This window comes from Pleurodeles waltl, chromosome 4_1, assembly GCF_031143425.1.
Source record: "Pleurodeles waltl isolate 20211129_DDA chromosome 4_1, aPleWal1.hap1.20221129, whole genome shotgun sequence".
NCBI classification, from domain to species: domain Eukaryota; kingdom Metazoa; phylum Chordata; class Amphibia; order Caudata; family Salamandridae; genus Pleurodeles; species Pleurodeles waltl.
The window spans coordinates 45,614,487-45,686,575 of record NC_090442.1 but is presented as its reverse complement, the minus strand read 5'-3'; the positions used below and the strand labels follow the sequence as shown (position 1 = coordinate 45,686,575).

Below are 72,089 nucleotides of genomic sequence, written 5' to 3'. Positions count from 1 at the left end.
TTATATGGAGGCACCTAAACCTGGCCTTCAGGAGGCCGAAGGTCCGCTCTATAATCCGCCGAGTTCGCCCATGGGCCTCATTGTAGCGTTCCTCTGCCCTTGTCCTGGGATTCCTCACTGGGGTCAGTAGCCATGACAGGTTGGGGTAACCAGTGTCACCTGCAAATGGCGAGGGCAACTGTTAGAAACACACTAACCTTTAGGGATATCCCCAGACCCAGTCAACCATTCCCACTTGCTTCCAGGTGCTCACCTAATAGCCACACGGTGCCTCTGGAGTTGCTCCATCACATAAGGGATGCTGCTATTCCGCAGGATGTAAGCGTCATGCACTGAGCCAGGGAATTTGGCATTCACATGGGAGATGTACTGGTCGGCCAAACACACCGTCTGCACATTCATGGAAAGATAACTCTTCCGGTTTCTGTACACCTGTTCACTCCTGCGGGGGGGGTGCCAAAGCCACATGTGTCCCATCAATGGCACCTATGATGTTGGGGATATGTCCCAGGGCATAGAAGTCACCTTTCACTGTAGGTAAATCCTCCACCTGAGGGAAAACGATGTAGCTCTGCATGTGTTTCAGCAGGGAAGACAACACTCTGGACAACACGTTGGAAAACATAGGCTGGGACATCCCTGATGCTATGGCCACTGTTGTTTGAAATGACCCACTTGCAAGGAAATGGAGTACTGACAGCACCTGCACTAGAGGGGGGATTCGTGTGGGATGGCAGATAGCTGGTATCAGGTCTGGCTCCAGCTGGGCACACAGTTCCAGGATTGTGGCACGATCAAGCCTGTAGGTGATGATCACATGTCTTTCCTCCATTGTCGACAGGTCCACTAGCGGTCGGTACACCAGAGGATGCCGCCATCTCCTCACATGTCCCAGCGGACGGTGCCTATGAAGGACAACAGCGAGCACAGAGTCAACCAACTCAGAGGTACGTACCCAAAGCTTACACAGAACACGAATCATAATCTGAAATTTGGCCTGTATGAGTGTTGAGGCAAGGCCTAGGTATGTGTGACGCAGTGAAAAATTAAGCCATGTGGGCCCCTGAAATGGCGGCTGCCTGACCTGTAAAGTGGGACAATGGGATGTGAGGTAACTACACTGGCGTTGTAGACCGTCGCGGTAGGCGGTCGAAGACCGCAGCGCAATTCTGCATTGGTTAACATTGGACCCTATGGGTCCCAGGAGCCAATGACGATGTACGCCGGCGGTGATGGTACGCACTGCCGCGGACGTGACCGCCATTTTCTATCTGTTCAATCACTCGATACCTGATCTTTGACAGGAGAGGACCTACACTGCAAGTGCTGCTGTGACCTCGGTCTGGAAGAGACAATGGCTCGTGCGTCTGGGGAAAGGGCCCCTGCCTTCACATCGGAGGAGTTGGAGAAACTCGTGGATGGGGTCCTCCCCCAGTACACGCTACTCTACGGTCCTCCAGACAAACAGGTAAGTACACTGGGAGCATGCTGTATGGGCTATGCCTGTGTGGAGTGGGGTGGATGAAAGATTGGGGGAGGGGGAGATTGAGGCGTGCATGAAACGACGGTGAGTTCATGTGCCACATGGCAAGGGTAGGGAAGGGGGCCAATGACTGTGACGGTGCGGACGGTTATATCTTCTCCTTTTCCCCTGTACTATTCCTGTAGGTCAGCGCCCACCAGAAGAAGGATATTTGTCGTGCCATCTCCACGGAAGTCCGGACCCTGGGGGTCTACCACAGACGGAGCACCCACTGCTGTAAAAGATGGGAGGACAATCGCCGCTGGAGCAAGAAGACAGCGGTGGCCCAGCTAGGGATGGCCTCCCAACGTGGGAGGGGTGCCCGTCGCACCATGACCCCCCTGATGTTCAGGATCCTGGCGGTGGCGTACCCGGAGTTGGATGGGCGCTTGAGGGAATCACAGCAGCCACAAGGGGGTGAGTACACTCTCATTCTGGTGATTTTGCGTGCAGTGGAGGTGTCCGGGTGGGGGAGATGGGCTGTGGATTTCCCTAGGCTAGTGTGCTAGTTAGGTCCCCTTGTTCTGGCAGACCCTGTGGCACCCCACCTGTGTACAGTGCCAAGTACACCTAGTCAGGCTCCTGTGACATCCATGTGTGCAGATGTCGGCCATAGCCTTGTAGGCCATGTCCCAGGGATTGAACAGTGGAGCCCAAGGGCGCAGCGTAGTGCAGGGGGTTTCTGTGTCTGTTGTGTCCCCCAACGGTAGCGGTAATGCATGCACTCAACATGTCTTTCTTCTGTCGCCCCCCTCTTTTTGTGGTCTCCCTGTTCTTGTATGCATTAGCATCATCAGGCGGAGGAGCAGTGGCGCCGGAGCAGGAGGGAGCTGCATTCCACATGGCCCTGGAGGGCGACACTACAGACTCTGAATTCACCAGTGGGACGGAGGGCAAGGGGAGCTCCACGGCGGAGACAGGAGCGGACACCAGTGATACAGACTCGTCCTCTGGTGGGAGCTCCCTTGTGGTGGTGGCCACATCTGTGCCCCCCGCATCTACAGGTACAGCTGCCACCCCCCCTACCAGCACCGCCCTCCCAGCAGCCCCTCAGCCTTTGCCCCGTGCCCGCTCACCCAGGAGGTTGGGCATCACCTTCGCCCCAGGCACCTCAGGCCCAGCAGCCCCAGTCACCCCTGCTGCCCTCAGTGAGGAGGCCACTGACCTCCTCAGGTCTCTCACTGTTGGGCAGTCTACCATTTTGAATGCCATCCAGGGTGTAGAAAGGCAGTTGCAACAAACAAATGCATTCCTGGAGGGCATTCATTCTGGTCAGGCGGCCCTTCAGCGAGCTTTTCAGACTCTGGCCTCAGCACTGATGGCAGCTATTGTCCTTGTCTCTAGCCTCCCCCCTCCAACTTCCTCCATCCAGACCCAATCCCCTCTACCTCAGCCTATCCCAAGCACACCTTCAGACCAGCATGCACACACGCCAACACACAAGGGAAGCTCTGGCAAACAGAAGCACCACACATCCCACAGGTACTCACGCAAGCATCACACACATGCAGACACTCCAACATCCACTGCCTCCACTGTGTCCCCATCCTCCTCGTCTCCCTCCTCCCTCCCAGTCTCGTCTCCACTCACACCTGCATGCACTACATCTACAGCCACTACTTCCATCACCAGCACACACACCACCGCACCCTGCTCACGTGCACTCACCACCCCCACTACCATTCACACGTCCCCTGTGTCCTCTCCCAGTGTGTCTGTGACGCCACCTCCCAAGATACACAAACGCAGCCCCACACCCACCCAACAGCCATCCACCTCACGACAGCCTACAGCGCATGCACCTTCACCCAAAGTCACCAAACGTACACCTCCTACAACCACAACCTCTTCTTCCACTCCCAAACCCCCTCCAGCTACCCGTCCCAGTGTACCCAAAAGACTTTTCCTGTCCACCCTTGTCCTCTTTCCCTCACCTCCCCCACCCCGTCAGTCTCCTAGGGCCCGACTCTCCAGGTACCAACCTAGCACCTCAGCCACAACATCTCCGGGACCAGTGGTGCCTGTAGTCACATTAAATCTGGAGTGCACCGGCCACCAGGGCAGCCAGTGTGGCACGAAGCTATAGCACGGACAGTCTCCCGCCTGTCAAGCATCAAAAGTTGGCCAGTGCCCGGTGGGAGAGGGGGAAGACTCCAGCCACCAAAGCCGCTCCCAGGGGTACAGGTGGGAGTGTGGATTCAGCTGCGACACCTTCCAAGGTGGGGAAGGGGCACAAGAAACTCAGCAAGTCTGGGAAGAGCAGCACGGTGGAGAAGACCGCCATCATCCCGGCTGCCCAGGAGGCCACCGCCATCATCCCCGCTGCCCAGGAGGCCACCGCCAGCACCAGCCCTGCTGCCCAGGAGGCCACCGCCATCATCCCCGCTGCCCAGGAAGCCACCGCCAGCACCAGCCCAGCTGCTCAGGACAGGACCGCCAGCACCAGCCCTGCTGCCCAGAACAGGACTGCCAGCACCAGCCCAGCTGCCCAGGACAGAACTGCCAGCACCAGCCCTGCTGCCCAGGGCAGGACCGCCAGCACCAGCCCAGCTGCCCAGGACAGGACTGCCAGCACCAGCCCTGCTGCCCAGGACAGGACCGCCAGCACCAGCGCTGCTGCACAGGACAGTACCGCCAGCACCAGCACCGCTGGGCCACACAGGACCGCCAGGACCAACCCCGCTGGGCCATAAGGGACCGCCAGCACCAGCCTCGCTGGGACATAAAAGACCGCCAGCACCAGCCCCGCTGGGCCCGACAGGACTGCCAGCAGCTGATTCACTGCCAAAGGCACCGCCGCCACAAGCACCGCTGAATAGGACACCTGCCGCCACAAGCACCGCTGAACAGGACCCCACAAGCACCGCTGAACAGGACACCTGCCGCCACAAGCACCGCTGCCAAGGACACCGCCCCCACAAGCACCGCTGAACAGGACACCGCCGCCACAAGCACCGCCAAACAGGACACTGACGCCACAAGCACCACTGCCAAGGACACCGCCGCAACGAGCACCGCTGAACAGGACACTGCTGCCACAAGCACTGCTGCCACGGACACCGCTGCAACAAGCACCGCTGGCCCATGAGTGTAGGAGGCTGGACTGGCTTGTAGTGAGTACCAAGGGGTACTTGCACCTTGCACCAGGCCCAGTTATCCCTTATTAGTGTATAGGGTGTCTAGCAGCTTAGGCTGATAGATAATGGTAGCTTAGCAGAGCAGCTTAGGCTGAACTAGGAGACGTGTGAAGCTACTACAGTACCACTTAGTGTCATATGCACAATATCATAAGAAAACACAATACACAGTTATACTAAAAATAAAGGTACTTTATTTTTATGACAATATGCCAAAGTATCTCAGAGTGTACCCTCAGTGGGAGGATAGGAAATATACACAAGATATATATACACAATACCAAAAATATGCAGTATAGTCTTAGAAAACAGTGCAAACAATGTATAGTTACAATAGGATGCAATGGGGACACATAGGGATAGGGGCAACACAAACCATATACTCCAAAAGTGGAATGCGAACCACGAATGGACCCCAAACCTATGTGACCTTGTAGAGGGTCGCTGGGACTATTAGAAAATAGTGAGAGTTAGAAAAATAACCCTCCCCAAGACCCTGAAAAGTGAGTGCAAAGTGCACTAAAGTTCCCCTAAGGACAAAGAAGTCGTGTTAGAGGAATAATGCAGGAAAGACACAAACCAACAATGCAACAACGATGGATTTCCAATCTTGGGTACCTGTGGAACAAGGGGACCAAGTCCAAAAGTCACAAGCAAGTCGGAGATGGGCAGATGCCCAGGAAATGCCAGCTGCGGGTGCAAAGAAACTTCTACTGGACAGAAGAAGCTGAGGTTTCTGCAGGAACGAAAAGGGCTAGAGACTTCCCCTCTGGTGGACGTATCCCTCTTGCCGTGGACAGTCGTGCAGAAGTGTTTTCCCGCCGAAAGACCGCCAACAAGCCTTGCTAGCTGCAAATCATGCGGTAAGCGTTTTTGGATGCTGCTGTGGCCCAGGAAGGACCAGGATGTCGCAAATTGCGTCAGGAGAGAGAGGGGACGTCGAGCAAGACAAGGAGCCCTCTCAGCAGCAGGTAGCACCCGGAGAAGTGCCAGAAACAGGCACTACGAGGATGCGTGAAACGGTGCTCACCCGAAGTCGCACAAAGAAGTCCCACGTCGCCGGAGAACAACTTAGGAGGTCGTGCAATGCAGGTTAGAGTGCCGTGGACCCAGGCTGGACTGTGCACAAAGGATTTCCGCCGGAAGTGCACGGAGGCCGGAGTAGTTGCAAAAGTCGCGGTTCCCAGCAATGCAGTCTAGCGAGGTGAGGCAAGGACTTACCTCTACCAAACTTGGACTGAAGAGTCACTGGACTGTGGTGGTCACTTGGACAGAGTTGCTGGATTCGAGGGACCTCGCTCGTCGTGCTGAGAGGAGACCCAAGGGACCGGTAATGCAGCTTTTTGGTGCCTGCGGTTGCAGGGGGAAGATTCCGTCGACCCACGGGAGATTTCTTCGGAGCTCCTAGTGCAGAGAGGAGGCAGACTACCCCCACAGCATGCACCACCAGGAAAACAGTCGAGAAGGCGGCAGGATCAGCGTTACAGAGTTGCAGTAGTCATCTTTGCTACTATGTTGCAGGTTTGCAGGTTTGCAGGCTTCCAGCGCGGTCAGCAGTCGATTCCTTGGCAGAAGGTGAAGAGAGAGATGCAGAGGAACTCGGATGAGCTCTTGCATTCGTTATCTAAAGTTTCCCCAGAGACAGAGGCCCTAAATAGCCAGAAAAGAGGGTTTGGCTACCTAGGAGAGAGGATAGGCTAGCAACACCTGACAGAGCCTATCACAAGGAGTCTCTGACGTCACCTGGTGGCACTGGCCACTCAGAGCAGTCCAGTGTGCCAGCAGCACCTCTGTTTCCAAGATGGCAGAGGTCTGGAGCACACTGGAGGAGCTCTGGACACCTCCCATGGGAGGTGCAGGTCAGGGGAGTGGTCACTCCCCTTTCCTTTGTCCAGTTTCGCGCCAGAGCAGGGCTAAGGGGTCCCCTGAACCGGTGTAGACTGGCTTATGCAGAATTGGGCACATCTGTGCCCAAGAAAGCATTTCCAGAGGCTGGGGGAAGCTACTCTTCCCCTGCCTTCACACCATTTTCCAAAGGGAGAGGGTGTAACACCCTCTCTCAGAGGAAGTCCTTTGTTCTGCCATCCTGGGCCAGGCCTGGCTGGACCCCAGGAGGGCAGATGCCTGTCTGAGGGGTTGGCAGCAGCAGCAGCTGCAGTGAAACCCCAGGAAGGGCAGTTTGGCAGTACCAGGGTCTATGCTACAGACCACTGGGATCATGGGATTGTGCCAACTATGCCAGGATGGCATAGAGGGGGCAATTCCATGATCATAGACATGTTACATGGCCATATTCGGAGTTACCATTGTGAAGCTACATATAGGTAGTGACCTATATGTAGTGCACGCGTGTAATGGTGTCCCCGCACTCACAAAGTCCGGGGAATTAGCCCTGAACAATGTGGGGGCACCTTGGCTAGTGCCAGGGTGCCCTCACACTAAGTAACTTTGCACCTAACCTTTACCAGGTAAAGGTTAGACATATAGGTGACTTATAAGTTAATTAAGTGCAGTGTAAAATGGCTGTGAAATAACGTGGACGTTATTTCACTCAGGCTGCAGTGGCAGGCCTGTGTAAGAATTGTCAGAGCTCCCTATGGGTGGCAAAAGAAATGCTGCAGCCCATAGGGATCTCCTGGAACCCCAATACCCTGGGTACCTCAGTACCATATACTAGGGAATTATAAGGGTGTTCCAGTAAGCCAATGTAAATTGGTAAAATTGGTCACTAGCCTGTTAGTGACAATTTGAAAGAAATGAGAGAGCATAACCACTGAGGTTCTGATTAGCAGAGCCTCAGTGAGACAGTTAGTCACTACACAGGTAACACATTCAGGCACACTTATGAGCACTGGGGCCCTGGAGAACAGGGTCCCAGTGACACATACAACTAAAACAACATATATACAGTGAAAAATGGGGGTAACATGCCAGGCAAGATGGTACTTTCCTACAATGAGCGCAAAGGGCAATGACGCTACTGAGTCCGTCACGAGTAGGATGAAGCAATCTGGGCACAAGGCCCCCTCCAGAACCAGTGGAGAGATCCATCCACTACCTCTGTCCTTGGCAGGATGAATCACTCTGGGCACAAGGCCCCCTCCAGAACCAGTGGAGAAAGGCATCTACCTGAGAGACCGTGGCTTTGCACTCTCCAGGATGAAGCAGTGGGCAACCCACCCACTGTAGAGACTTGAGAGACTGTGGCTTTGCTCTCCCCAGGATTGAACAGTGGGCAACCCACCCACTGTAGAGTCTTGAGAGACTGTGGCTTTGCACTCCCCAGGATTGAACAGTGGGAAACCCACCCACTGTAGAGACTTGAGAGACTGTGGCTTTGCACTCCCCAGGACTGAACAGTGGGCAACCCACCCACTGTAGAGACTTGAGAGACTGTGGTTTTGCACTCCCCAGGATTGAACAGTGGGCAAACCACCCAATGTAGAGACTTGAGAGACTGTGGCTTTGCACTCCCCAGGATTGAACAGTGGGCATGTGTCCCCCTCGTGGATTTGGGGTCGTGCACTCCTTTCCCTTAACCCTGAGGTGCCTGTTTTATTGCTAACTGATGCCCCTGCAGTGTTCTCTCCGTCATGTTCGGGGATTGAGTGTGGGCCTCGCTCATGCCGTGTGGGCCCAGTGTTCCACGGACTTCAATGGAGCACTACCTGGACTACTGTTCTTGGTGTATATATTTGTTAATAGTGTATATATATTTTTGCGTCCTGGATTTTAATATATTACAATGGTTACACTAATTTCCTTTTGTCTTTGCATTCTTCTGGGGGGTGTAACTGTAATGTATCATGCTGTATTAGTGTGTGTGTTGTAGTGGGTGAGGGTGGGGGTGTTGCGTGTGTGTGTCCCTGTTTTTTCCCTCCCCCTCCCCTGTATCGTAGGTGCCGTACTCACCGTTGTCTTTGCTGCCAGCGTTCGTGCTCCTGGTAGAGGAGCAAGAAGATAAGGGCTGGCAGGATCTGGAGATCGGGTTCCATGTCGTCCGGATTCCTCGTGGGGTGTGTAGAGGTGAGCGTTTTCCCTTCGAAGTTCTGTTTCCGCTCTGTTTTTGTTCGCGGTGAATCCGCCCCGGAAAAGGTGGTGGATTGGTAGGTTGTGATGCTGTGGGCGGTACATTGTCTTCTGCCTGTCTGTTGGCGGTGATCGCCAAGCTGTTTGTTTGTACCGCCGTGGCGGTCGGAGTGTTAAAGTGGCTGACTTTGTTGGCGGTTTCCGCCACGGTCGTAATTCAAATTTTTCACCGCCGGCCTGTTGGCGGTCTTACAGCCGCTTTAACATCGACCGCCAGGGTTGTGATGACCACCTAAGTGTATTGATCACCCCCCCACCCCCGGGTTTGTGATAGTGTCTGCTGTTCACACATCAGTCTTCTACAGGTCCTGCTGGGGAGAGGATAGAATAGGATGGGTTTGTGAGAGTGTCTCAATCAATCAATCAGGATTTATGAAGCGTGACAAATCACCCGTGAGGGTCTCAAGGTGCTCAAGTTGCTAGCTGCTTCACGGTACTCTGTTCATTCAGACAGCCATGTCTTGAGTTCTTTTCTGAATTGCTGGAGCAATGCAGCCATTCTGAGGTGCAGGGCAAGGTCGTTCCTGGCTTTGGCCACCAGGTGAGAGAAGTAGCATCCTCCACTGCTGGATCATTGAATCTGGGAGGTGTTTGCAAGGAAAAAGTGGGCGGATTACAGGTATATGGTCGGTTGGTGGAAGGTAATTCGTTTGTTGATACATGATCGTTCTTCATTGTGCAGAGCTTTGTATGCGTGAGTCAGAATCTTGAACTTGCATCTCTTCTGGATCAGGAGCCAGTGTAGCTTCTTGAGGTGAGAGGTGATGCGAGTCCATCTGGGGAGGTCAAGGATAAGTCCTGCAGCTGAGTTTTGTATTGGCGGTAGTCTCATCAGGAGGCATGCACTGATTCCTACGTAAAGAGTGTTACTGTAGTCTAGCCTGCCGATGACAAGGACTTGAGTGACGGTTCTTCTTGTGTTGATTGGGAGACACCTGAAAATCTTACAGAGCATGTGTAGGGTGAGAAAGCTGGCCGACAAGACTGCGTTTACCTGTTTCTGCATAGATAATGGCTGTCCAAGAAAATGCCAAGGTTACAGGCGTGCTCTGTCAGGTGGGGGAAGGGCCAAGATCAACAGGCCACCAACAGTTGTTCCATGGCGAGGTGTTGTTCCCAAAGATGGCCTTCCGTTTTGTCCGTGTTGAGCTTGAAACAGTTGTCCTTCATTCAGTCGACGACGTTCATCATGCAATAATGGAAGTTGGTTCCGGAGGTATAGAGGTCTTCTGGCAGCAAGAGGATGAGCTCGGTTTCGTCAGCATATGAGATGTTGTTGAGTCTGTGAGTTCTGATGGTGTTGGCCAGGGGGGTCATGAATGTGTTAAAGAGGGTGGGGCTGAGGGACGATCCTTGTGGGATGCCGCAAATGATCTTGAGGTGAACGGTGGGAGACATATTCTCTGGGTTCTTCTGGCGAGGTCTGAGGTGATCCATTTGAGGAAGTTTTCCTGGATTCCGATTTAGTGGAGTCTACTGATCAAGATGTGGTGGGAGATGGAGTCGAAGGTGACTGACAGGTCCAGGAGGATGAGGGCTGCTGTTTCGCCATGGTCTTTGAGGGCCCTGGTGTCATTGGTGGCTGTGATCGGGGCTGTCTCATGCTTTGGTTGGCTCGAAATGCAGATTGAGAGGGGTCCAAGAGGTTGTAGTCTTTAACTGTTGGGTGGGTTGCTGTTTGATTGCCTTTTTGAGAGCTGGAACTGGAAAGGGGAAAAGGGAGATGGGCCGGTAGTTTTTCGAATATGCTTGGTCAGCGTAGGGTTTCTTCAGGAGGGTACTCACTTCAGCGTGTTTCCAGTTCTCAGGGAAAGAGGCCATGGTGATGGAGCCGTTCAGGAATTTTTTGAGCTAGTCGCCAATCATCTTGTTACTGAGGTTGACGATGTGGTGGGGCTATGGGTACTCCCGAGTGTATGGCGTTCATGATGGAGATTGTGGCTTGAGTTGTGATCGGATGCAAATGGGTGAGCAGGTGTTCGAGGTTTGTGTTTGTTGGTGTGAGTAGGCTAATGCTATCGGTGGTGGGGGTTGGGGTATGAAGTTCTCGTTAAATGGCTCAAGTCTTGTCAAGGAAGAAGTCTGCCAGGGTGTCACATAGTTCTTGGGCATGCGTGATGGTGCTGTCTGCAGTTCACCCATCAGTCTTCTACAGGTGTAGATGGAGAACACGTAGAATAGAGTGGGTTTGCAACAGTTTCTGCTGTTCACACACCAGCTGTCTGTAGGGGCTGCTGGAGAGTGTGTAGAATAGGGAGGATAGTACCTGTTCACCCATCAATTTTCTACAGATGCTGCTGGAGAACCTGTTGAATAGTGGGGGGTTTGTGATAGTGCCTGCTGTTCACACACCAGCTGTCTGCAGGTGCTGTTAGAGAGGGTGTCGAATAGGTTGGGTTTGTGAGAGAGTCTCTGCTGTTCACCCATCAGTCTTCTACAGGTGCTGCTGGAGAGTGTGTAGAATAGGCTGGGTTTGACAGAGAGCAAGAGAGAAAGAGCGTCAAGGAGTGGCTCGCCTCTTTCATAAAAGGGCACTGTTAGTGTATAAATGATTGCACTCTTGTTTGCAGCACTTAATTGATGGGGTCACACAGAACATGGCATTACACCTCTCACCCCCAGTTTTAATACTAACATGATTGTCTTACCTATATTCTTTACACGTTTGAATCTTGATTTTCAAATGTGTGCTGAACTCAGCCAGCTAGCAGTCCACCTGGAGGTTGGAGGAAGGGAACCTGGTTCAATACACTTATGTAAGCGAGGATGAGTAAGTTGTGATCAACTGAATGAAATCCTCTAGCTTTGAGTATCTGTGACTTCCAAATGACGCTTTGACTGACAGTTTTATGTCCGGTCCTTCACACCTCCCGAAGAGGGAGGTCCTAGACATACATTACAAGCATTCTCTATCCATAAATAAGAAAATCACAGGGAGCTTACAGAATGTGTGAATAATTCAGTCAAGATTTTTTTAAATTAATGTATAGTCCATGAAATCGATACATAAATAGTACAGAAGAATACAGCAATGCCAACAATATATTTTAACATTAACTAATCAATTCATAAACACTGGCAAGGAAATTAGGAACTGCTGCATGAAAAGCATTATGTACATCCTGCGTCTAAAAATCATTATATGCTTGATTAAACATTCAAAGATACACAGACTGACTATAAGAATTCCATTGTTTTTCATACCAATAGTTAAACTACACCTGCAGAAATATGTACCAGTAGCATCCTCCACTCTATGTGTGACACGAAAGCGTATGTCAATTAAGTAATTTTTTTACCTAAAACTCACAAACATGGACAATTCCTCAATAGCTTCAGTTTGCTTCATACTTTTGACAAATTATTACAGAACATCTAGATCATCAGATGTTCAAAGCAATGTTATTACATATTACGAGCTTTTTAAAATAAATGACATTCTTATATTAAGTGCACCAACACACTGACAAACGTAGCTGAGTGCATGGCTGCTTATAAGTTGCTACTCTATTTTCATGTTATCTGTTGCCCCGGCACCACAACAACTAAGCATCACTGATACTGTGTGAACCTCTTTATTCTGTACATCTGCAATGAAAGCTAGGGACAGATGTCTTCTCAATGAACCAACCATTTCAATTAGTGGAATATCCCCAGTGTCCTCCCCCTAGGGGAACAAGTGAATTGTCAGAGAACCCCCGCCATTTCACGCAGGATAGGAAGATATTTTTCTTTAATCACATGCAGACTCGCAACTGTCATTGTTTCGTAAACCCTTCAACACAAAACATGCCAAGATGGACAGACCCCTGCCTCTACAGATGTGATGTGCTCATCCCAGCGTTTAACAGCAAGTAACAGTTTCATTTACAAGTTCTGTGCGTGACTTTGCTTCAGATTATGGGACATACTCCTAGTGTAGTGACTGCTGTATCTTCATTTCATACCATTGCTATAAACATGTTGGCTAGCTGCTGCTATTTTCATGATAGTCAGGGGCAGAAAAACGAAAACGTTTTGAGGTCCCTTGGTTTACCTTTTCAAAAAAGTAAATAGATTCATTTCTAGATCCCTATGATTGGTGCCAATTTTATTGATTCACTAAATTATCAAATGACTCAGCCTTTCTCTAGTAATGCTATTCAAACATATTAATTTTTGCAGGGTTCCCTGCCTTGGCAAGTACTGGAGACCAGAAAATATAAATTTCACATTAAGATGTAAAATCTAGTCATTATTCTGTACATTTTATAGCATCGGCATTGGCTCCACCTGTATCATATTTTAATGGGATCATTTTCTTTTTTCTCATTTCCTATGTTGAAAAATCATTTCAAAATATGAGTTCATTATCCATCTGCCCTCTAAAATCTTTCCAAAAGATGTAAATGCTTTTGTTTGCTTTGTGCTCTGCCTCGCTATTAGCTGTAGCCATGAAACTTTCATTAATGTTCTCTCACTCTTCTGAAGAGAGGCCTTGTACTCGGCCTCACCACCTTATAGTGTGGAGATTCATGAATTACAGAGTTAATTTTCTACCTGTGTAAGATCCAAATAAACCTTGAGTTTGTTTTCTGGGTCTGTTTGAAGGCATACGCAAAGTACAAGAATAAGGTTAGACAACACACTAGGATGATGTTCTTGATGATATGTAATCATGTATAATCAAAAACTTTAGCTGCTGACGTTGCAAATTAAATACCTATAACACCAGTCTTGATAATTAACCATATCAAATGATTATTGGCAAACTGATTTACCTCTCTTTGCCTCAATCTGTGAGTATGCTTAATGTAATGTGTGAAATGTTATAAAACAATATAAAAAGTGTTGTTAAAATACATCTGCACGGTATGCTCTCCAGTAACGTCCCAACTAATGAACATAGCATTTTGATCATCTGCCTTGTCTTGGCAGTCATCACCGGGGCTGCCCTGGATTGCTCCTGCCTCTTCCTGGATGGCTGATCTCAGATATTTTTCCTCCTAATCTGGTTGTACAGTTTTCAGGGTTATGCATACACTGATGGCACCCAAACTCTGCTCAATTTGGATTTGTTATATGCTATGTTAAAGGGACCTGTCTAGCACCTTCTACCTCTATTATTGCACCAAAACACTTTCTTAATAATGTCACACGCCCATGAACGTCTGCCCGTGATGATGATATAAAGCAGCACTCAAACACAACAAAAGAGGACCAAGGGAGATTTATAGACCAGCAGGTGTTGGCTCCCAACGTTTATCACTATGACACACAAACAAGCACCTGGGTCTTTATCAAGAAAAGAAAAATGAAACAAAAGTGACCTAACTGAGATGGGATATTTTTAAGGACGATTTCCCTCACCCGTCATAGGAGGCATGTTTCATCCTCGAGAATCTCCTAGCTCCGTGACAGATGATTATGGTGCAGGCTACAGCTTCCTCACTATAAAGGAGGATCTCAACAGATGTTTTTAGAGATATGGTAGATACCCTAAGGTGAGCTGAAGGGTAGTGATAAAAGCAGATCGTATGACAAGTGATATAGTAATTTAAAACTGGATACAGGTTATGCATACACATTTACTCATGGGCCCCTAGGTCAGTATTCAAACAAGGGATACTGCAGGAGTGATTTAGTCCTGCTTGAATGTGTTACCAGAAAAGCCCAACATGTTTCTGCCATATTACACTAAGATGAGGTGTTTTGGCATTCGTCAGGACCTATAAAGAAAAAGTGTTTCTGCTCCAGAAATGTGCTCAAAATAAAATGATACCAAACCACACAGTGGTCCACTGGCAAATTCAGAGGGGATCCACTGTCAATCAACCCGTAATCGTCAGGTGTGGGCCTCAACTCAGGGACCCTGGCATGGAGGCTCAGGGTACTCTCTGTCCTAAACAGAGGTCCTGTAGAAAACCTTTTCCATCGCCAGGTTCAAGGACCATAAAGCAGCACTTCAACCAGTCTGCAGAGAATTCAACTTTTCACACTTCTTTTATATGCATCTCCATTGCATCAGATTTAAATGATAAAAGATGTGCTTCTTATATTACGTGAAAGTAACCCAAGTTGCTGCTTCCCCCTAAAGTCATTTGTTTTTTTAGCGTTTATGGAGTAATAGTGTTATTCCTTCATTCTGCAAGTTATTTTTATTGGAAATATGAACTGGCAGAACACCAGAGACAGCTTGGTATGACTGACTCAGCCTTTCTTCCATCTGTGTTAAGTAAACTGAGTAACAATACATTTGATGGTAACAGCATTCTTCATTAAAGAGACAAATGAGTGAATGGCATATACTAAGTAAGCGGTTGTTTGTATTATTTAGTGTAGACAACAAAAACTATGCTCCTATCTAGATTTTACCTAGGAAATGTTTTGACAAATTTTGTTAGGAGCTTGCCTATTTTGGATGTTGTGTCAGCTTGTGTTGGCTCTTCTTGTGTTTGTCACTCCCCTGGAGTATAGCCTGTTTACCTTCCCTCTGATTGGATGACTTGAATACTTTCACTGTTCAGTATTAGGAACTACCTTTGTCTTTTTAGTTAAGCATTCCATGGGAGTGCATGGGTTTATGGGTTTATGGTTTTTATCACTAATGCCTAAATGTAGCTGATAATATTCGTGTTAGTCCAAGCATTGTTCATAGTGTTGCTTTTACCAGTAGCGTGATCAAGTGTGCTTGGATGTATTTCTTTATTTTAACTCAGTTTCAGTCAATAAAAACCAACAATAGTTTGTTTCTTTTAGTCCATATTATGCTAGTCTCCCAATTAGTTTCCTTCTACTCTAGATTTTTTCCTACCTGAAAAAAAATTAACAATCGCTGAGAAGACACTTTCATAATTCTACAAATATCTATTCTTTCCTGCTAGTCGGGTCTTCTATCATCTACTTTTTTTTTTTACTCTCTGGTGTTTGAACGTTCCACATAACTATGTTATTATTTTCTGTAATTCGTTCAGCTCACAATAAATGCACTTGTTTGCTCCTGTGTGGGTCCACAGATGGGTCAGTAGTATTGTTGATGTACTTCTTGCCATATTCACTACATTGTTAGGATTATTTCCATGTTTGTTCAGTGGTATGTTTTTGCTCATGCTGGTGTAGAATTGATAATCAACTACAGTTTTTTTTACAATCAGTGCACTTGTATGGCTTTTACCCTCATGTGCGTTCTCTGATGCATCTTTAGGTTTGAGGAGTTACTAAAACTACTTCCACATTCACTGCAATGGTAGGGTTTTTCCCTTGTGTGTGTTCGCTGATGACCTTGCAGGGTTGATAAATGACTAAAGCTCTTTACACATTCACTGCACTTAAACGGCTTTTCCCCTGTGTGTGTTCGCTGATGTGCTTGTAGATGTGATGCCCGACTAAAGCTCTTCACACACTCACTGCATTTGAACGGCTTTTCCCCTGTGTGAATTCGCTGATGTCGTTTTAGCTCTGATGACTGACAAAAGCTCTTCATACATTCACCGCAATGGTATGGTTTTTCCCCTGTGTGTGTTCGCTGATGGATATGGAGGTGTGATAATAGGTTAAAGCTCTTTCCACACTCACTACAATGGTATGGTTTTTCCCCTGTGTGTATTCGCTGATGGCTTTGCAGGTTTGATAACTGACTAAAGCTCTTCACACATTCACTGCACTTGAATGGTTTTTCCCCTGTGTGTGTTCGTTGATGCCTTTGTAGCTTTGATAAACAACTAAAACTCTTCACACATTCACTGCACTTGAATGTTGTTCCCCCTGTGTGTGTTTGCAGCTGTGATAACCAACTGAAGCTCTTCGCACATTCACTGCACTTGAATGGTTTTTCCCCTGTGTGTATTCGCTGATGTACTTGGAGGTGTGAAAACTGACTAAAGCTCTTCACGCATTCATTGCAATGGTAGGGTTTTTCACCTGTGTGTATTCGCTGATGTATTTGGAGGTTTGATAACCAACTAAAGCTCTTCACACATTCATTGCAATGGTATGGTTTCTCCCCTGTGTGTGTTCGCTGATGTCTTTGGAGGTTTGCTAACTGACTAAAGCTTTTTACACACTCATTGCACTTGAATGGTTTTTCCCCAGTGTGTGTTCGTTGGTGTCTTTGTAGAACTGATAACTGACTAAAGCTCTTCCCACATTCACTGCAATTGAATGGTTTTTCCTGTGTGTGTGCTCGCTGATGATTCCTTAATGCTGAAGTGTAACTAAAACTACTCCCACATTTGCTGCAACGGTATGTTTTTTCTCCTTTGAGGGTTTGTTGACATTGTAGGTTAGATAACCAACTAAAGCTCTTTGCATATTTAGTGCAATTTAATTGTTTTTCACCTGTCTTCTTTTGCTGAGGATGTGTTAGTTCTGATGACAAACTAAAGGTCTTGCTGCATGTCCCTGATTCTTTTTTCTTGGTTAGTGTTTCTGGGCTGGGTATATATTTGTCTACATCACATGACTGTGTTTCCTGAAGGGCCAACATGGCTGATAAAGCTCTTGTGTTGTTCTCAAATTGCCTGTATGTGTGTGGTGTTTTGCATATTTGGTTTCTGATTTAACAATAAAGTGCAAAGGTCACCAAATACCTGTCACACTCATAATGTGGGTAAGGCTTCTTTGTGGGCGATAGTGTCTTTAGACGGGATAATGATTTTCACAGTTGTAGGTGACGATTCAAATTAAGACAGCAGTTTGTATTCTAGATAGCAGAAATCCTCTTTCCTTTACCCTTCAGTTGTCTGGCTCCAGTGTGTTGTTATTTTCTCTGGTTCCTGTGGTTTGGCCAGGAACAGTTTATAATACACCTAGAGCACTAAATAGTAGTCATCATTTCAGGAAGCATAGCACCGCTGTAAACACATCATACCGATCCCATGTCCATTGGACACCTGTTCACACAGGTGGTTTATTGATGCTGTTGGCTTAATTCTCTTGAGTTCTTTTCTTAGTCCGATGGCCTGGAGGTGAACCGCTCTGACTCTTACATTTCCTGAATTGCCCTTAACTGCTTCTTCCAGGCTGTCACTTTATAATCAGGTTTGTCCGCCTCCAACTGTGCTGATGTTTTCCTGAATACTGGAGCTCAAATATCCATTGGTTGTGCAGATTTACAGTAGTATTATCAAAATCCACAATCGTTTAATTTATTCAAGACTTTTTTTCTGTTGGATGTAAAGAGATGTAAAATTACTAAACGCAGACACAATGGAATGTGAATACACAATGTTTTACTGGTTGCAAAAGACACCTCTTCTGTACCATATTTACTTAGCAAGGGATATTTCAACATACACATATATTTGAATAAAAGATATGTTGAATACGTCACATCTTATTTACTTCAAGAAAAGAAGATGATTTACCAGTGTTCACATGGTAACTTAGTAAAGAAATGGCACTGATGGAGCACCCACACGCTACAGATACAGCTTTAGGTAGATGCAAGTGGTCAAGATTTTTGATATAAGCAACAACAGACTGTGGTAAAAGGGATTGGGGAGGATGTGCTGCTGATACTTACATTTCAGGAAGTGTATAACAAAGGTAGCTTTTCAGGAAGTACATAAAACTAAATTGTCAGGAAGTATATACCAAAGGTAACTCAGGGAGCACTGTTAGCCAAAACCATGGACCCATTCAATACATGCACACAGCAGAAGCCTGGTAATGGCCTGACAGCCAAGCGGCCATGGTTGGCGTTGTGGGTATCACAAGCTTCATTACAGAAGCTCGCCTGGTAGGTACAAACAATAGGATATAATGGAACTTGTACTACGTTTGTGATGGAGTATCCCATCCCCCAAGGTCGTAATCAGGCCCATAGTATTATCCAACCGCAGATGTGAGATATAGTCATTATGCCTCCCTTGCCGTGTTTCTTTTTTCTTATTTTCCCAGCTCCTGTCATCTATGCTCATGAACTGCACATGAGTCTAGTGTACTATTGCTTGACTCTGATGTTTCCACTGATGGATGCTCTTCACTTTGCTGATTGTGAATCGTCAGAGAAGAGGACTGGATGAAAGTGTGGGAGGGTTAACTGTAAACAAGAGACCCAGGAAAGAAGTCTTCTGTTTTCATGTATTCCAATGGGTTCTGGGAATCACGGTCTTTTTGTGACTGCATTTAAGTTGGTTGCCATGTAGGAGGCTGGTTCAGTTTATGGTTTACACCTATGGTGTGGCACCATATACTGATTCTAGTGAATAGGTGTCCAGATAGCAAAAGCTCTCTAGGGGTAGCTGAAGCGAGCAGCTAAAGCTTATCCAGGAGGTAAGTGAAGCACTTGCAATACCACAGTAATCAGATAGTAACTTACTCACAAGAAAGAACCACACAAGTGTTACAAAAAAGGATACTTTATCACAGCACTACTGACATTTGCATATCTCCCTTTGGAGATATTACACAAAATATAAATACTAAATAACCATCAGAAATAGCATAGAAATATTCAGGGCCCTAGGGAGGGCCAAACCATATACTAAAAAAGCGGAATGTGAAATTCTGACTCCAGCCAAGGTAAGTGTGGTGGTTAGCTAGGGACTGGGGGGGCAGTCAGGAACACCAGAGGTAAGTACAGTAAGTGACACAGCAACCAGGAATAAGGCAGTTACCCACCCAGTTGTCCCATAGACTAACACAGAGAGTAGTGGTTGGAGTTTGTGGAATTCAGGGCCCTTCCAGCAGACCCCGAGAAAACCAGCAGGCTAGAGGATGGATGGAGAGTGGACCCACCCCAGGATACCCAGAAGACAGGAGTACCTACACCAGGGACACGGATGCAGAGGGGAGAAAGGCTCCATCTGAAGATTGCGGATGCCTTGGATTGTCCAGCTGTTGTCACGATCCAGGGACCAGGCTGGTGGAACCCAGGGATGGATTCCAGATGCGGAGTACCTACAAAGGAAGGGGACAGAGTCTAGCACCCTTGGATGTGCCCAGGTGGTGCAGGTGGCAATGCCCACCCTTCTTAAGATCCTGCAAATTGGTGGAAGAAGTCCAGCTGCGGGGTCCAGGAGCTGCAGAAATTCCCAGGTGTCGCCTATGAGCTGTCCCTCGATGATCATTGGATTGCAGAAGGGTTAGTGACCAGCTTAGTGACCAGCCAGGTCACCAACAAGCACTTGCAAATGCAAAAATAAGTTCCAGAACAGTTTGCAAAGTTTTGGGGACCAGCAAGGTCCAGGGTACTCTACCCAGGAAGGGGACTCAGGGCTGGCCCTCAGCATACAGGAAGGCCAATAGAAGTCGATGGAGTCCTCACGAGTGACCCACAGGTGCTGGACGCAGGGAGGCACAAGGAGGCCTTACCAGCCCAGCAAAACAGAAGTTCCACATCGCTGGAGTTGCAGGACAGGAGCTGATTTTCGGTTTGCAGAGTGTTGGAGGCCAAGGCTTCTTGGAGCATGAAGAACAATCAGAGGAAGACTCAACAAGCCTTGGCAAGTGCAACAGTTGCAATGCACATGGGTTCCACTCCAGTGGCAGGAGCAGGATCCCAAGGTCTTCCATGTTGGTTAGAAGACCAGCAGGACGCAGAGGAGGCCACAGACTCACTACCTGTGCTGTAGGATCTTCAGATATCCGTGGACAGCAAACCCCACCAGCCGGTCGATGTTGTATTGAGTTGCCTGCGGTTACAGGGTAGTTACTCCTTCACTCCAAGGGAGATTCTTTTGTGCTTCCCAGTGCAAACAGAGTCCTTGTGACCTCGGAGGAGGCACAATCTTGGATTTTGCAGAATTCTTGCAGGATCTGGAGAAACAATGTTGCAATGGGAGCCTTCCCACCAGAAGCAGACTTGTTCGGTTCCAGCAAAGACCAGCAGCGGTTGAAGAGGCCAGGAGCAGAAGATGTCCTGCAGAGAGTTCCTTGTAGAGTCTTGCTTGATGAATCTGAGGATCTAACCACGAGGGAGCCCTTAAGTAACCCTAAAAGGGGGTTGGTTACTCTCTGCAGTGACCACCTATCAGAGGGGGTCAGGGACATTATCTACCTGGCCTATCCAGTCAGATGCTCCCAGGGGCCTCTGCACATCTTTTTTCCAAGATTGCAGAATCAAGAGGCCACCTGGCAGAGCTCTGTGCACCTCCCTATGGGAGGAACTGGACAGGGGGGTCTTTACACCCCTGTCCGTTATGTAGTTTCAGGCCAGAGCAGGAACCAGGGATTCCAGAAATGGCACAAACTGGATTATGTAAGGAGGGCACCAGATGTGTTCTTCAAAGCAGTCTGATGGCACTCAGAGGCCACCTCACCCCAGCCCTTTGCCACTTAATACACAGGGAGAAGTGGTCACCCCTCTCCCTTGCAGGAAATCCTTTGTTCTGCTCCTCTGGCCTGAGCCTGGCTCACCAGTAGGAGGGCAGAACAGTGTCTGGGGTCAGCAACAGCATGGACTGGCAGCTGGACCCCGTATGGCTGCACAAGCAGAACTGGTGGATCCCCTAGGGAACCCTCGGAGTACATGGCATCATTCAACTAACGCTGGAATCGATGTAGTTGCATGGTTCCAACATGTTTGATACCAAACATGCCTAGGTTTGGAAAAGCCATTATGTACTTGGACCACTCGTGATGACCAGTGTCCACTACATACCTTAAGATAGCTTCCCTGCACTTACAGAGTCCAGGAATTTGTCTGGAGTCTGTAGAGGCACCCTGCTCATGCACAGGTACCCTCACAATTAGCGATATGCACCCTGCCCTTGGGCTGAAGGGCCTACTAGAGGGGTGACTTATAATGTCTAAGTGCAGTGGTAAGGTTTGGCAGTGATGCAGGCTGCAACGGCAGGCCTGCAGCCACAGTTTGCATGGGCTTCCTTGGGTGGCATAATACTTGCTGGTGTACCAATGCCCTGAGTGCCTAGGAACCATATACTAAGGACTTACATGGGTGCACCAGTATGCCATTTGTAGGTGTGAAAAATCAACAAAAGCTAAATTTAGGGGAGAGAGCACAGTCACTGGGGTCCTGGTTAGCACGTTCCCAGTGAACTACAGTCCCAATGCACTGACATCAGGCAAAAACAGGGGGTAACTATGCCAGAAAGATGGCACTTTCCTACAGCTGTGTGGAAAAGGCAAGGAAAGTATTGCGCAATGCGGTCCTGTCTGCATTTAATCACGTTGAGACTTTCCAACATTTTACACTTAGGAAACTAAACTCTGTGATTGCTTACAACATATTTCATTGGAAGTGCATACTGGGACGGCAACATAATCAAAGGGCAGAAAAGAAAGAAGTGAGAAGATAAAATGAGGAAGGGGGAAAACCCAACATATCCAAGTGGTTAACCTTAAAAAAGACTAAATGAAGAACTTAGATTAGAGGTTCTTTTTGAGCTTGAATTTCAACACTTGCAACACTTGCAGTGAGGGAGTGGATCTGATATGAATTGGTAGTGGGCACCAAATATTCGTGGCATTGCCAGAGAAGAACAAGGGATTTACTTTCGGTAACACCTTCTCTGCTAGCGACTATATTTATCTGCAGATTCCTTACCTTTGAATTTCTCCAGGTGTCAGACTGGATCCAATAGGGTTTTCATGAGCAGTATCCCTCTGCACTGGTAGGTGTTGCTGACTGGCTCCACATCAGTCATCGGCGTCATCCAGTACGGACGCAACACTGCGGTACCTTTACGGGCACCACCTGGGCGCGCTGACGTCAGTTTCTTTTCACGACTTTTCAAAAGCGCAGAGTCATGAAGAACACTGGCCGCTGGTGTATCAAAACTACGGCCCTGAAAGGGGTCATCTTGGTCCCTAGAAATTTGTTCGAAGAGTGGGGAGGATGGATGGGTCATTAAGGAATCTGCAGCTCCATATAGTCTCTACTGCATTTGCGTTTTTAAATACTTTCAACTTTTTATACTTTTAACTGCTAAAATATTAAAAGCAGAAAAAGGAAATTATTGAAACTGAATGTTTTATTGTAAAGGGAGGGGAACTGTCATCCGAGCACAGAAGTTTACTTTAGTCCCTTTTGACCGTGGAGTTGCTCATGGGGTTTTCGCACTAGCGGTCATTTGCTTCGCCTTGAATGGGGGATGCAATGCGAGCACACTGGTGAGTGGAGCACTGTATCGCAATGGTATTCAGGGCTTAAAAAATCCACTTGCATTGACGAATCACATTTGATCAGGTTGAGCTATTTTTTATATTTACTGGTCCCTTCGGACGAGTTGACACTGAACAGGTGTTCTGTTCAGTTGAAAGGTGGAGGGGCAATAAAAGATGCCTTTAAATCTCGTTTTTATGTCACATTTGCCCTGTGTTCACAGATAGAGGTCAAAAGTCAGTTTTTCTTCAATTAATTTTCCTTCTGACTGCAGAGTTCCAGGACTTTGTAAGGTGAACTGTGTGACCTGCTGCTTAGAATGTAAAATAAAAGGATATAGGGTGTCAGTTTTTTCCTAACACACAACATTTAAGTGACTAAGTCAACTGTGCAAACATTTCAACATATATTTCAGTAGTTGTGAAAGCCCTTTTTTATATATTTCTGTGTGATGAAAAAAATATTTTAATAGGGTGAAAACAAATCTACAAGTTGATGTGCAAAGGATATGTTTTCTGAAACCCAATTTTCATAGATTGTTAATACACTATATAGTTTTATCAGTAAAGCTGCAAGTTAGTGGAGAGGATTTTGGACATTTCTTGTAGAACTGTGTAGATGACAATATGTTACCACATCATGGTTTAGTGATATATTTATTATAATTGAGTGCTTTAACAAACTGAGAAACACTCCTGCCCTGATGGCAATGTTGTTAGTAAACTAAAAGAAGTCCTAGGTTATGTGGGCTAGACCTCATGGGTATGTGGGCTAGATTTCTGTGATGCATGCAGCAAACTTTAGTCTACTTAATCAAACAAAAACCTTTTTTTTGTACTGCAGAAATGCTGAGCTCACATATTTGAAGGTGCAATCATATTTGATAATTAAGAAAAAGGCAACTGTAAACTATTTGCCAGGGATCACACAATTTGAGACCTGTTTATGGGTCAAGTACATTACAGTTAGGTCGAGTAGATTATTGAAGTTACTCGACCTGCAGGTCTAGTAACATTTTTATGATTTTTCGAGCCCTGGTGTTGCTGAAATACTGAAAGCAGGCAAGGGGAATTATTCAAACAATGTTTTACTTTGAAAGGAGGGGAACTGTTGGAAAGGGAGATTCACGCTCGGTCACCTGACCACAGACTTTTACTTTAGTCCCTTTTGACCATAGAGTTGCCAGTGGGGTTGGCAATCTAGCGGTCATCTGCACAGCCTCAAATGACAGATGTGACGTGGGTGTGCCAATGACGTGCCAAAGGCAAGTCCATCTGCGCCCGAACAGGACCAGGGGCTAGGACTTCTACTCGATCCCCCTCAAATAAGTAAGTTACTCTGCCCAATTCTTACATTCACTTAGGCCTAAAATGTCATGGCACACCTGTCCACATTTATGGCCAGGTAATGGAGATTTGTGCGGTTCTGTAGGCACCTTCTCATTTGCAGACATGAGAAAGTAAAGGCCAAAATGCCAGGGCATAAAAAGTTGAATCTCACACTTATCAATTGCAGGCCTCTATCACACCATACGTTTGAAATATTTACATTAATTGTGCATGGACAGCTTGATGTCCTGTTTTTAACAGAAACATGGCTATACAACAGTTCTATGCCAGACATTATTCAAACGGTCCCCCAGGATATTATATATTGCTATCATTCTAAAAGACACATACAGATGCACTCTCAACACTCTGCCTATCCCAGCCTGTGAAAATCTCTTTTTTAACATAAACCTGTCACCCATGTCTTCTTTCTCAGGGTTATTAGTCTACAGACCCCCAGATCCCTGTGCTAAATTTATGTAAGCCTTACATGAGGTAGTAGCCGGCTTGGCTCTTGAAAAATTACAACTTTAGCCTCTTCAGGGACCTTAATGTTCACTTTGAAGAGATTAATAACCTTATGGTGCCTAATATCCTAAATGACCTAGGTAGTCTACAATTGACTTAAGGAGTAGAAAGCGGACGCCCATGATAAGGGGCATCTTCTGGACCTGTGTTCAGTAATGATCCTAATTGGAAAAGCACGCCCAATGGCTTGGACAGACCATTTGTTTTATTTTCAAGGAAGTTCCTTCCCCAAGGAACAAGAGGAACACTAGTAGTCTAGGCCATAAATGGTCAAAACAGAATAAACACAAGCAAAGTTCTTAGCTTCAACTAAACCAACTATTGGGAGCTACCCCGAAGCAGCTAATCCCTTAGTAGGTGAGTGGTTCAAAAATTAATTCGATGAAATGATTCCTATCACTACAATAAAGGGAAATAAAAACAAATCAGCACCCTGGTTTACCCACTTAATCTGCTTAAAAAAAAAGAATGTAAAATCCTGGAAAGGAAATTAGGCAAAAATGTAAAACTCTCCTATAAGACTGCCACCATACATTACCATCAGGAAATTAAAAAGGTACAGGCATCTAGTTATGAAGCTGGAATGATGAAAGCAGCGAATGCCCCAAGGGAGCTTTTCCATATTGTTAAATCACTCACTACTCCGAAAGCTGAAAATGCAATGCCTAATCCTACAATAGTACGCTGCAATGAGATTGCTGCTTATTTCCAGGACAAAGTGGAGGTTATCTACATAACTCATAACAGACAAAAAGGTGCTGCCTAGCCCACTGGTCATGCATGCTCCGCAAAAGGAGAGTGTGTGTGTCTCAAATTTCCTACCTCTTACTATGAACTGTCTCCTTGCCTTACCTGACAAAGTTAAATCTGGCTCCCCTGTTGACCAAACCCCCACCCCCTAGTCTGTTACACAGACTGCAAGCAATTCTCCACACAATTCTGGGTCTCCTTAATTTAACCCTTTCCACTGGACCTGCCCCACGAGGATGGAAACATGCAGTGGTCAAGCCTTTGATAAAGAAGCCCAACCTTGACCCTTCCTGCCCGGGGAACTACAGACCTGTCTCCTTGGCTATGGGGAAGATATCAGAAAAACATAGGGCCAGATGTATAATCACTGCCCTTTGCGATTCGGTAATAGGGATTTTTAAGAAATCGCTATTTCCGACTCGCAAAGTGCTATGTATCACATTTGCGATTCGGTAATAGCGATTCCTTAAAAATCGCAAATGCTATTACCGAATCGCAAATTGCGATACCAGCCCCATTCGCAGCTATGGGCCTGTTGGCCCATATCTGCGAATTTTTTGCATTTCCAAAATTGCTATTTCTGAACCAGAAATCACAATTTTGGAAATGCAAAACCCAAGGGTGCTGGGGGGCTAAGGCCCCCTCTGCTGCACCCCAAAAAAGTTTTTGGGGACATGTAAGGTGCACACATGCCAAAAGGGCATGTGTGCTTTACATGTACAATTTAAAAATGCATTTTAAATGTTCAACTTGATGGTAATTAGCGATTCCTAAATGCTAAAATCGCATTTAGGAATTGCTTCATACATGTGCTAAGAAATCGCAAATAAGGAATCCTTATTTGCGATTTCTAATTTAGAGAGTCGCAATTTGCGACACTCTAAACAGGGTCGCAATTTTAAGGAATCGCTATTTTAGCGATTCCTTAAAATTGAGTTCAGAATGTATTTCATCCATTCTGAACTGGCATTTTGCATTCGCAAACGGGCATTCGCACAGTTTGCGTATGCAAAATGCTTTCATACATCTGGCCCATAGATACCAAAACTTCTACCTGTTTTTGGAAAACACACTCCTTAGGCCATCTCAGACTGGTTTCCATCCTTAACACAATACGGAAGCCGCACTATTAGCGATAACGGAGGAATTGAAAACCCTACTGGACAAAGGAGGTTTTGAGGCCATTATTCCTTGACCTGAGTGCAGAATTTGATACGGTTGATCATGAGACCCTGGTGGACAGGATAAGTAAAACAAGAATAAAAGGAGCTGTCTTGAGTTGGCTGTCCTCTTTTTTGAAGGTCCTTTCAAATTTGTGAACCTACCTGTTTCTCAGATGTCTTTCCTTTAAAATGTGGGGTCCTGCATGGCATCTCCTTTGAGTTCTACACTTTCTAACCTTTGCTTAAGCCCCTTGGCAGACATTGTCAAGAAATTTGGGATGTCAATTGTCTCTCATGCGAATAACACCCAACTTGTCATCTCCCTTTCCCCAGAGACAGGCCTACATCAGCAACAATTGGCCCCTTGTTTAGAGTAAATCGCTTGGTGGAAGGCGAATCATTCACTCAAGTTGAAGGGAGATAAGACAGAGGTGACGATTATAGGTAATAAGCCAGATCCCTAAACCTCTATGGGATCGCCAAAGAGTCTGGGACTGCCACCAAACCCCTCCTCACCCATAAAGAGATTGAGAGTTTGGCTGGATAGCTCCCTATGTATGGAAGATCAAGAAAAAAATGGACAACTTCCTAATTTGGTATAAGAACCCTACGGAAAATCCTAGATATCTTACCCACTCACTTTAGGAGAGTAGTGGGCCAAGAATTTATTCTTTCCCATTTAGACTACAGAAACTCCCTGCATTTGGGTTTACTAAAATACAATATTAAGAAACTTAATTCAGCAGCCAGGTTGATCCTTAAACTCTCCAAACACTCCTCTGCAAAAAGTGTGCTGGCCTACTTTCACAGACTTCAAGTAAAGGAAAGGATTAAGTTCAAGGCACTTTGGCTCATAGAGGAACAAAACAGGAAGGGCACTCGCTAATCTTGGACCTTTTTGTACCTTATACTCCCTCTAGGACTTTAAGATCCTCAAACGTGCAACTATTAAAGGTTCCAAGAATTCAAAGAGCCAGATGGGGAGGCAGGTCTTTCTTGTATCTGACCCCAACTCTGTGGAACTCAATGCATACTGACCTAAGAAACTAAATTAATGAGTTACATTTTAGAAAAATGCTTAAAATCTGGCTATAGAGCCCACTAGACTTATTTTTCTGCATCAGTCGCTAATGCGCGCTACAACTCTGTTCATTCATTTTCCTTTATTTTGGCTCTATTGAACATTAAAAGTTACAGAATAAAGCATACTTAATAATATGATAAAAACAAACATACATGCCGACGACAAATACACATATCATTAAAAGTACAATTTCATAAAAATACAGTTCAACAATGATTAATCATGGCATGGTACAAATGAGCTAACACCCATTTTATGAATAAAAATAAAACAATAGAAATTTGGCAGTGAAAAGCGGAATCTCCTAACCTAAGAAAACATCTCAGATTACACAAAGTGGCTACCGTTCAAGAGATGGCCTTTACTTATCAAGAGCATTCATCCTAATATGCCATACTGAGGACTAATAGCTCGAGACTAAACAGACACCGCAGCCTCTAGTATTAGTTTTACATTCTCTTAGAGCTCTATGGCAATTCCTGAAATCAACGAGTTTACAAAGAGGAAGAATCCAATATAAACGATGTTTTGTATAAGCCTTGCAAGCCTTACATGTTCAACATTTTCAAATGCCTGGTAGCCCATCGGACACATATTTAATTTAATATTTAATGTGCCTCACTTTTTAGTCTAGGAGCAAGTAAAAGAAACCAAAGGTAAAATCGCGTGCCTGAATTTTACGTAAAGTGCATGTGCAGCTGGGTTAATAACAAAGTTCAAATATAGCTCAAAATCTGGTGCACACGTGAACGACAGATAGGAGCCTACCAGGCTACCTGAGGTAGTTTCAGATATTTTATCTCCTACAACTAAATACCCAAAAGACAATTTTATTTTGTCACAAGCATATCTAGGTAATGCAGTAGGGTGTATCCAAAGGTCCTCCAAACCAAACTTTAGTAGCAATGTTTTTACGTGGAGCAGCCAGGGAATTTTCCCAACTGATTGACCATCTGGTATGACCCTGATACAGTCCCTAAAAAGACCCAAATCCTCAGTTGACCAATGTCTAATCTAATACTGGATGGGTCGCAGTGCAGTGATCTCTTAAATTGATCTGAGATTCAAATCAAATCTAATTGGAAGGGTAGGGGTGCTAGTAAGGAGTCTCAGAAGAGACTTTATAAAAACATTTTCGGCCTTTTCAAGAGTGCCAAGATTACAATGCCCCCACAAATCCGCCCCATAAAGGACTGCCCACAGGCTTGAGACTTATATATCTCAAGAGGGGGTGAAATGGAAAAGCAGGCACCCTGTTGGCGAATCCTAGGATAAACCCTGCTCTTTGTTTTAGAGTCAGAACACTTTTCTCTATCTGGTGCAACCATCTATGGGAGTCATCCAGTCTTGCACCCAGGTAGTCAAATTCCTAGACTTTATCCAGTACCTCACTCTCTAAAAATACATTACCATTGGTGTTTTGTGCAAGCACTAAAAACCATATATTTTGTTTTCTTGCAATTCATTTCTAGACTGAACTAAAAGGGGCCAAGACGCACCCTTGTCTAACGCCTTCCCTAATGGTAGTAACCTCCGTCAGATTCCCTGCTGGACCCCACCTAACCCTCACAAAAAGAGTACAGAGCCTGTGTTAAGGACAAAAGACTCCTAGGAACCACACCTTATGCATAAACTCCCAAAAGTTTGCCTGTGGGACAAGATCAAACGTAGCACAAAAGGTCGACGAAGGCAAGATTGTGGGTTCTTTTTATGCTCTCCTTAGGCACACATAGCTTAGCTTACCTTAGCTTGTGCCTGCGGCCTGTGCCCTTTCCCCTACATTTGTGCTCTGATTTCATTTATTCAGTTTTATTCATTTATAGTTACCTGCTTCCAATGGGGGTGTTTTTATTTTCTAATCAGGTGTAACTCTGTGATTCTGCAAAAGCTTTGTTATTATTATTCTCTGCATAACATTTCACCATGTACCTGTGTCCAAGGCTGGCAACTGATGCAACAAAAGTATGTAAACAGTCCGAGACTTAGGCCCGTTTTCACAGAACAGAAATATGGTGGTCATTCTGACCCTGGCGGTCTTTGACCGCCAGGGCGGAGGACCGCGGGAGCACCGCCGACAGGCCGGCGGTGCTCCAATGGGGATTCCGACCGCGGCGGTAAAGCCGCGGTCGGACCGGCACCACTGGCGGGGTCCCGCCAGTGTACCGCGGCCCCATTGAATCCTCCGCGGCGGCGCAGCTTGCTGCACCGCCGCGGGGATTCCGACCCCCCCTACCGCCATCCAGATCCCGGCGGTCGGACCGTCGAGATCCGGATGGCGGTAGGGGGGGTCGCGGGGCCCCTGGGGGCCCCTGCAGTGCCCATGCCACTGGCATGGGCATTGCAGGGGCCCCCGTAAGAGGGCCCCTACATGTATTTCACTGTCTGCTGTGCAGACAGTGAAATACGCGACGGGTGCAACTGCACCCGTCGCACAGCTTCCACTCCGCCGGCTCGATTCCGAGCCGGCTTCATCGTGGAAGCCTCTTTCCCGCTGGGCTGGCTGGCGGTCTGAAGGCGACCGCCCGCCAGCCCAGCGGGAAAGTCAGAATTACCGCCGCGGTCTTTCGACCGCGGAACGGTAACCTGACGGCGGGACTTTGGCGGGCGGCCTCCGCCGCCCGCCAAGGTCAGAATGAGGGCCTATGTTTCTTATAAAAACACTGTACAGGCCAAGGGATAACAGGGAGATAATTCAGGCCAGGATTCCCTCCACACTGCATGCCATTTCACTGCTCCCCTCTGCCCAGTTTCTACAACCAGCCCAGGAGATGGTGGGCAGAGCCCTATCTACCAGTTAATGGGAGTGGGTGCTTGTCTCATGGAGTATGGGCAGACTGGGCTATCACTGCTATGCTCTCGCTTAGGAGTTAGGTAGAATTCATTTATGTATGTTATTCAATATTTTGGGACTGTTTATTTTCTTCTTGCTGGTCACCACCATTTCAATCCTATTATGCCTCATTGCCCTAATAATTGCAGCTCATATATTTTATCGTAGATTGCAGCCTTTTCAATAAATGTATTGAAAAGCATCCTGCATCTCTTCCTTTGGCTTATGTGTTTGTGAGGCACATTTTGCTAACGAGAGAAAGGGGTGAGACTTGTCGACCAGAATTTCCCCTGAGAAGCCGCAGAGTATCTTGCATCAGGCTGCCACAAATCACCTTTTCTTTCAGGTTTAGTTGTGGTACTGCTAGCTAGCCGAAAAGGTTGGACCAACAGCTGCCAAGATGGTGTGGGATTAACTCACTCATCGGCAAATGGTGGTGCTGCCGCCCCGAATCCAGCAGTCTTGTTCTAATAACAGGAGTCAACGACAGCAACAAATAACGACCCCTGGTTGATGTCTACAGTCTTCCATTTAATGCACAGAAAATGCACAAACTGGTCAATTGTGCTAATGTTCTATCTGAATCCCAACCTCAAATGTGACAGAACTTGATCTAAGGAAATCCAATCCCATAGCCTAGTTAAAATTTGCATGCTGTAAACTTTTTGTATATGGTCAATCAGATTTATGGGTCTGTAATTTCCTGGTACAGATTTGTTTCCCCCTTTTTACAAATGGGGATTATTTCTGCTCCTTTCCAAGAGCTAGCAGTAGGGACTCCTGCCATTAGGGCATTCAACAAATAATTTATATAGGGACCTGTGACGGGCTAGAGCCTGCGCGCCCGCACATGGCTATCACTTGTGCTGACTCTGCCCCTGTTGCTCCGAAGCTTCCTGGTCATGCTGCCTGTAAAGGGTCAATCGTTCCGCAGCAGCAGGACGCCAGCCGGTCAAATATACCAGAGTCAGCACTTTCAGCGTTGAGAGGTGGAAAGGAGAGAGACGAGGAGCAGAGCTCGACTGTGAACCAGCACCGAAGGTACCGTCCGGGTATCGGAAGAGGAACTGGGAGGCGATTCCGAGAAGACCCTGTTCCAGGCGACCGGGAGGCCGAAATGCAGCATCCCGCCACGCTCCAGGAGAAGCGTGGCCATTCAGGTGCGTGGGACTACGTCCCCGAGTGACTGTAAATAAGAGAGAGAGAGAGAGAAGGAGTGGAGTGAAAAGGGTAACACGGGGGAAAAGGGAGGAGGGAATAGACAATCACAGAGGAAACGGGAAGGCACGAGCACTAGAGTAACAGGAAGGGAAAAGGGGAAAAACAAGCAAGGAGCAGGGAGAAACACGAAACTTACCGACAGGCACCGTAGACCACCCTTGCCATTTAAAGGCCCGCCGAAGCCCAAGCACAGAAACTGCTGAATACTAAGGGAAAACAGAAAAACAAGAAAGATTAGGAATCAGAATAGTACGAAAACAGAAGACAAGTACGGGCTAACCTGAGATAAGGAGAGTAATGTAATATTGTCAAAATAGAAAGACAGGAAACATAACGACCTTCTATAAGAAAAGAGATATCATTAAAAGATCACTTACAGCTCTTGTTCTTTTTCTCTCCACATGCGCTTCCCGGGGGAAAGTCCTGTGAACAAGAGAGAGAGAAAGACGAGTAAGGAACGGACCTCAAGAACATCCCACGAGAAGGGTAGAGGCATCTCCAGATAATGTGGGAACAACAAATGAAAGAAGCTAAAGAGGAACGAGAGGCACTGCAAACAGCTCTTAAGAGTCAGGCAACGATTATGGCCAATAATCAACCCGTACATGAGACTGCCTTGGGTAAACTTACCGATACCATCACTCATACAAAAGTACACCCCACAGTACCAAGTAGTGTGTTGCAACGCTATCAGGAACAGGAAGACCCTGATTCTTTTTTCACCAACTTTGAGAGGGTGGCCAGTACTGCTAACTGGCCAGAGGATAAATGGGGCCAATATATCGCCCCCCTTCTCACCGGCCATTTACAAGCAACATATCAAGCTGTTAACCCCAGTGGCACTCTTCCATACAAAGATCTTAAGAAAGCCATTCTGGAGAGAGTAGGTTTGGACAGTGAGAGTTATCGTACCAAGTTTAGACACATTGAAATGGCAGCAACAGGAGAACCCCCGTACTTTGTATTATCGAGTCCAACATGCAGCCGGAAGGTGGCTTCTTCCAACAGAGAACACAAGAGAAGAAATGTTTGACATTATAGTCTTGGAACAATACTTAGATGCTCTTCCCCCTACCACCCGGAACTGGGTACGGCAACATCCTGGACTCACAAATGAAACCGCCATAGAGCTTGCCTGTGCTTATCATAGAGGCACGGATTTTAGGGCTAATGCTAGTCGGACCCCACCAACCCCGGCCCGTCCAGCCATACCTAGATTACATCTGCCGCGGTCTGTAGGAAATTCTGGAACTGACCGATCACAACCAGCTGGCCCGGGTCCCTCTGGATATACCAGCCATGGACCCCAGTGTTATCATTGTTCAGAGTGGGGCCATATTGCCCGGCATTGCCCTCAAAAGAAAGAAACAGACGAACCTATGGAGATAGGCCTGACCAAGGGAAGAGTGTTCTGGGCTGGAGGGAAGAAACCCAAATATACCCTCCCTCTCCTCATCAATGAAGTAGAAAGGATGGCTCTAATCGATTCTGGATGTAGCCAGAGCGTGATCAGGGATGATTTAATAATGCCAGGACAGGTGGAACCAGAATCACAGGTTCTCATTACCTGTGTACATGGGGATCAACGGTTTTACCCACTTGCAACCATACAATTGAAATGGAAAGAACAGAGTGAAACCCTCAGGGTAGGGGTGCTCCCCAGCCTCGATGAGGATATAATCCTCTGGACAGATTATGAGGATTTTCCCTCCTTGTTGGAAAAAGCAGGACAAGAGCACCTTCTGAGGGAATGGTGGAGGGAAGCACCAAGAGTAATGGACCCGGATGAACCCAAACAAGTACGAATTGCCCTCAGAAAAAGACAAAAAAGAGAACAACGACGCTCTTATATGCCGAACTGCCCGACACCCAAAGAGTCCATTGGTATGGGGAAGGTTTGCACAATCACCGGAGAGTTTCGACAAAATCAAAATCCTACCTTAAAATATGCCTGGCAGCAGGCCGAGTCCGGAACAGCACCAGGGGTAGGTCCCCGATTCTTGGTTCGTAATAATCTCCTATATAGAAACCCTGCGCCCACCAGAGGAAATGACCTACAATTAGGAGTACCTAAAAGTCACTGTCAACAAGTGTTGCAGCTGGCAAATGGGGATAATGGGGAAGGACACTTAGGAAGGGAGAAAACGGAAGAAGCGGTACTGCGACGATTTTATTGGCCTGTGGTTTATGGCGAGATACGTAAGCATTGCTCTGAGTGTTCCAAATGTCAGTTATACAACCCCTCTCCACAAAAACCCGTTCCCCTTCAGCCACTTCCCATTAATGACATTCCTTTTACCCGGGTGGGAATGGACCTTATCGGGCCCTTTACCCCTTCAACTCGGGGAAGACAGTATGTGTTGGTTTTGGTGGACTATGCGTCGCGATATCCCGAGGCCATACCCCTTCCCAGTACACATACTAAAGTTATCGGTCAGGCTATGATAGAGTTCTTTTCCAGAGTAGGTTTTCCGAAAGAGATCTTGACAGATCAAGGGACTCCGTTTATGTCCAGATTAATGGCAGAAGTATGTCGACTTCTAGGGGTGAGAGAAATCCGTACCTCAGTCTATCATCTGCAAACAGATGGGCTAGTAGAAAGATACAATAAAACCATTAAATCATTACTCAGAAAAAGTATATCGGAAGCTGGGAAAGACTGGGAAAAGAAACTACCATTGGTTTTATATGCTATCCGTACACATGTACAAGGGTCATAGTCCTTTTGAAATGTTATTTGGAGGACAGCCACGCACCCTGTTAGACATGTTAGTTGAACAGTAGGAGGATACAGAAGAGGAAGTAAAAGACCTCTTAACCTACACCAGGGAGTTAAGAGACAATCTACATACAGTATAGGATGAAGCCCATACGGCCTTACAGGAAGCACAAGATAAGCAGAAACAAAGATACGATATCCGGAGTGCTGTTCGCACTTTATCAGTAGGAGACAAAGCTCTAGTATTGCTCGCTAGCTCTGACAATAAGCTATTGGCCAAATGGCAGGGACCGTTTGAAGTGATAGCTCAGATCAACCCCACCACATATAAGCTGGCCCTTCCCCAAGGGAGCGGTAGGGAGCAGATATATCATATCAATTTACTGAAGAAATGGCTAGAACCCACAGAAGACAACTCTGTTCACTTTATCAACTCGGAGATTCCTGACGACATCCCATATCCCAAGATAACTTCCCAGGATCGGTCCAACCAGGTAAACCCATGGATCAATCCTGATCTTACAAAAGGGTATCATAATCAACTAACCCAGTTAGTACAGCAAAATCAAGATGTCTTCTCTAGATATCCGGGTCGAACTACCCTAGTCCAACACCCCATCCGTTTGAAACAAAATACTGTCTCACGACAGAGGCCATACCGCATCCCTGAAGCAAAGCAAAAGATAATTGAACGAGAGGTCCAAACTATGTTGGCAGCGGGTATCATAGAACCGTCAACCAGTCCCTGGTGCTCGCCAGTAGTATTGGTACCCAAGCCCGATGGCAGTACACGGTTTTGTGTAGATTATAGGGGTGTCAACAACTTAACCTATTTTGATGCTTATCCCATGCCTAGAATAGACGAACTGATTGAGAGATTAGGCCAAGCCACATACCTATCCACCTTAGATCTCACGAAGGGTTATTGGCAGATACCCTTAAGAAAGGACGATAAAGAAAAAACAGCATCTGCCACCCCCTCAGGTTTATATCACTTTACTGTCCTTCCTTTTGGTCTCCATGGGGCCCTCGCCACTTTCCAGAGGCTCATGGACGAAATCCTACGTCCCTTTCAGCAATATGCTGCTGCCTATCTCGATGACATTGTTATATACAGCAAGACCTGGGAGGAGCACATGACACATCTAGGGACCATACTGCATGCTTTACGAAAAGCCAACTTATCTGCCAATCCTGACAAACGTAAACTCGGACAGACTAGTATCAAGTACCTGGGCTATATTGTGGGGAATGGTAGAATTAGTCCCCAGGTCGAAAAAGTAGAGGCCATTTCTAAAATGGAATTTCCCAAGAGAAAAAAAGATATTAGAGTTTTCCTGGGTTTGATTGGCTATTATCGGCCATTTATCACTCATTTCTCCACCATTGCAGAACTTCTTACTAATCTACTGAAAAACTCCTGTCCCAACACCCTTGGTCCCCCCCTCTATGCCTGCATTACGTAGTTTTGAGCAACTAAAGGCCGCTCTCACTTCGGAACCCGTGCTGTGATGTCCTGATTTTGATAAACCTTTCGTGTTATTGACTGATGCCTCCGACTTAGGGCTTGGGGCAGTGTTATCCCAACAGCAGGCTGATGATTCCCTCCACCCAGTGATGTACATCAGCAGGAAGCTTCTACCACTGGAATGTCATTATCTGGCTATAGAGAAGGAATGTTTGGCGATTAAGTGGGCAATTGAATCTCTCAGATACTACTTATCGGGCAGAACCTTTACCCTGATCACTGATCACGCGCCTCTCACATGGCTTGCCCATCATAAGGACACTAAAGCCCGTGTTCTCCGCTGGTTCCTTCCTTACAGCCATTCTCCTTTCGGATCCAACATCTGCCTGGGAAACACATGGTGGCAGCAGACTTCCTTTCCCGTTATCCGGCTTTGGAGCGTCTCGACAGGCCGCTCCCTAGGGGGAGTGTATGTGACGGGCTAGAGCCTGTGCGCCCGCACATGGCTATCACTTGTGCTGACTCTGCCCCTGTTGCTCCGAAGCTTCCTGGTCATGCTGCCTGTGATTGGTCAATCGTTCCGCAGCGGCGGGACGCCAGCCGGTCAAATATACCAGAGTCAGCACTTTCAGCATTGAGAGATGGAAAGGAGAGAGACAAGGAGCAGAGCTCGACTGTGAACCAGCACCGAAGGTATCGTCCGGGTATTGGAAGAGGAACTGGGAGGCGATTCCGAGAAGACCCTGTTCCAGGCGACTGGGAGGCCGAAATGCAGCATTCCGCCACGCTCCAGGAGAAGCGTGGCCATTCAGGTGCGTGGGACTATGTCCCTGAGTGACTGTAAATAAGAGAGAGAGAGAAGGAGTGGAGTGAAAAGGGTAACACGGGGAAAAGGGAGGAGGGAATAGACAATCACCGAGGAAACGGGAAGGCACGAGCACTAGGGTAACAGGAAGGAAAAAGGGGAAAAATAAGCGAGGAGCAGGGAGAAACACGAAACTTACCGACAGGCACCGTAGACCACCCTTGCCATTTAAAGGCCCGCCGAAGCCCAAGCACAGAAACTGCTGAATACTAAGGGAAAACAGAAAGACAAGAAAGATTAGGAATCAGAATAGTACGAAAACAGAAGACAAGTACGGGCTAACCTGAGATAAGGAGAGTAATGTAATATTGTCAAAACAGAAAGACAGGAAAAATAACGACCTTGTATAAGAAGAGAGATATCATTAAAATATCACTTACAGCTCTTGTTCTTTTTCTCTCCACATGCGCTTCCCGGGGGAAAGTCCTGTGAACAAGAGAGAGAGAAAGACAAATAAGGAACGGACCTCAAGAACATCCCACCAATTAAAGCCCAGCTTCGCAAAGACTGAAATAAACCTACCTGAATTCCGCTATATACCATAACTTCAATAAAAATCCTTCGTTTTAAACCTATAACGCAGTCTGGAGTGGTTCCTCCACACCCACACGGTTACAGGACCCCATATCTGGACCTCAGAACGAAATAAGTCAGCAGTGATTCTGTCCAAACCAGTGGCTTTCCAGGTTTCTGAGCCTGGTTGCAGCATCTGTTTCCTCTAGGGTGAATGGCCTTACCTCTTCTCCAGTGGATTCAATAATAATAGTTGGCAAAAGTTTTATTATACTGTCACATGGATTGTCATATCCATTCAGAGCTGAAAAGTGTTTGAAGCAGTCCCCCAGGGCAATGTGGCAATCGGGGTGAGATGCCAAAAAAGCTTGTTGTCCCTATGTTTTGACGCATCCAACAAATCATCCCAAATGCTGGTCTCCCATTGAGCTTTGCTAATCTTTACAGCCCTGCCATAATTCCATCTAGCTTCAACAATGTCTGTTTTTTGTTTGCTCTTTGGGCATTTACCAAGGCCTTCTTTGTGCTGTTGCAAGATTCATTAGACCTTTCATTCGCTCTCATTTTCTGAGGGCCTCCTTTATTTTATCAGTCTTTCCTAACCATGTTACCTAACTCTGTGTAGAAGCTTTCATGGAGGGTCGCTTTCTGGGAAGGGGTCAAGGCAAGATGCTCAAAAGATTGCAGTTCATCAGATACAGTTCTATAGATCTCAGGTATAGACTCTTAAGATTTAGAAAGAACCTCCCATTTCACACTAGGTTTGTTATTGCTCAACACAACAGGGTTAGATAATGAAGATAGGGCTAGACTCTCCATATTCCTTATTCGTGCCTTGCCCCAGTCTAACAGAATAGGGAAATGATCACTATAATGTCGGTCTATAACTGCCATGTCTACCATTTCGTGCCATGCCCCCACATCCAAAAGGATGAAGTCGATATGACTTTGACAATTGCCCCTCACAAACGCTGGCTTAGCAGCAGTATCTGAAGGGAAACAACCATTACATGGTGTCAAACCATAAGAAACCACAATATGAATTATCTGAAGGGCAGCAGAACTCATTCTGGGTGGTTTCCTAGGGACACAAAAAGAAGGGACTCCCCCAACATTCATTTTCTCCCTTAATTATTTCCAGATGGGTTGGGGGGGGGGGAAGTATTTAAAGCACGTATTAAAGTCATCCGCAATTATCACATTGTGGCTGAGGCTAAAATCTGCTAAAAAGCATTCAAAATTGAATAAAAACATTGTTCCAGGAGATAACATGAAGAGTGAATGCAAGATCTGTGAGGGTCTGAATCATACTAGAGATGGTAGACTGTTGCAGAAGATTATTTGTCAAACAGAAGTTGTTGAAGTCCTTCATGGTGTCTGGACATTAAACGAATTCTCTTGGGCTGGATCCTAAGTGGAAGCCCCCCACAGTTGGAGAAAATGAAAGGATGGTTACAGCAAATAAAGGGGCGGGCGGACTCCTTAGTCAATTGATTGCTGCCAAACCATTCTCCTGGTGACTATCACATTGCATCCAGTGTTCCTGTCCAATTACACTCTTTTACGTGGTGGTATCCCCACATCCACCCTTTTTTCCCTGAACACTGTGGTGTCAGCGGCAGAAGGTCTTACTTTAAAACAAATTTCAGAGCCATTTGGAGGAGAAAAACATTGGTCTTAAGAAATCAACCCACCCACCAGATCAGGAGAGATTGAATTGACTTCTATTGAGTCCCAGGGACGAACAGGTGCTATGAGGCACTTTACAAAGGAAGTGTCAGAACAGACGATTGAATGGCACTGTCTGACCTGCCTAATCCTGTGTAGAACCTTGTTTCTCAGAGAGACACTACCTTCAAAAGAACCAGGTGGCAGCTCTGGGACTTTTACCATAAAAATGTAATTGCCTACTGAGGTGAGAGGGACTGATGTCAGAGCAGCACCCCAAACTGCCAAAATGGTTTTTCTGAAGACTATGGGCGGGAACTTGATTTGAGAATCTGTGTTCTACGTTGACCACTGGTAAACTTTTCAAGGTCCTTTGACCCAGAGGGGTATGAGGAATCTGAGCGCTGTTGTGCGACTGCGATGGAAGTGTTAAGATCCCTGACAGATTGCTGAGGGTTTTGACTATGCCCAGAATTATTCCCTTCAAATTGGCAACTTCACCCCTTACAGCAGTGATTAAATCAATAGCTTCATTAAGGGAGGAAGGGCCCCGAGTGGGGCGAAGAAGAAATGAGTGGGGTAAATGAAGAAGAAACTGTGTCAGCCTGCTGGTGGGGAGCTGGTTCGTGAATCTCCTGTTGTGCAGCATAGCTATTTGAAAATTCAATGTTCATTTGAACACGGGAATTCTCTTTATAATCAGAAGTTGAATAGGACTTACTGCCTTAATCCTGTGTAGGCAAAATCGTTATAATGTCGGTGGAAACGATTATTATTCCGGGGCCTGGGTTTTATCTTGAAAAGGTCAGGGACCTTCCCCCTTTAGCAACTTTCCCCCCATTTGTGTATTTGTTCTTTAAAATGATCTCCACTTCTTTGATGAGGGTATCAATGTAATTTGCTACCAGTTCGCAGCCGCATGGGTAGTCTGTTTAGGGCGTTTGGGGATTTTGGGTTGACAAACAAACCAACAGGACTGTTTTGAGCCTTTTGTTTCCCCATTGTTGGAATACCATCAAATAATGAAATGATCAGTTACTACAACGCATTTAAGGGCCAGGAACACAGAGGCAACAGAACCCGGGGCACAGCCAGAGGAGGCCCTGCCTGTTTCTGGCACTGATGGACGCAGGAAGTGCCCGGGAGCGCCACGCGCTGCAGTGAGATGGGGGTTTAAATGCAAGCCCCGATTCCTGGCAGAACTGAAATCTGGGGCATGGAGTCGCCCCAGTGAGCACGTCCCGCGATACGGTAAGATGGGGCAGTTTATATCTACCGAACGGCGCTAACAGCTGAGTAAGCCCCTGCCTCCTGGTAGAAGTGAAATCTGGGACCTGGAGTCCCCCAGTGAGTGCTACGACTCATTTAGCGCTGGGAAGCCTTTAGGTAGCTATGCGCAGTATAAATCTGCATAGCATAAGGCATTATCAAAGGTGTGTAACTTGTTTATCTGATAGAGACTTCTAGCCGCAGATTTCTTACCTTTGAATAAATGCCCAAGGAATACCATCTCCAAAGGAGGGTCTGCAAATCAATTTCAAACGAGGAAGTCCTGCAGGACTGAATGGGCGAAGTGCCCATTCCTAAGGACCTCATTGTCTAGACAGTAATGTTTGGTAAATGTGTGCAGGGAAACCCATGTTGCTGATTGGCAGATGTCCAGGCCAGAAATACACGTGCTAACACAGTGGTTGCAGCTTTAGCTCTGATGGAATGAGCTTGCAAACCTTGCAGAGGTTGCTTTGTGGCTTTGTGCTTAGCAGATTTTGATGCAGAGTGTGACCCAATGAGAGATGGTTCGCTTCTGCACCACCTGACCTTTCTTAGCACCCACATACCCCTTGAACAGTTGGTCATCCACCTGGAACTCTTGTGTGCGATCAAGTAAGAATGGCAATGCTCATTTGGGTCCAGGCAGTAGAGTCGCTCCTCTTTTTTAGAGAGATGTGGGGGTGCGTAAAATGTAGGCAGGGTGATTGATTGGCCTACATGAAATAATGTGATCACTTTTAGTAGAAACGAAGCACCAGTTTGTCTGTATGTACTGTGAGGTAAGGAGGCTTAGATGATAAAGCCTGCAGCTTACTCACTCAACGGGCAAATGTAATTTCCACAAGGAAGGCTGTCTTCGGTGTACGAAGCCTGAGGGATCAATTGTGGAGAGGCTCAAAAGCAGTGCCCATCAAAAAAGTCAAAACAAAATTAAGATCCCACTGAGGCATAATAAATGGTGAAGGAAGGAAGAGATGTGCAACACCTATGAGAAACTTATGTAGAATATGGGACTTGAACAAAGAGGGCAGCCACAAAAAGACATGAATGTCAGATAGATAACACTAGAGTACCCAGAGCGGAGCCGTGCTGGGCAAGGGAAAGAATAAAGAGTAAGACTTCAGAAAGGGGGGCAGAAAAGGGATCAATAGTTTTTCTGCACACCATGCCACAAATTCCTTCCAACAGCATATATATACTGACTTAGTAGAGGGACGCCTGACTGCCAAGATGACGTTACAGACTTTGGGAGAAAGGTCAGAAGCTGTCTGCTGTCACCCCTCAGTCTCCACGCAAGAAGGCGGAGAATGGACAGGTTCAAGTGAAGAACCCTCCCAAGCTGCTGCAACAGAAGAGCTTCTCGAAGGGGCAGCCTGATTGAATGATCAATGGCCATGCTCAATGGCTCGGGATGCCAGGCTCTCCATCCCCAGTTCGGAGCCACAAGAATGACTTGGGCCTGGACATTCCTGATCTTCTTGAGAACTTTGGGCAAGAGTGGTATGGGTGGAAAGGTGTACAGCAGCTCTGAACTCCACTTGAGATGAAAACTGTCTCTGAGCAACAGCTGTCTTGGAACCTCCAGTGTGCAATACTGCTGACATTGCATGTTCTCGGCAGAGGCAAACGGATCTAATAAAAGCTATCCCCACTGTGAAAAAACAGCTTGTGCCACCTCCGGGTGGAGATGCCATTCCTGATCTGCTAGACATCTTTGACTGAGTTTGTCCTCCTTGGTGTTCAGAGAGCTAGCCAGGTGTTGAACCACCAGGAATATGCCCTACTGTTCCAGCCATGTCCAGAGACACACAGCCTCTTGAAAAGGGTCTTTGACCCCACACCGCCCTGTTTGTTGCAGTACATTGCGGTGGTGTTGTCCATGAACAGCTACACTAGCCTTCCCTTGATGGAGGGTTGAAAGGCTTTCAATGGCAGTCGGATCGCACATTTCAAGCATGTTGATGTGGAGTCCAGATTCCGTTGGAGACTAAGGTCCTCTGATCTACACCTCTCCTAATGGCCGCCCCAGCATAAGAGTGATGCATATGTCACTACTGTGAGATCTGGGTGGGGAAGAGAGAGGGATCTCCCTTTGACCCAGTTGTGGTTCCTAAGCTGCCACTGTAGATCTTTCGCAGTTCCCTCCAAGATCTGGACCATGTGTAATGCAATTTAGATTTGACCATCATTTGACCATCAAATCCATTTTGTCCAAGTGACTCCATTTTGTGAGATGGTTTAGCTGCAGGGCAGCGCAGGTGTTTTTCCCTTCTAAAACTTGTTTTTCTCATCACCAGCAAAGAGTCGGACAGTGCTGGAATATATTTTGTGGGATGCAGACTTGATAAGAATTTACATGTCTCAGACCGTTTTGGCCAGAGGAATGTACGAATCTGTCTCAGAACAAACATTGAGAGCTTGGCCAGCTTCTATGGGTGTTTTCGACGCAGATAAAGTACAGCCAGTGTTTGATTTCATAACAGAGGGGTGGGGGTTTCTAGAACCTTCTTCTTGAGGTGTTTTAAGTTATAAAAGACGGGGAGAATTGGCACTCAGGTAGGAGATTGCCTGTGGAGCAGATGCACTTCCCAGGATCTGATTTGTGATCCCGATCGGGTGTCCTTCCTGACTGATTTGAGGGCTTCCTCTTTCGCTCTGGTGAGGATGATGAATTCAACTCAATTGGGGAAGTATTTTAAATTTTGATTATTTAGCCCATGTATACATGCTCTGTTAATGCATTACACATTTATTTTTCAGTCTTGACCACTTGATATATGCATTTATATTTGTATATACACATTTTCGGCTGCATTTGAGTTATATGCTTATTCTCATATATTTGTATTACTTTTATTTGACATTTGGGAAGTGTCTTAATAAATTCATTATTAAAATGCTGAATTCTTTTGCCATCTTGTCCTCTTAGTTTAAGTGACACCAATACACCATATCAAAGAGATCGCCCTGATGCTGTGCCCACTGGAACTTCAGGTCCCATTGTACAGCCTGCATGTGTCACCAGCAAGATGCAGGAAGCTATGAGGCCCAGCAGCCTCAGAGTCGGTCTCACCGAAACCCATGATAGAGGCTGAAAGATCAGTATTGCAGCCTGAATGTCCTGTACTTGCCATTGTGGAGGAAAAGCCAGAATAGCTCCGATCAAAGGGAGCGTCTGAGAGGGAGTCAGTTGTGACTTTGGCATGTTTACAGTGAACCCCAATGAGTGCAGAAAGTTTTCAGTATTTTGGAGGTGGGCGATGACAGCCTGGGGCGAGCCTGACTTCAGCAGCCAGTTGTCGAGATAGGGAAGACTGGTACCACTGATCTCCGCAGATGAGCTGCACCCACCACTATCACCTTGTTGAACACCCGAGGGGGCACTCGTAAGGCCAAAGGGAAGAACAGTGAACCGAAAATGCTCATGGCCAACCAGATAAGGCCAGTGGTCAAGCAGGATGGGAATATGAAAATATGTGTCATGCAAGTCCAACACTACCATCCAGTTTCTTTGGTACAGGGCAGAGAAGACCTGAGACAATGTGACCATTTTGAATTTCTCCTTCTTGAGGAAGAGATTGAGGGCTCTCAGATCTAGACTAGGACAAAGGCCCTTCAGACAATCTGCAAAACCCACCTGTTCAAGGTAATGGACTGCCAGTGGGGCAGGTGATGGTGAATCCTGCTGCTAACTGGGTGCAATGGCGTTAAAGAGGCATACTAGGAGGATTTGGAGTTTGCTGCATCTGGGGGGCTGGCGGACTGACCAGACCACTGGCTACCCGACCCACGAGGTCTGTGGGTACCACGCAGAGGCTCGGGAGCATGCACAGCACAGTGGCTGGGTAGGAATTGGCACGGCTGGTAGCCACAAAAGGAGCAAAAGGTGGATTGGGGGGTGACGTGGGGTCACAGTAAGACCCAAAGACATGGCTGTAGCCCCCGAGAGTCCTCGAAGCGCTTGAGCGCCAAATGCGCCTTGTCTCCAAAGAGACAGGTGCCATCGAAGGGCATGTCCATAAGGGAAGCTTGGACATGACCCGAAAAGCAAGCTGTCCTCAGTCAGACGTGTGCTGTGGAAATCACTCTGCCTAGTGAGTTGGTCATGTCAAGTCTGCATCGAATTATGAACTTTGATGCATCTCTCCCATTGATGACAGCTTGGGAGAGTATGTTCCCAGGCCTCCGGGACCAGTGGCAGCACCTGCACAACCGTATCCCACAGAGTGTGGGAATAATGGCCCAAAAGGCACGTGGTGTTCACGGACCGCAATGCCAGGCTGGCAAAAGAAAACACCTTCCCAATTGAGTCCAGCCTCCTGGATTCCCTATCAGCGGTGTGGTAGGGAATGCGCCTTGGGGTTTTGAGGCTTGGACCACCAAGCTCTCAGGGTTAAGGTGTAGGGTGCTGGGTGAGAAAGTTTGGATCCCCAGGTGTGGAGTGATGGTGGAGGGCAACTGTCCTATTCACAGGTGCCCCTGAACTGGGTTTGGAAAAGGTTCCAAAAAGGAAGTCAGTGAGGGCCTCGTTGAATGGGAGAATGGGTTGGGACCTGTAGACTCCCAGTTGCAGCACCTCTGTCAAGAAGTAAGTCTTGACTGCCACTGAGAGCAGCTGAAGATCAAGGACCTCAGCCACCATCCGCACCACCACTGCATACGAAGCTCCCTCCTCTGTAGCTGCAGTAGGGAGAGAAAGCATACCAGTATCTGGAGAAGTATCAAGACCACTGGCTTCGCCCAATTCCTCACACCAGTCCATATTTGGGTCTTTCTCATTTGGTTGGTTTACTAAAGGGTTTGACGACCCCTCCCAGTCTACCCTGAGGCTTAGTCCAGGGGAATAGGACTCTGGCTCTGATCTAGGAGGAAAGCGTCCTGCCAGAATTAAAGTTGAGCGAGACCCATCTGGTTCCTTCTTGAAGTCGGGAATGATGATGATGCTGATGGCCTTGGCATTGGTACCAATGCCAGCAAAGTTCGAGATGGTAAGACTGGCAATAGTCCAGATCCAGGAACGGATCTTTGGGGGCCCACAGGCTGCCAGCGTCGAACCAGATGGGCTGACCTCGTGGGGCCGATACCGTACCGATGGGGTTGGGCTGCCTAAAGGTGATGCGCATGGCCTCATAAAACTCCAAGGGTCACATCGGCTCCTGGATAGCTGGCGAGGCATGAGTCAGCCCAGGTGCAGGTTCCAAGGAATGAGGTCTAGAACATTGATGCTCCCTCGCCGTTTCAGCCGACACACAAGGAGAAGTCGAAGAACACTTCAACTTATTTTTCTTTTGCCTTATCTTACCTAGTACTTAGTACTTATTAGAGGGACGCCTGACTGCCAAGATGACGTTACAGACTTTGGGAGAAAGGTCAGAAGCTGTCTGCTGTCACCCCTCAGTCTCCACGCAAGAAGGCGAGAATGGACAGGTTCAAGTGAAGAACCCTCCCAAGCTGCTGCAACAGAAGAGCTTCTCGAAGGGGCAGCCTGATTGGATGATCAATGGCCATGCTCAATGGCTCGGGATGCCAGGCTCTCCATCCCCAGTTCGGGGCCACAAGAATGACTTGGGCCTGGACATTCCTGATCTTCTTGAGAACTTTGGGCAAGAGTGGTATGGGTGGAAAGGTGTACAGAAGCTCTGATCTCCACTTGAGATGAAAACTGTCTCTGAGCAACAGCTGTCTTGGAACCTCCAGTGTGCAATACTGCTGACATTGCATGTTCTCGGCAGAGGCAAACGGATCTAATAAAAGCTATCCCCACTGTGAAAAAACAGCTTGTGCCACCTCCGGGTGGAGATGCCATTCCTGATCTGCTAGACATCTTTGACTGAGTTTGTCCTCCTTGGTGTTCAGAGAGCTAGCCAGGTGTTGAACCACCAGGAATATGCCCTACTGTTCCAGCCATGTCCAGAGACACACAGCCTCTTGAAAAGGGTCTTTGACCCCACACCGCCCTGTTTGTTGCAGTACATTGCGGTGGTGTTGTCCATGAACAGCTACACTAGCCTTCCCTTGATGGAGGGTTGAAAGGCTTTCAATGGCAGTCGGATCGCACATTTCAAGTATGTTGATGAGGAGTCCAGATTCCGTTGGAGACTAAGGTCCTCTGATCTACACCTCTACTAATGGCTGCCCCAGCATAAGAGTGATGCATATGTCACTACTGTGAGATCTGGGTGGGGAAGAGAGAGGGATCTCCCTTTGACCCAGTTGTGGTTCCTAAGCTGCCACTGCAGATCTTTCGCAGTTCCCTCCAAGATCTGGACCATGTGTAATGCAATTTAGATTTGACCATCATTTGACCATCAAATCCATTTTGTCCAAGTGACTCCATTTTGTGAGCTGGTTTAGCTGCAGGGCAGCGCAGGTGTTTTTCCCTTCTAAAACTTGTTTTTCTCATCACCAGCAAAGAGTCGGACAGTGCTGGAATATATTTTGTGGGATGCAGACTTGATAAGAATTTACATGTCTCAGACTGTTTTGGCCAGAGGAATGTACAAATCTGTCTCAGAACAAACATTGAGAGCTTGGCCAGCTTCTATGGGTGTTTTCGACGCAGATAAAGTACAGCCAGTGTTTGATTTCATAACAGAGGGGTGGGGGTTTCTAGAACCTTCTTCTTGAGGTTTTTTAAGTTATAAAAGACGGGGAGACTTGGCACTCAGGTAGGAGATTGCCTGTGGAGCAGACGCGCTTCCCAGGATCTGATTTGTGATCCCGATCGGGTGTCCTTCCTGACTGATTTGAGGGCTCCCTCTTTCGCGCTGGTGAGGATGATGAATTCAACTCAATTGGGGAAGTATTTTAAATTTTGATTATTTAGCCCATGTATACATGCTCTGATAATGCATTACACATTTATTTTTCAGTCTTGACCACTTGATATATGCATTTATATTTGTATATACACATGTTCGGCTGCATTTGAGTTATATGCTTATTCTCATATATTTGTATGACTTTTATTTGACATTTGGGAAGTGTCTTAATAAATTCATTATAAAAATGCTGAATTCTTTTGCCATCTTGTCCTCTTAGTTTAAGTGACACCAATACACAATATCAGAGAGATCCCCCTGATGCTGTGCCCACGGGGACTTCAGGTCCCATTGTACAGCCTGCATGTGTCACCAGCAAGATGCAGGAGGCCATGAGGCCCAGCAGCCTCAGAGTCAGTCTCACCGAAACCCATGATAGAGGCTGAAAGATCAGTATTGCAGCCTGAATGTCCTGGACTTGCCATTGTGGAGGAAAAGCCAGAATAGCTCTGATCAAAGGGAGCGTCTGAGAGGGAGTCAGGTGTGACTTTGGCATGTTTACAGTGAACCCCAATGAGTGCAGAAAGTTTTCAGTATTTTGGAGGTGGGCGATGACAGCCTGGGGCGAGCCTGACTTCAGCAGCCAGTTGTCGAGATAGGGAAGACTGGTACCACTGATCTCCGCAGATGAGCTGCACCCACCGCTATCACCTTGTTGAACACCCGAGCGGGCACTCGTAAGGCCAAAGGGAAGTACAGTGAACCGAAAATGCTCATGGCCAACCAGATAAGGCCAGTGGTCAAGCAGGATGAGAATATGAAAATATGTGTCATGCAAGTCCAACACTACCATCCAGTTTCTTTGGTACAGGGCAAAGAAGACCTGAGATAATGTGAGCATTTTGAATTTCTCCTTCTTGAGGAAGAGATTGAGGGCTCTCAGATCTAGACTAGGACAAAGGCCCTTCAGACAATCTGCAAAACCCACCTGTTCAAGGTAATGGACTGCAAGTGGGGCAGGTGATGGTGAATCCTGCTGCTAACTGGGTGCAATAGCGTTAAAGAGGCATACTAGGAGGATTTGGAGGTTGCTGCATCTGGGGGGCTGGCGGACTGACCAGACCACTGGCTACCCGACCCACGAGGTCTGTGGGTACCACGCAGAGGCTCAGGAGCATGCACAGCACAGTGGCTGGGTAGGAATTGGCATGGCTGGTAGCCACAAAAGGAGCAAAAGGTGGATTGGGGGTGACGTGGGGTCACAGTAAGCCCCAAAGACATGGCTGTAGCCCCCGAGAGTCCTCGAAGCGCTTGAGTGCCAAATACGCCTTGTCTCCAAAGAGACAGGTGCCATCGAAGGGCATGTCCATAAGGGAAGCTTGGACATGACCCGAAAAGCAAGCTGTCCTCAGTCAGACGTGTGCTGTGGAAATCACTCTGCCTAGTGAGTTGGTCATGTCAAGTCTGCATCGAATTATGAACTTTGATGCATCTCTCCCATTGATGACAGCTTGGGAGAGTATATTCCCAGGCCTCCGGGACCAGTGGCAGCACCTGCACAACCGTATCCCACAGAGTGTGGGTTTAATGGCCCAAAAGGCATGTGGTGTTCACGGACCGCAATGCCAGGCTGGCAAAAGAAAACACCTTCCCAATTGAGTCCAGCCTCCTGGATTCCCTATCAGGGGTGTGGTAGGGAATGCGCCTTGGGGTGTTGAGGCTTGGACCACCAAGCTCTCAGGGTTAAGGTGTTGGGTGAGAAAGTTTGGATCCCCAGGTGTGGAGTGATGGTGGAGGGCAACTGTCCTATTCACAGGTGCCCCTGAACTGGGTTTGGAAAAGGTTCCAAAAAGGAAGTCAGTGAGGGCCTCGTTGAATGGGAGAATGGGTTGGGACCTGTAGACTCCCAGTTGCAGCACCTCTGTCAAGAAGTAAGTCTTGACTGCCACTGAGAGCAGCTGAAGATCAAGGACCTCAACCACCATCCGCACCACCACTGCATACGAAGGTCCCTCCTCTGTAGCTGCAGTAGGGAGAGAAAGCATACCAGTATCTGGAGAAGTATCAAGACCACTGGCTTCACCCAATTCCACACACCAGTCCATATTTGGGTCTTTCTCATTCGGTTGGTTTTCTAAAGGGTTTGACGACCCCTCCCAGTCTACCCTGAGGCTTAGTCCATGGGAATAGGACTCTCGCTCTGATCTAGGAGGAAAGCGTCCTGCCAGAATTAAAGTTGAGCGAGACCCATCTGGTTCCTTCTTGAAGTCGGGAATGATGATGATGCTGATGGCCTTGTCATTGGTACCAATGCCAGCAAAGTTCGAGATGGTAAGACTGGCAATAGTCCAGATCCAGGAACGGATCTCTGGGGGCCCACAGGCTGCCAGCGTCGAACCAGATGGGCTGACCTCGTGGGGCCGATACCGTGCTGATGGGGTTGGGCTGCCTAAAGGTGATGCGCATGGCCTCATAAAACTCCAAGGGTCACATCGGCTCCTGGATAGCTGGGGAGGCATGAGTCAGCCCAGGTGCAGGTTCCAAGGAATGAGGTCTAGAACACTGATGCTCCCTCGCCGTTTCAGCCGACACACAAGGAGAAGTCGAAGAACACTTCAACTTATTTTTCTTTTGCCTTATCTTACCCAGTACTTAGTACTTAGTAGAGGGACGCCTGACTGCCAAGATGACGTTACAGACTTTGGGAGAAAGGTCAGAAGCTGTCTGCTGTCACCCCTCAGTCTCCACGCAAGAAGGCGGAGAATGGACAGGTTCAAGTGAAAAACCCTCCCAAGCTGCTGCAACAGAAGAGCTTCTCGAAGGGGCAGCCTGATTGGATGATCAATGGCCATGCTCAATGGCTCGGGATGCCAGGCTCTCCATCCCCAGTTCGGGGCCACAAGAATGACTTGGGCCTGGACATTCCTGATCTTCTTGAGAACTTTGGGCAAGAGTGGTATGGGTGGAAAGGTGTACAGCAGCTCTGATCTCCACTTGAGATGAAAACTGTCTCTGAGCAACAGCTGTCTTGGAACCTCCAGTGTGCAATACTGCTGACATTGCATGTTCTCGGCAGAGGCAAACGGATCTAATAAAAGCTATCCCCACTGTGAAAAAACAGCTTGTGCCACCTCCGGGTGGAGATGCCATTCCTGATCTGCTAGACATCTTTGACTGAGTTTGTCCTCCTTGGTGTTCAGAGAGCTAGCCAGGTGTTGAACCACCAGGAATATGCCCTACTGTTCCAGCCATGTCCAGAGACACACAGCCTCTTGAAAAGGGTCTTTGACCCCACACCGCCCTGTTTGTTGCAGTACATTGCGGTGGTGTTGTCCATGAACAGCTACACTAGCCTTCCCTTGATGGAGGGTTGAAAGGCTTTCAATGGCAGTCGGATCGCACATTTCAAGTATGTTGATGAGGAGTCCAGATTCCGTTGGAGACTAAGGTCCTCTGATCTACACCTCTACTAATGGCTGCCCCAGCATAAGAGTGATGAATATCTCACTACTGTGAGATCTGGGTGGGGAAGAGAGAGGGATCTCCCTTTGACCCAGTTGTGGTTCCTAAGCTGCCACTGCAGATCTTTCGCAGTTCCCTCCAAGATCTGGACCATGTGTAATGCAATTTAGATTTGACCATCATTTGACCATCAAATCCATTTTGTCCAAGTGACTCCATTTTGTGAGCTGGTTTAGCTGCAGGGCAGCGCAGGTGTTTTTCCCTTCTAAAACTTGTTTTTCTCATCACCAGCAAAGAGTCGGACAGTGCTGGAATATATTTTGTGGGATGCAGACTTGATAAGAATTTACATGTCTCAGACTGTTTTGGCCAGAGGAATGTACGAATCTGTCTCAGAACAAACATTGAGAGCTTGGCCAGCTTCTATGGGTGTTTTCGATGCAGATAAAGTACAGCCAGTGTTTGATTTCATAACAGAGGGGTGGGGGTTTCTAGAACCTTCTTCTTGAGGTTTTTTAAGTTATAAAAGACGGGGAGACTTGGCACTCAGGTAGGAGATTGCCTGTGGAGCAGACGCGCTTCCCAGGATCTGATTTGTGATCCCGATCGGGTGTCCTTCCGGACTGATTTGAGGGCTCCCTCTTTCGCGCTGGTGAGGATGATGAATTCAACTCAATTGGGGAAGTATTTTAAATTTTGATTATTTAGCCCATGTATACATGCTCTGTTAATGCATTACACATTTATTTTTCAGTCTTGACCACTTGATATATGCATTTATATTTGTATATACACATGTTCGGCTGCATTTGAGTTATATGCTTATTCTCATATATTTGTATGACTTTTATTTGACATTTGGGAAGTGTCTTAATAAATTCATTATAAAAATGCTGAATTCTTTTGCCATCTTGTCCTCTTAGTTTAAGTGACACCAATACACCATATCAGAGAGATCCCCCTGATGCTGTGCCCACGGGAACTTCAGGTCCCATTGTACAGCCTGCATGTGTCACCAGCAAGATGCAGGAGGCCATGAGGCCCAGCAGCCTCAGAGTCAGTCTCACCGAAACCCATGATAGAGGCTGAAAGATCAGTATTGCAGCCTGAATGTCCTGGACTTGCCATTGTGGAGGAAAAGCCAGAATAGCTCTGATCAAAGGGAGCGTCTGAGAGGGAGTCAGGTGTGACTTTGGCATGTTTACAGTGAACCCCAATGAGTGCAGAAAGTTTTCAGTATTTTGGAGGTGGGCGATGACAGCCTGGGGCGAGCCTGACTTCAGCAGCCAGTTGTCGAGATAGGGAAGACTGGTACCACTGATCTCCGCAGATGAGCTGCACCCACCGCTATCACCTTGTTGAACACCCGAGCGGGCACTCGTAAGGCCAAAGGGAAGTACAGTGAACCGAAAATGCTCATGGCCAACCAGATAAGGCCAGTGGTCAAGCAGGATGAGAATATGAAAATATGTGTCATGCAAGTCCAACACTACCATCCAGTTTCTTTGGTACAGGGCAAAGAAGACCTGAGATAATGTGAGCATTTTGAATTTCTCCTTCTTGAGGAAGAGATTGAGGGCTCTCAGATCTAGACTAGGACAAAGGCCCTTCAGACAATCTGCAAAACCCACCTGTTCAAGGTAATGGACTGCAAGTGGGGCAGGTGATGGTGAATCCTGCTGCTAACTGGGTGCAATAGCGTTAAAGAGGCATACTAGGAGGATTTGGAGGTTGCTGCATCTGGGGGGCTGGCGGACTGACCAGACCACTGGCTACCCGACCCACGAGGTCTGTGGGTACCACGTAGAGGCTCGGGAGCATGCACAGCACAGTGGCTGGGTAGGAATTGGCACGGCTGGTAGCCACAAAAGGAGCAAAAGGTGGATTGGGGGTGACGTGGGGTCACAGTAAGCCCCAAAGACATGGCTGTAGCCCCCGAGAGTCCTCGAAGCGCTTGAGCGCCAAATACGCCTTGTCTCCAAAGAGACAGGTGCCATCGAAGGGCATGTCCATAAGGGAAGCTTGGACATGACCCGAAAAGCAAGCTGTCCTCAGTCAGACGTGTGCTGTGGAAATCACTCTGCCTAGTGAGTTGGTCATGTCAAGTCTGCATCGAATTATGAACTTTGATGCATCTCTCCCATTGATGACAGCTTGGGAGAGTATGTTCCCAGGCCTCCGGGACCAGTGGCAGCACCTGCACAACCGTATCCCACAGAGTGTGGGAATAATGGCCCAAAAGGCACGTGGTGTTCACGGACCGCAATGCCAGGCTGGCAAAAGAAAACACCTTCCCAATTGAGTCCAGCCTCCTGGATTCCCTATCAGGGGTGTGGTAGGGAATGCGCCTTGGGGTGTTGAGGCTTGGACCACCAAGCTCTCAGGGTTAAGGTGTTGGGTGAGAAAGTTTGGATCCCCAGGTGTGGAGTGATGGTGGAGGGCAACTGTCCTATTCACAGGTGCCCCTGAACTGGGTTTGGAAAAGGTTCCAAAAAGGAAGTCAGTGAGGGCCTCGTTGAATGGGAGAATGGGTTGGGACCTGTAGACTCCCAGTTGCAGCACCTCTGTCAAGAAGTAAGTCTTGACTGCCACTGAGAGCAGCTGAAGATCAAGGACCTCAACCACCATCCGCACCACCACTGCATACGAAGGTCCCTCCTCTGTAGCTGCAGTAGGGAGAGAAAGCATACCAGTATCTGGAGAAGTATCAAGACCACTGGCTTCACCCAATTCCTCACACCAGTCCATATTTGGGTCTTTCTCATTCAGTTGGTTTTCTAAAGGGTTTGACGACCCCTCCCAGTCTACCCTGAGGCTTAGTCCATGGGAATAGGACTCTCGCTCTGATCTAGGAGGAAAGCGTCCTGCCAGAATTAAAGTTGAGCGAGACCCATCTGGTTCCTTCTTGAAGTCGGGAATGATGATGATGCTGATGGCCTTGTCATTGGTACCAATGCCGGCAAAGTTCGAGATGGTAAGACTGGCAATGGTCCAGATCCAGGAACGGATCTTTGGGGGCTCACAGGCTGCCAGCGTGGAACCAGATGGGCTGACCTCGTGGGGCCGATACCGTGCCGATGGGGTTGGGCTGCCTAAAGGTGATGCACATGGCCTCATAAAACTCCAAGGGTCACATCGGCTCCTGGATAGCTGGGGAGGCATGAATCAGCCCAGGTGCAGGTTCCAAGGAATGAGGTCTAGAACATTGATGCTCCCTCGCCGTTTCAGCTGACACACAAGGAGAAGTCGAAGAACATTTCAACTTCTTTTTCTTTTGCCTTATCTTACCCAAGTGTCCTGAGGACTTAGAATGGAACAATGATGACTTCGGGCTGTGTGACTAGAACCGGGACCTTCCCCTTGACCAGGACCTCAACTTGCATGGACTTGCATGCCGGGCCACCGTGAGCTTAAAGCACTACTCCCTCAAAGCCTTCGGGTTCATGGCCCGGCAATTAGAGAACAAATTGGGGTTGAGGTCACGCTCCAAACACCACATACAGACGAGGTGCGGATCCATCAGTGACAATGAGCGATGACTGGCTCCACAGGGCTGTAATCCCATCTTACGCGATGACATCCTCGACACACCAGAAGGAAAAAAAACTCAAAAACTGTTGACAAAATGTTTTAAAAATTCAGTCAAATAGGGACTGAGGGGTAGCTGTTCTCCGGATCAGCGCTGGCTGGCGTGGAAAGAAAGGAACTGTCAACAGCTTGCCTCGGTGACTCCGGTATAGGTACCGCAATGTCACTTCCAATGCAGACGCCACCACTGACGGATGCAAAACCGATTGACGTCACCTACCGGCACACAAAGGGTACTGCTCACTAAAAATCCTCCAGATCCAGTCTGACGCCTGGGGAAATTTAAAGGGTAAGGAGTCTGTGGCTAGACGTCTATAACAAATTGGCCTATTGAGGGTAGATTTCTGTCAAATGAGGACACTTGAGAAAAATACCCACTTCCTAGATTCTGTTCTTGCTCAATAGCTAAAGCCCAACGCATCAGACTGTATCAATGCATTGAAAGGCATTTTAGTTCTCAGTGATGAACTTAGAAAAAAGTAATGGCTTCCTTACCCTGATAACAATACCTCTAGTGAACCGAGAAACAAGTCAGTTATCATGTGCACCAACCATCCATATGACCTGGGTTATTATTATACATGGGACAAATTATCATCATCATAAACTTTATTTCTCTCACCAAGATCATAAAAGTACATCACAAATTAAATATTACACATAAATGTACATACAAACATGATAAAAATGAATTGCAGAAGCATGTGCGCAACAACAAAGAGGGCACGCGGGCAACCACACAAAAGAGTAAAAGTCCAATTGCATTAGCAACAGACTAAAGGTAGTAAGGGTACTCAATCCTGGGCCTATACCTTAAATTGATTCAACTCACAGGTTAAAAGGGAAACGCACCAGAATACATATTAAGTCCATGAAAAACAATAGCAACATACATTGGGTAATCTCAATATAAAGTGACCTGTTCAATTACAGTTTGTATTGATCAATAACACATGCCTTTGAGTCAAACTATATATAAGGTCCATGGAAGACAATAGCAGCACACGTTGGATTGGCTCAATATAAAGTGACCTGTGCGATTACACCTTGCTTCAATCAATCAAGTGGGGAGGAAGACAAAGAGTTTTGCAACCCCAGGACATTGTTCCAAACACTAAAAAGCAATACAAACATTAATTAAAGTTAACTCGGTGTAAAGTGATCATGCAGTTGCATCCTACGTTTATCATAGACAACAAAAAAACAAAAGAGGTGTAATAAGGAACCTTAAGCCCAGGTCAGAGCATCACATCCATTCAACTCATTGGACACACATCTTGCAAACAGAATCTATAAAATTCACGGAAAACCACAACAGTGTACATTGAATTAGTGCTATATAAAGTGGCCCGTTATAGAGTAGGACTAATGATGAGCTAGGGAGGGAAACGTGTAATTTTGCAAACCCCAGGTCATTGTCCCGATTCATCCATTAGGGAACATGTTCTGCAGGGACATTTGGCTTTTAAACATGATTGTAAATTGGATATACTTAAAGATCCGGATCCTGCAAACCATTAAGAATTTAGCAATGCAAAAGACCACAACCCTGCTATCAGTACTAAGTATTCTGTAAGCTTCTACGTGCCCATGTTCCTGCAAAGGGGGACTATCTGCTTAGACCAACTTATAATAAATTGGGAACAAATGAAAATATGGATCAGTGTTTCAGGCACCGCTAAGCATACCGGACAAAGGTCATCAGCTATTTAATTGGCTTGCCAATTGCTACAGGTCTTTTTAATGGGAAGAGTTCTATATCTCAATTGGAGATACAGTTTTCATGCAAGAGGAGAATCAATGTCATAAACTGTTGGTTCGAACTGTGGTCAAGGTTTCAGGTCTATAAAGTCTGACGAAAGCATTCCCTTGCAAAAAAAATCACAGTTTCCCAGGCTATATACTCCCAGTAGATTTCTTTTACCCTAGCTCTAGGATTGGGCACGTCTCATCTGGTGAGAGCCAATAGTTCGCCAACCCCAATTTACATAGAAGAGCATTAATGGATCTCAATCAAGACATTTTTGCAACACATGCAGATACCATAAGATCTCCGAGGCACACCTAATAGGGTTCAAAAGCTTGAGAAGGCCACAAACGGTGCCAGAAAGTTAGAAGTCTACAGTAATTGTTTGGGGATATTCTCCTTTAAGCCAAGTCCAAATAAGCAGGGGTCAGAAAAGCACTCACAGGGAGATTCAAAAGTGATCTAATAAACCTGTGCTGGATTAACAGGCTAACAGTATTTGTGTATCCCCACAATTCAGCCCCACACAATGCAGCTCCCAGAGCCTTGATGTTATATATCTCTATGGCAATAGCCACCCGTCTGGACGATTTCTGTCAGTAGATCTTAGGTATGCATGCTGTCTGCCGAATTAGTGACTTATATGTCTCTTTAAGTTTGAGGGCCCAATTCAGACTGGAGGTCAGTCTTACAACTAGATAATCAAAGTTTGACACCATATTGATGGGGTGTTTACCCACTAACATTAGTCTTTAACCTCACTCATCACAAAAGGAATTAAAGCCTCTGATGTGACTTTGAAATCAATAGGGTGTCACCTCCGAAGATGAAGGCTGGCACCCTCCTTTCCCCGACTTTTGGTACATCACACCCAACCCTGTTCAAATAGCTCACCTGTCCCTTAATAAATAATGAAAACAGGGTAGGGGCAAGAACACACCCCTGCCTGACTCCACGTTAGCCCTAATGTGCTCAGTCATTTGCCTGTCTTCCCCCCATATTACTTGGGCATGATTATCTGAGTGCAATCGCATTAAGATGTCCAATAAATTTGCGAGAATGCCCATTGCTTCCTGCACCCTACAAAGTTTCCCCCTAGGGACCAAGGCAAGAGCAGTCCGTAAATCAACAAAGGCAACAGTTTGCCCCTGTTGATTACTACTGCCTTTCAGAATATGCAAATAAATCAAAAGAGTTGGTAGATGGTACTGATATTGTTTCTAAAGCCCACTGTTAAATTGGACTGGACGTCTATTTCCACGATCTACTCCTGGAGATGTATAAGTATCTGTTTGCAAAAAATCTTTTGCACAGAGTTGATCAGGCTGATGGGCATATAATTCCCAAGAATGCTCAGATTCCCCTTATTGAAAACTGGGATGATCTTTGCTAGTTTTTAAGATACAGGGATTTCCATGCCAGAAAGTATTGCATTTGACAAGAGGTTAATGTATGGACCCCACACTTCTGGATTCGTCTTATATAGATCATTAGCGATCCTAACCGGACCCGGAGCTCAGGAGGCACGACAAAACTTGGTAGCAGCTAACGATTTGCTTAAGTTGAGTTATAGGACACTTTGGTTCCTTTATTCAAACTCGGTTGACAAAACTACATTTTCCTGCCCCATAAAGTTGTTACATGGGCTACCCAGGTTATACCCAAAATTCCAGGTACATTTTTTAACCATTTACACATACAGCAGCTATTCTTGAAAAAGACTTAGGCCCTCATTCTGACCTTGGCGGGCGGCGGAGGCCGCCCGCCAAAGTCCCGCCGTCAGATTACCGTTCCGCGGTCGAAAGACCGCGGCGGTAATTCTGACTTTCCCGCTGGGCTGGCGGGCGGTCGCCTTCAGACCGCCCGCCAGCCCAGCGGGAAAGAGGCTTCCACGATGAAGCCGGCTCGGAATCGAGCCGGCGGAGTGGAAGCTGTGCGACGGGTGCAGTTGCACCCGTCGCGTATTTCACTGTCTGCGCAGCAGACAGTGAAATACATGTAGGGGCCCTCTTACGGGGGCCCCTGCAATGCCCATGCCAGTGGCATGGGCACTGCAGGGGCCCCCAGGGGCCCCGCGACCCCCCCTACCGCCATCCGGATCCCGGCGGTCCGACCGCCGGGATCTGGATGGCGGTAGGGGGGGTCGGAATCCCCGCGGCGGTGCAGCAAGCTGCGCCGCCGCGGAGGATTCAATGGGGCGGCGGTACACTGGCGGGACCCCGCCAGTGGTGCCGGTCCGACCGCGGCTTTACCGCCGCGGTCGGAATCCCCATTGGAGCACCGCCGGCCTGTCGGCGGTGCTCCCGCGGTCCTCCGCCCTGGCGGTCAAAGACCGCCAGGGTCAGAATGACCACCTTATTGTCTTTAGCTGTCAATGCGTCATGGAGAGAGGCCAACAAGGAGCTCTCCAAATCCCTTTTTGCTTGGGCAAATTCCCACCTATACCGGGCCCTGCATGGCCTAGAGTTGGATTTGGCTGCAGCTAAAAGCTCCATCTTGGCTATCCTGCATGCGTTATTGTACTAGGCCACAGTCTTAGTCATTTTCTTATCAGTTTGTTTCTCTTGACCGAGGAGGTCCCTAATTTGGGGGTACAACTCTTCATGAGTGACCTTCATTGTCATGTTCCTATACTCCTAGGGAGGAGTTCACCCTCCTTCTCTACCTTTGTCACAACAGTTTCCTATGTTGAGGGGTTCTTTACCACCCAATCCCACCTAATGGTCTTACGATCATTGATATGGGAAAGGTCGCCCAAATCTGTACGACCTAAGAGTGTAGGTTTCACTACCGAACTGCCTAATAATGTCAGGCTCAAGGCATTGTGGTCTCTGTCAGTCCTATCCACCATTTTTTTGGTCAAAGTTCTCTTTACTGGTTTTATGCATACATTAACATTGGCAATAACAGACATTCCAAATCCCACCATATTCCAGACCAGCTAATTCAGTGAACAGTTATCAACCACTGAGAAATGTTGCTCATTGAAAAGTACAGATTCTATCACCGCTACTGTCAGGTTTACAAATCACGTGCATAACATATCCCCCTCCTCCCCAGAAAAACAAAAAGTATTGCAGGTGATGGGAACTGGCCAAGGAAATAACTTTGGTTGCCAGGCAGCCCCACCTAGTTTACCAACCTAAAATTGAAAGAGGTAGAGAGCTTTTGTGCAGGTAAGGCAGGCACACAGGGGTAAACCTCTGCAAAGATACATCACTAAGGGGCCCCAAAATGAATTCAAAGTTTTTATAATTATCCATAAATATGGCCATAGACTTGCATACCATTGCGATAGGGATGGTGCTCCTTTTTTCTTCTATGCCGCCACCAGGGCTAATTTTGCTGCACCAAGGCACAACCATAGCATGGCTCGGTCACCTTTGGTTTGGTGCTTAAGGACATCATCTCCTAAACCTAGTAATGCAAAGTCAGGAATATCTGGAATCGTATTGTGGCGTGATCAGAGAGAGTGATTGGTGAAAGGTGGCTCTGAGTAGTGCCGCCGCAAGCGTGTTCAGCATGTTCAGTGTGTTTGGGAGAAAAATGTGTAGTCCCTAGCTGAAAAATGTAGCATACCCCAGGCATTGATGAGTCCCATTGCTTGCATTTCTTGTTTCAAAGTTTTGGGGAAATTTCTTGTTGGTGATCTGTGAGGATGGTTGCTATCCATGTCAGCGTCCCAAGTGAGGTTAAAGTCACCCCGCATAATTATTTCCCCTTCTGCAAAAACCACCTAGTAAAGCTAAGAGTGTCTGTCTGAAGGACATTTGATTAACATTAGGGCTGTACACCGAAGCAAAAGCGCACACCTGCCCTGCATGGCGGCCCATCACGATGATCATTTTCTCTTCTTTATCAGATTTGTAATCCTCTGGAGTAAAACTTAATGAGGAGTGGAAGAGGGGGCCACCACAGTATGCTTCATGGCCGCTGAGGATTTGTACATGATGGGGTAGGCTTTATGTCATAACCTGTGGTCTTCACACCTTTTGAGATGGGTCTCTTGCAGGGCTATGGCGTATTTTTGCTGGTCTAGCAAATATTTCCACAATTCGTGACATTTGGCAGGTGAAGTGAGGCCTTTAACATTCCATGAAAATCAAGTGATCACCATAGGGAGTGAAAGAATATACTATCTATTGTTTGATTACACATAATGGTTTCCCTGTGCCTACCCCTCTCTCCGCTTCTCCGCCACAAAGCATTGTGTATCAGATTGCCCCTCCCCTCTGGCCCCTTCTCCTATAACAAAGTCCATCTGTACCAGTAAATTAAACAACTAAAGATTCAGAAAATGTGGGACTACATGTCCCCAAACAAGAAGAAATTTAGTTGAGATATTACATGTCAGACGAATGGTAAAAAGCTGCTAGTTCAATTTGTTGGGGGTAGCTTATCTTCAAGGTGTGCATGGTCACACTAGCTACACCATCGTAAAATTCTTACCATCTTACTACCCCAGGATTCATGCTTTGTTGGTCCTCGTCCCCTCTAGGAAGAAGGGGGGAGCATGTAGAGGATATGAGCACAGCAGAGTTCGTCTTTGAAGTAAGCTACTGATCTCCACCTGTATGCAGAGGCTCCTCCATGTATCGCACCTGTTCAGAAGAGAGAAACAGAAAAACAGTAACCCCGCAACGCTTCCTCAGAGTTTTGGTGCGCCGTTGTGAAAGCCACTGTCTCTTTTCTGCATTTATGGATAAGCTCATGCTCAGAGCACCTGACCCATGTCATTCAGCATCAGGAAGTGGGCTACCCAAGATTGTCACTGCAGCTGGGAGGCGGGTGATATAGTGAGTCTTGTTCTGATAGTCAAACATCAAGCCAAGTGGGTACTTCGATCTATACCTGATGTGGTCTTGCCTTAGTTTGTCTGTGACAGGGCCATAGTTGTTGTCTGTGAGCCAGCGTTGCTGGGGCTGTATCTTGGAAAATAGCATGTGGCATCCTGGAAGGAGAAAGCGTCTTTCTTCCGTGCTGCTTGAAGGATCGCCTCCTTCGCCTTGAAGGAGTGAAGTTTCACCAGTATGTCTCGAGGGTGGCCACCTCCTCCTGCTTCCTGGGGGCCCACTCGATGGACTCTGTCTATCTTCATTTTCATGCGATCTTCCCCTAGTACCTCTGCAAATAGACCCACCAAGTAAGCCTCAAGGCCTGGTCCCTCTGCCCTTTCTTCCAGGTAACAGATGTGTATGTTATTAAGCTTTGACCTGTTTTTGAAATCTTCACATTTTAATACTGTGGCTTGGAGTTGCATACGGAGGGTTTCTGAGTATTCTTCAACCAGGCTTGTACATCTGTCCAGTTCGTGGACCTTGGTCTCAAGGTCTAACGAGCGGGAGCCCACTCAGTCAATATCATGTTCTAGCTTGGTGAACCTGGTATTGATGTCTAACTTGAGTAGTTCCAGGGATAAGCTCAAATCTGCTTTTAACTCCTCCTCACTTGAATTCTTTAAGGGAGGAGAGAAGGTCTTCCTCTGAGAGTGCAATGACGTCTCTGCTAGTAGGAACAGATGGGATGTTGCGTGCCTATGTTGGTGTGAAGTAGCTGGACAATCTGTCTGAATCCTTTTTGGAGGCACAAAGACAGCAGGTGCGAATGAGTCCAGCTAAAGACTGGGCGTCACTGCGTATTAGCCCTTATACTGTGCTGTGGAACTGGCAAATCAGGTGTCTGGAACCACCAAAGGTTGATAAAAAGGAAGGGTTGTGCCTAGTTCCAGTTGATGGGCTATCCCTATCTCAGCAGAAGGCTAGAGTGAAACACCAAAGTCGACCTTGCATAGGGAGTCACCTCTTTTTGTCTTAACTGTTGTTGCAGTGACACAGTTAATAGAGCCAATTGCCCTCCTTCCCATCAAGCTTTCAGAAGTAAGTAGACATCACAAGTGACTTAGGAGGCGCGGTGGTATGTGTAGAGAGTGATTTCATTCAGCTTCTTCCCAAGCTCGGCTATCATTCAGGGGCCTATAAGTGACTGGGTCATCAGCAGTTATTGAAGATATAGAATGTCATTACAACCCTGGCGGTCGGTGTTAAACCGGCGGTAAGACCGCCAACAGGCTGGCGGTCTTACTTTGGGGAATTATGACGCGGTTTTCCGTTCTGCCCGCTGGGCTGGAGACCTGGGTCTCCAGCCCGGCAGCCGTCACTATACCCCCGGCGGTATTTGGACCCGGCTTACCGCGGTGGATTTCCAGCGGTTTGAACCGCCATGAAATCCACGGCGGTAAGCACTATCAGTGCCAGGGAATTCCTTCCCTGGCACTGATAGGGGTCTCCCCCACCCCGACTCCCTCCCCTACACCCCCCACCACCCCTGCCACCCCCCAAAGGTGGCAGAGCCCCCCTCCCCACCCTGATCCCCAACATCACATCACCCATACCCACACGACACGCACGCAGGCACCACCTACACCCTTACACGCACACACGCTGACATACATGCCAACATCCACACACACAGTCAGACACGCACACCCACATTCAGACATACACGCACACATCCATACAGACATACCCACAGACATATACGCACTCATTCCCATACACACAACACCTCCGCAAGCATACACGCACTCACACACCCCCTCTACATACACACACGCACACCCCCATGCACCCACACAACACACAACACCCCCCCACCCCCCTCCCCTAACGGACGATCGACTTACCTGTTCCGTCGATCCTCCGGGAGGGGATGGGAGCCATGGGGGCAGCTCCGCTGACACCACACCGCCAACAGAACACCGCCACGGCGAATCACAGGACGTGATTCACTGGGCGGTGTTCTGTTGGCGTGGCGGTGGAGGTGGAGCAATCTCCACTTCCCCGCCTCCCGCCACTATGGCTGTTGGCGGCTCACCGTCGGTAAAAGGACGGAGAGCTGCCAACGGTCATAATAGGCCGAGCGGAAAACCACCACCACTGGCGGTCTTCCGCACGGCGGTATCTTGGCGGTCTTCAAAAAAGACCGCCGAGGTTGTAATGACCCCCATAGTCTCCCATCTTAAGGTCAGGGAGGGATGCCTCCTGAGGCATCCACAATAAGGTCCTAAAAAGTGTGGAGGCCCGGCTTCCTCTATCTCATAATACATTTATTTCATATTTAAAACCAACCAAACTTGCGTGTGACCCTAAAGGCACATTGGCTGTCAGTATAAACGTTCACAGTCAAATTTGCCCTCAATTCACATGCTCGCGTTACAGCTATCATTTCAGCTGCCTGGGTTGATAATTATGATATTTATCCTGCTTCCACTACTGCTTGCACTATAGTGATGGCATAAGCAGCTCTACCTTCTCCGGTTGGTTGTTTAAACTTTGACTAATCAACCCATAAATCTGCATCTATTTCAGTTAAGGCTTTATTATACATTTGAATAATAAATCTTGAAAAACAATAATTTCATCCAAAATGTTCAAAGAGTGTGAAGGTCCTTAAAGGAGTGCAGCTGTAACAGGTAGGTTTCAGACAGTTTACTGCTTATTATTACCAATGGTTGATTGATTTTCTTCCTTACTCATCACTTCTGGATAAACTTTAAACAAACCATTATCACTAACCTTGACAACAGGATAGGGTGTTTAATTGCCGTGGCTAATGTCATGGGAAAAGGCTGCAAAACATCAACTTCATTGACGGTTCTTGATCTCTGATAACAATGTGCAAAGTTAAACAAAAGATAAACGCTTCCCTTAGTGATCTTTGAACTGTAAAGGGAATATTCTAAAGTTAAAGCATTTCTTTGGGCACATAATGCAACTGACATTTCCGTGAACAGAGGCACGCTCGACTAAACTAATAAACATTTTTATCAGAGAAATAAGTTAATGTAGAAGAGCAAAACAGCAAGAACAAAAGGTCAACATAAAATGCTGTCTCTCAGTCAGCACTGGCGTTTCATCGGAGACTGGCAGCTGTTGAGAGCTACCTAAATCAAAGCTGGAACCTACACCTCTGTGGGCAGTGATACCTTAGGGACACAGGAGCTAAACCCACATTTTAAAAGCAAGAATAAAATTGAGGATACCGGTAAAGATAAACCTCCATCTGAAGCGAAGAAAAAGCAGAAGGGGAGGGAGAGAGAGAAAAAACTGACTGGATCTCCTCCACATCAGGAGTCCAGCTGGGAGGATTACAACTTGAGGAACTGGGACAAAATTAAGAGGCCAGATAGGTACCAGTATCCTGATGGCTGTTCTTCACATTCTTTTCTGAACTTAGATCATAGAAGGACAGAGAGAGTTTGTCGAAGCGGTTAGAGACACTGAGACGATGATACAAAACAGAAGGGAGAATAAGGATGAAGTACTGAGGTCAGTGTAAAGAAAGAAGGAAAACGTTCTGGCTCTAAAACTCACAATGTGAGCAAAAATCAGCAGAGTGCACAGATGGATAGCTCTATACCCCCTCCTTCTGTTAATGATAATTAGTGCACCTTACAGATCTGTAAATCCCTCTTGCTTGGCCAAAGGGCAAATTCATATAGGAATCAACTTGTCCTTTAGAGAAATCCACGTCCTACTTACTACCTAAATATTAGATGGACCGTGACAGACACAATCATAGCTCTTTTTTATAGCAAAAATATGTCTAGAGTTGGGACAGCTTGGGGTGGTACTGGGTGCAAAACTGGTGCAATTTAGGAGTACTTATCAATGCATTTTTTTTATTAGTAATGTGTTAGTATTGGTGCATCTGATACAAAGGTAACACGGATCTGTACAGTTTGTGCAGTAACCCACTTAAACAGAAGAACATTTAGAACTTGGAATCCTTATAACTAACTTACTAGAGCTGAAACTGGGAACCGGCAGGAAAATGCGTAGATCCCTCCAGTTGGTGCATTTACACTGTTTGGTGACTGGGATTAAATCCCAGATCCGTAGCTTTTAAATTGGCTCAAGTATTGGTGCCACTCAACAGCAAATTACACCTCTAGCTCTTGAAGAGTCACATTCACATGGCACTTAAATCACATTTTTAGCACACACCATAAAATTCAGCTTTTTGCAATTTATACATAATGCTCATTCTTTCTCTTTCCTGCCCTTCTTTTCGAACTCTGGCTCCCTCACCTACAAACCTATTTCTTTCATATTTTGCTGATATCTATTAATAATTACTTTACTCTACTGTTGAAAATGGCCCCTTTTGGAGGGTTATACCCAAACCTTTTGCCTTCTTCCTCCTATTTTTTTCAGGTCTGTTTTTGCTGGTTTATTGTCTCTGCGCACTTTACCACTGCTAAACAGTGCTAAGGTGCATATGCTCTCTGTGTAAATTGTAATGTTGATTGGTTTTCCATGATTGGCATATTTGTTTACTGGTAAGTCCCTAGTAAAGTGCACTAGAGGTGCCCAAGGCCTGTAAATCAAATGCTACTAGTGGGCCTGCAGCACTGGTTGTGACACCCACATAGGTAGCTCTGTAATCATGTCTCAGACCTGCCACTGCAGTTTCTGTGTGTGCAGTTTTGCACTGCCAATTCGACTTGGCAAATGTACCCACTTGCCAGGCCTAAACCTTCCCTTTTACAACGAGTCAGGCACCCTTAAGGTAGACCCTAGGTAGCCCCAGGGGCAGGGGGCAGTGTATGTTTAAGGGCGGACATATACTAGTATGTTTTATATGTCCTAACAGTGAAATACTGCCAAATTCGGTGTTCACTGTGCAAGGCCTATTTCTCTCATACGTTAACATGGGGGCTGCCTTTAAATATCCTTAAAGCGCAGATTCCCTTTGAAAGCCTATAAAAATGTGGAGTTTAGGGTCTCTGAACTCACAATCTAAAAATACATATTTTAGTGAAGTTGGTTTTCAAATTGTCTGTTTGAAAATGGCACTTTTAGAAAGTAGGCATTTTCTTGCTCAAACCATTCTGTGACTCTGCCTGTTTGTGGATTGTCTGTCTGGGTCAGTTTGACAGTTGGGCTGTTTTGCACCTCTCTAGATAGTGACACAAAAGGGGGTGGAGGTGTAGCCTGCATATCCTGATGAGCCATCTGAGCTAGAGGGGAGGGAGGAGTGGCCGTTCACACGTGAAAGGACTGTGCCTGCCCTCACACAATGCAGTCTCTGACCCCCTGGTGTGCGTCTGGGGCCTGGCCTGGACAAGGAAGGATCTTGCAAAAACTTGAGACTTTGCATTAAGGTTTTCCAACTTCAAAGGCAGAACAGAGTGTAAGAAGACGACCCAAAACCCCAGACTGAATCTTTCTGGAATCAAGAGGAACCTTTGCCCAGGAGAAGAGCTGAAGGAAGACTACTGTCCATTTGTTGTGTTGCTTTGCTGGACTGGCCTGCAGTTGCTGCTTCTGCCTGAAAAGAGTGCAAAGGGTAAACTTTGCTGTGTGTCCTGATTAAGAGAGTACTCCAAGTTCTTGGAGTAGAGCTTGCCTCCTGTTGGAAGTCTCAGGGACACCAAAGACTTCAGTTTCCTCGACCTGCAGCACTGGGAACTGTGTGTTTTGTGCTGTTCAAGAGGAAAAGCCAATGTGCTACTGCCAACGAAGTCACTGGCCTGCACCGTGACATGCGATGCCGCACGGAGTCACACTGCCCCGCTTCGCACTGCGACCCTGGTCTCACTGAAGGCGTCATCAGATGACTTCACCGAGCCACTGCTTGCACCGCGACGTGTGGGGCCCGCACTCCAGCATCGCCTGCTCACACTGCAGCCTGGGCCTCCCCAACGACGACGCTCCTGCTGACACCCGCGCTGCTGCCTGCACCTCGGCCTGTGGACACTGCTCATGAGGAGCAGAAAGCACCGTCCTGTCCCGCACCGCAGCCCCGGTCCACCAACACCAGCACCATTGACTCCAGTGTCATCACCAGGCATCCTTGCCTGCACTGTGGCCTATGGACACTGCTCGTGAGGGTCCCACACCGCTGGCTTGGGCTTACCAACGACAGCGCTTTTGCAACGACGATGTTGCTGCCTGCACCATGACCTGTAGACTCGTTGCACCTCCCCGCTTCACACCACAGCCCTGGTCTCACCGGCGCCGCTGGATGCAGTCACCAAGCCGCTACATGCACTGTGACCTGTGGGCACTGCACGTCACATCACCTCGCTTCACACCGCAGCCCCGATGCCATTAACGCCGGCGCACCTGACTTCGTCAGCCCAGAGTTTGATCCGCAAGGCATGTGACTTCAAGGGCCCGACGACTCCTGCACTGACTCTGGGACCGACAGCGCGACGTCAGTGACGCCGCTCTATGTAGCTCACCACGAGGATCACGTCGCCCTACAAATCCAAGGTACTGTTTTCGGGTCTTTCTGACCCCATAGCTGGATCGCGACTGGCCTGAACTGTTGGTTTTGTTGATCACGACGCCATGATAGCCCCAGGTGGAGCTATTAACTTCAAGGAACTGTATTTTTGAGTACATCTTGCAGAATTCATATCTTTATTACCGTAGGTTGTATTTTCTTTGTGTTTGGTCTTGTTTTTAATAGATAAATATTGGCTATTTTTCTAAAACTGGTGTGGTGTCCTTTTGTAGTGTTTTCACTGTGTTACTGTATGTTATGTGCAAATGCTTCACACATTGCTTCGAAGATAAGCCTGAATGCTCGTGCCAAGCTACCAAGGGGGGGAGCAGGGGTTATCTGAGTGGGTAGCTCCCTTATCCTGACTAGAGTGAGGGTCCCTACTTGGACAGGGTGCAAACCGACTGCCAACTAGAGACCTCTTTGCGCTTTTCTCTCTGTACTACTCTTATTTCTCTTCTCTGGCCTCTTCTTGCCTTCTTCTGCTCCCTCATCTTGTTCTCTCTGCAGAAGAGACAAGCAGAGCAGAATGACTAAGAGTCTCTTGGGTTCCTTCACATAGGCTTGTATAGCACTGTACACTCCTCACCAACACACTGTTGATGAAAGAGTGCGACTACCCTTTGTAACACTGTCATAAAAGTAGTCTTGGGTGCATTCACATTTTTGGAGGTTGTGCTGAAGTTTCACTCAGGCCTGGCTAATTCTTAAAACTATGGGAAGAATTAGAAACTTCACAAGTGACTTTGCTTAAATGTCTACCATGTGCTTAGTAGCACATAGCAGATCCTCTTTCAGCCAGTGATCTTAAAGATCTCTGTACAGAGAGAAGAGGCCAAGAAGAGTGACCGATAGCCAACATCTGCTAAGAGCAAAACCCTGCAAACAGATGGACACACTGCAGACAAGCCTCATACCCAGACACACACACAGCCTGCAAAAAACAACCCTACTCTATTCACATGATCAAACATCCAACCTGCAGACACAAATTCTGTTGCAGAGGTACATTAAAAATACAGACGTACGTTCCACTGCTTGACAGACTTCCTACCTGGCAGACATAGGGTCTGTGTGCACATACATGCAATCTTTTCAGCACACACAACTTCTGCAGAAGGCAATGTTATAAGCCCTCCTACGCCACAGTAAACTATTGCAATGACTTAAGCTTTTGCCTAGACTGAGAGATAGAAGCAGGGGCGAAGGGAGAAAAGTGGCATGGGGCAGCAGGGTAGCATTGATGTTGGACTGCCTGAGGGACATGCTTCTGACATAGGGGTAGAGGTGGACAAGTCAATAAATTAACGGAGACAGTCAAACTAAGGGTGTGCATAGATTTATCATAGTGTACTAAAATGCAGGGCAATGTGCACAGATTTTTCACAGTGCAATAAGGTGCAGAGCAGCTTGCACAGATTTCTCACACTGCAATAAATGGCAGTGCAGTGTCATAGGTCCTTCATAGTACTCTAAGATTCAGTGCAGTGCACATAATTGTCTAGTGCAGTAGATAGCAGTACAGTGTGCACAGATTCCTCAGTGTGCAGTAAGATGCAGTGCAGTGGCACAGATTCCTCACAGTGCAGTAAATAGCATTGCAGCATGCACAGAATTCTCACAGTGCAGTAAGATATAGTGCAGCGTGTACACATTCTTCACAGTGCAGTACGATGCAATGCAGTGTACAGATTTCTCATAGTGCAGTAGGATGCCCTGTAGTGGCACAAATTCCTCAAAGTCCAATAAGATTAAGTAAGTGTGGACATAGCCCTCAAAGTGCAGTAAAATGCAAGGCAGTGTACATAGTCCTCATAGTGCAGTTAGATGAACTGCAGTAAGATGTAGTGCATGATTTCTCATAGTGCAGTAAGGTGCAGTGCATGGATTCCTCATAGTGCAGTAAGATGTATTGTAGTGCACAGATTTCTCACAATGTACTAAGACGCTGTGCAGTGTGCACGGACTCATACTGCAGTATGATGCAGTGCACAGATCTCTCATAGTGCAGTAAGATGCAATGCACAGATTCCTCACAGTTCAGTAAGATGCAGTGCAGTGTGTACAGATCCCTCAATGCAGTACGTTGCAGTGCAGTGATCCCCTCTTTAACACAAATAATGACCAAAACACCCCAATGCCCGGAAGGAAAGCCTCCCAGAAGTCCCCGGATAGAAGAGCCCAGCTCAGCCCACCCCTGGCAGAGATTTCCTCCAGGATTATTCAGTCTATTTCTACAAACACAGCAGAAGGTGCTGACAATCTCCTACCTGAGCAAAAACCTGTGAAGACATTTCCAGGCTCTCTCCTCCCCCTAGGGCTGGGGCGTGGCAGGATCATATTTGGGTGCTGAAGGGGGGTCTTCCTCTTCTGCAGGAGTACACAAGGAGGGGCCAGAGATGATGTCAACATCAGCTACTGGTGCTGTCTCCGCCACCGCTGACCCGGAAGAGGAAACCCTTTCCTTTTTCATATAATGTGCTCAGCGGTAGCACCAGCAGGCGAGGCGCGCCCTCTGGTGGCCGTTGACAGAACCTCCGCCTCCAGGAGGGAATACATTTCAAGCAGACAAACGTGCATCTTGTGCCCGTAAAGATGTGGGTTTTCGTTGTCACAGGCATGAATGTTTTTACGTTACACACATTCTAAGTGCAGGGTTCCACACTTTGTTGCTGCTGTAGAAATGTATTTATAGCTTCACGTCAGATAAACATCTTCCAAATATGGATGTGGCGGAATAAACAGTATTTACAGAAAGTTGACTACTGGAAGTGACAGTTTATATTTCATGAAATATATGACAATGTTGGTTAGTGGTGCAATTAAAATGGACAGCCTATTTCTTTTTTAAGCACTTATCAGGATTTTCAAATGCACAGGGTGGTATATAGCAAAGCAAAGAGAGAAAAATACCATGCAGTACGGCGTGGCATAGCTCATGTGACAAAGCAAACATTTTAAAAACAGCCTATTTCTAATTTTCCTTTGTCTGTTGTGTATTCCTTATATTTAATACCGTTTATAGCTTCAAACACGACTGAAATTGTGGCCCAAATTAGGTTTTGAGTTCCTGGTTTAATAGCACTATTGCCTCTCGAAATTTTAAGAAGTCAGGCTTTGATACTGGGGTCGGTCTCTATGTTTGTTGCTTTGTTGACCACCTCCTGCAAGGTTTCGCTGACACAAAAATAAGGAAATACATCATTGGAACAATACATTTTTAAGGTAGAGCAATCAGGTTTGATCCAGAGATTTCTCACGCAGTGTGGATGATATAATGAAACAGAGTGGGTGTTGACAAGCCGCAAGGAGAGAAGGGTATTTTACCACTCAAAAATGTTAGACTCCTTTACAAAGGCTCCTATATCATCCAGGATTTGTTAAGCGTGGCAAATCACCCCTGAGGGTCTCAAGGCCCTATATATTTGTAGGTGTATTACTTTTTACTTGAAATAATAGGACACAATGCCAAAGGAATTCAGCACTCTTAGTCTGGATAATATATTTATTAAGGCACTTCCCAATCATAAAATGAAAAACGAATATATGTGAATAAGTGTAGAACTCCAGTGCAACAGGACATGTGTATATACAATTATAAGTGCATAAATCAGGTGGTCAAGGCTTATGAAGAAATATGCAATGCATCAACAGAGCATGTATAGAGTACATCACCGATTGAGTTGACAACATCCTGACCCAGCACAACTGGGGAGCTTTCAGATCAGTCAGGCAGGAGTCTCGATAGGGATCTCATACAGACCCTGGGCAATGCGTCTGTTCCACAGGAGAGCACCTATCTGAGCGCCAAGTTTCCCCGTCTTTTATACCTTAAAACAAGTTCAAGGAGAGAATTCTAGAAACCCCCTTCCTTCTGTTATGAAATTAAGCTGGCTGTACTTGCTGTGCCGAAAACATGCCCAGGAGCTAGCCAGACTCCCATGTTTGTTCCGAGACAGAGCCGTACATTCCTCTGGCAAAACAATCTCAGCTTTGTGAACCTTATCAAATGCTTATCCCACATACCGTATTCCAGAAACAGTCCTGCTCTGTACTTGTGAAGAGAAAACAACTTATGTGAAGAAAACCACATGCGCTGCCAGCCCCTGCAACTATCAAAGGACACAAAATGGAGTCACTCAAAGAAGATGGAGTATAGGTCTAATGATGGTCAAATCCACATAGCATCACAGTAGACACAGGGAGATTAAGTGATTTTTGCTCTTGAATCACAGAATGTTGAGCTGATGCAAGACTTAAACCTGGTTCCCCCACTCTGAAGTCAGCAGCTCAGGTTGTTACGTCACACCCTCTCCCAAATCATAGCATACTCCTCATCAACACACAGTTGAGGAGCATCAACCCTTTGTAACATTGTCATGCAAGTAGTCTTGGGTGATTGGGGCACTCATACATTTAGAGGTTGTGATAGAGCCTCACTCACACTGAGCTAATTCTTACAAACTAGGGGAAGAACAAGAACTTAACTTGTTTCTTTGCTCAGACGTCTGCTGTGTGCTGAGTAGCACCTGACTGTAACTATTCTGCACAAAGTAGACCCTCTGTCCCACATTTTGGTTGCAAAACTCTTCCCATATTTCACCTTGAGTACTCCACATAGCATACAATCAGTCTAAGGTTAATTTGAATGGCTTTTTTAATGAGACTTGGGTGTTACTAGTATCACTTACATCTGTCAAATATTAATTGACATCCACTCCCTGTGAGGTCATCAGTCGGCTAATTGGTTTTCACTCCCAACATTCTCAAAAACTTGAGAGGTCTGTCGCCTAGAAAGGAACTCAGAGCAGACGCAAAGGCATAGGGAATGGTCTTCTCTGACTCGGAGATGAAAAAGAGATGGCGCACAGCAGACACCCACTGCCATGCTCCTACCAAGCTTCTATCAGCATTCAGACCAAGAAAGTGGTGGTCTCTGTGAAAAAGATAGGGAAAACATTTGTCTCTGTATAACTGAACTTCATGCCAGTGTTGTTCACAAAGTGGTTTATCACACATATGTCCATATGAAATT

General features: G+C 47.0%; 1 protein-coding gene across 2 annotated transcripts; it reads right to left on the bottom strand.

The window, feature by feature from the left end:
- Positions 1–11,696: 11,696 nt before the first annotated feature.
- LOC138287359 (zinc finger protein 271-like) lies at positions 11,697–69,485 on the bottom strand. Of its 2 annotated transcripts, XM_069227729.1 has the most exons (3): positions 32,077–32,132; positions 31,836–31,905; positions 11,703–17,891 (listed from the first exon to the last, which is right to left on the bottom strand). In XM_069227729.1, exon 3 carries the CDS (start codon positions 17,210–17,212, stop codon positions 15,878–15,880), a length of 1,335 nt encoding a protein of 444 aa, XP_069083830.1. In that variant the 5' UTR covers positions 17,213–17,891; positions 31,836–31,905; positions 32,077–32,132; the 3' UTR covers positions 11,703–15,877. The 2 variants fall into 2 exon arrangements, with proteins under 2 accessions (XP_069083829.1, XP_069083830.1); XM_069227728.1 differs by lacking the exons at positions 31,836–31,905; positions 32,077–32,132 and adding an exon at positions 69,325–69,485 and having other exon boundaries at positions 11,697–17,891.
- Between the last annotated feature and the right edge of the window lie 2,604 nt (positions 69,486–72,089).

Coding starts and splice junctions, on each gene's coding strand:
- LOC138287359 (XM_069227728.1), bottom strand. CDS start 17,212: ATGTTGGCCCTTCAGGAAACACAGTCATGTGATGTAGACAAATATATA.